Here is a 61,078-nt window from a genome sequence, read left to right on the forward strand (position 1 = left end):
AGTAAAAATAGGGGTTATGATCTTGATTTAAGAGCAAACGACAATGTATTGACAAGTAAACAAGATTAAAGTTGTAAACAGTATGAAGACTAGACTAGGGTTATGATCCTCATGACATATAACTTGATAGACAACTCGTACTCATGATATCGATCAATGTATTGCATGCAAAATCTAGCGAGTTAGGTAACATCTAATTCACCTCCCAGCCTTTATTATATGTATCTCATTCATCTCCTCCCAATATCAGAATGTATACTTTACTAACCTCGCCTTGGATCTCAGAGTATTATCTTCTCCTGGTCTCAAGTAACTTAGACAAAGTACTCTCCGAATTTCTGTTGTGATAGACTTTTCCCAATCACTACCTCCCTCCCAAGAAAGAAATGAATACGGGCAAGTTCTTAATGTGTGAACTCACTAAGAAAGACTTTTGAATGAAGAAATCACAATACATGTAAAAATAAATCACGAAAGTCAATCCTACGTTTGCCTATCTAGTTATGTCGCCAGGATTCCCACAACCCTAGTTGTGGGATTAGGTATGCATAATTATAAGTAAATCAACAAGAATTTGTCTACAAATCATGAAACAATACTTACAAAGATATAGAAAATCAACATAAGAACCAAACAATCAAAACTTGATTTAAGTCTTCCAAACTAGCCAAGAAACAAGTTATCGTGTGTGTTCTTGTGCTATTATCCAACAGCGTTTTGATGATGGAAAACTCTCAAAAATAATATTTTTAGTCATGCAATATAGCCCCAAAATAATAGGGAAAACATCAAAAAGGAATCCATTAAACCTAAAATAAAATAGAATATTTATAGAAGTTGAAACCTAATCCTAAACTAACTAGGAGAAAAGACTTGATGGTCTTAGAATTGCACTGGATGGGAGCCACCACGGCCAGTGGCTTGTGGTGGTGCTCCGTGGTCCTTTACTTGTCCTTTGATGGCTGGCCACCCTACCACGATACCCACCACGGCCAGTCGTGGTGAGGCCCTTGGTGGTTGTCTTGGCCATGTTGCTTCTTGCCTTGGCTCCTGGTGGTTGCCTTGTCCATGTTATTTCATGCCTTAGTATTTTGGTAGTGGTCCAAACCACAACGGCCAGTAGTGAGCACCACGGCTCGTGGTGGAGCTTTCTATCACGATCTAACCCCGTAGGTCGTGATTGGGGTCCGATACAGACACCCGTATGCGTACCTACGAACAATATGATAACTTACATAAGAACTCCAATGGGTCATAACGTCTTCATATAAATATATCCCTATCATTTGTCTCCTGAGGAGTCTCCACTAATCAAATCATGAAAGGACATGCAAGCCGTCAAGACTGTCATTTCATATTAATATTCACAACACATCGCATAGACGCAGCTGAACAAAACTTACACACAACCCACACGCATATGTCTACAGACTTCTAAGAGTGTCAACGGTATCATATGGCGGGACAGGGCCCCCGCCCCGCCGTACTCCTGAATAAACAAATATACATCAAAAAGATCAATACCAAAAATCTAGGCTCCGGTACAATGGAACACTCCAAAATAGCTAAGTGAAAAATCCCAAGCTAGCGGATCCTTGAAATACATGTCTGTACCTACGAACATTAAATGCAGCCTCCCAGAGAGAGGAGGTCAGCACGGAATACGTACTGAGTATATAAAACATAAAATACTACAAAGGAGATTACATCTGAAATAAGGGGTCAAGAGACAAGTATAATAATTAATAAATCACTATATCTGTATCTTATGAAATAAAGTCGTGCATATCATCATCATATATCGTATCCGGCCCATTTTAGAACTCGGTGTTACAATTATATCATTATATCATCATATGTATATATATACCATACCTGACCCTCTAACAAGGGACTCGGTGAATAGAGTAGTGTACACTTATACCGTACCCGACCCATTATGAGACTCGGTGCCATAACCATATCATTGCATCATCATATACATATATTATATCGTACCCGGCCCTCTAGTAAGGGACTCGATAAAAATGTAGTAAAGTTTTGCACGATAACATATCCGGTCTGAGACTCGGTGAAAGAAGTATTAACGGTATGCACAAGTAGAATATCATGAACAACCATATACAATTAGATCATCATCTGAGACTCAATAGAACAATTATAATGAACTATCATTTGAAGATCAAGATAGTAATCATCTCAAGTACCCTCTGAATGTCCTTATGAACCATATCAAATGGAGCCTCAGGAATCATAGACATGTTTCAAGATAATGGTAAACAGCTTACGGAATCATAAACATTTGTCATCGTAGAGTCCTTAGGAATATGAGCTTATACATCTATTTACTATTCAACATATAGAAGGCTTGAGGGCAATAGCTCAACTACTTTAAGAGTTTTACCGTCAAGAAGTGAATAAGAGTCATGAATCATACTCGGAGCTTATGAATGGAATTACTCCCAAAGCTCATATAATTTATGTCCAAGACATTCGTAGGTTCGTAATCTAGTCTCACTTTAAGAACCTATGTGATCCTTGCTACTTAAGTTCGACATGTACTCAAGTAGCTTAATTATGTAAAACATCCAAACCGGTAGCTTAAGCACGTAGATCGATTACCATGACTCATTATTTGGCTTTCAACTCTTTTTAAATCCTTCCAAACCTATTTCCAACCATCACTACTTACATAAAAGTAGTCTATGCAAATTATGGGGCATTACATCCTCCCCTCCTTCGGATCATTTGGTAACGTCATGGATAACATGGAAACTTTTAGGGAACCAAATAAATATTCTCATGTACAAAAGTGTGGGGTATAACACTTCCTTGGTGTGAGCCTTAGCCAATTTCTTAGCAGCTTTTCTAGGAGCCTTCTTCACGAATGGAGACCATTATTCACGGGGTGTATTGCACACCACAGCCAGTAATGGTTGTCATGGTGTGCACACTTGATCAAAATGTGATGCTTTAACCTCCTTATATCCAGTACAAGGTACTTCATGGCATGATGAAGTTCATTTGTCGCTTTCTCCTTTCAAGTTGTCGCAAAACCTTAACGACATCACAAACTTAAGCACTTTCTTGTGAATTTTGCTTTCCTTGTGCTATCTCCTCAACACCATCATTCCACCTTAGTTCAAGCTAAGTCAAATTTCCACATAAACCAATCTAAATACCATCAACTCAAGCGCACTTCAATTTCCCTGAAAATTAAACAAAAGCACATATCAAACTAACAAAACGTGGTTAGAACTTACAATAATTCCATGTTTTGAGAGTCATAAGTATCGTATTTTAGCGACATATCAGATGTGCAGAAAGCTGATTTGTCAAGCTAATCAAATCTATTATCCCATTATTAAATAATTCACCTTCAGATCAAACTTTAATCATATAATAATCATCAAAAAATGAAAGAGTAGAAAAAAAGTTCTTTTATTGTTATTTTGTTTCCATAGAAGATTTCACGATCAATTCCACTAACCCATCAGCTATCTTGCCCTTAACTCAATGGTCTATCATTATAAGGGTAGAGATTATAATCTTTTTTCTATTACTTTGAAGTATCATAATATATCACTGTAAAGACAAATTTGATTCCAATATTTGCAACTTACCATCCAAAATAGTGTACAAAGATTCATTGTAGCGATCCCTCTGGTCGTTATGAAATAGCCAATGGTAAAAAAATTAGGCCAGAAATTTTTTGGGGTAGTAACTTAAAATTTTTAGACTAAACAGTATTAGACGAAATTTGAGTAAGGTGAGGTATAGGACAATTCGAAAATGGAATATCTAAGCATAGATTATTGTTTTTTCTAATAGCTAAGCCGATGAGGAGTCTTTAAGAATTTTTGAAACTGAAGTAGAGTAAGTAGAACTCTCGATGTCGAACTTTGGTGTGAAAGGATTATTTTAAAACGTCAAGGTTCGAGGATATGTTGCAAAATAGGATTTTAGGGGAGAAATTTCGAGTTTCTATCACCGTGCAAGACGCCATCGCAGTTGGAATCCTGCTATAACTGAGTGGCTATAGTGGGTTGATAGTCACTATAGCTGGTCAGTTGCAGATTTAATACAAAAAGTCTCAAAATCTTTCTTTATTCTGCAAATTCATTTTAGGAGAAGAAAAGGCAACTTAAGGCTATTTTCTTCAGTTTTCCATCAATTCTTGCGGTAAAGGTAAGTTAATTACTCCTCTAACTTGTATATTGATTCTTGGACCGTCGAATTTATGATGAAAACCTTAGAAAGGGTTTTTAACTTGAATTAATGATGAGAAATGCCCTAGTTCGGGTGGAATGATCATGGATTTGGCCTGTGATTAGAATTTGAGTATAATCCAAGTATAATTAGGCCATTGATCATTGATTGTGTCATTTATTTGTTATTTTAGACCAAGAACATTAAGAAAGGGAAAAACTCTAGTTCTTTAGAGCATTCAGGCTTGTTTCGAGATAGGTGATGGAAGTTTTATTTTCCCATTATATTATATATATGCTTGTTAACTGCTTCATTAGTATTGCTGCAAAAATATATGGTTAGGGAAAAGGAAATAACATGACTTGAAATGATAGATGTTGTTAATCATATGCAACGAATGTATTTACTTGAGTATACAAGTATGTTTGCTATTAATTGTGGTTGTGATTGTGATGTGTGTGATGATTGGATCGGATACCATGCTAGTATATATTTATAGTAGAGAGAGCACCACACTAGTACATATTTATAGTAGATCGGGTACCACACGATACATATTTATAGTTGAATCGGGTACCACGCCCGTAAACTAACTAATAATTGGGGCGGGTACCACGCTGGTACACTAACAATCTGTGTGTGGATTTCATGAGAGAATCGAGTTGTCTATTATGCTGTGATTTTTTCGTGATTGTATAAGAATTCAAAGTAAGGACTGAAATTCTAAATTTACTATAATTGTGATGTTAATTGTATATTATTTGTTTTACTGAGCCGAGGTTGCTTGTTCATATTTCATATCCTGAAATTAGTTGTATGATCCTACCTATCACGTCCGAGTTTACTCTCTAGGTGTGATCGACACTCAAAAATCATTAATGGTTACCAAGTGAACCCTTGACCTGGCTAACTACTCAGTGAAAAACTTAATCACGACTAATAACTCATATGGGCATGCAAAAGAATATAAATAATACTTCTCAAAATACATCTCAAATACTTTAAATAGATAAAAGTTGTTTAAAACCATAAACTCTGAAATAAACTCTATACTCTGTCTATATTGATGAAGCCTCTAATGACTCTAGATAGGTACCGAAACAGGCCTACGACTGCCTCAAAAGAACTAAGAAGTAAATATTGAATGAAATAATGACTAAAAAAGCTTATTCGAATGTAAGGAGGTCTTATCAAAAGCTGAATGACTATGATCTTCAATGATGCGCCTGTTGAGGATCTCTAATATCTGTATCTGCATCATAAAATAATGCAGCATCGAATGATGTCAGTACATGAAATGTACAGTATGTGAAATAGCTGAAAGAAAACATACTCAAAGAATACTTAATGGAATGAATACTGAAATAACTCAAACTCAAATAAAGCATGCAAATATAAAATAAGTCAATGCTTTACAAAATATAAGCAAGTGAATGCAACTCATTATAAAATAATATTTTCTCTTTGGGGAGTTTCTCTAACTGGCAATCATCACTATGATCCTCGTAATGATATAAAGAACTGCTCTCGTTGTCAGAGCCGTCCAATACCTTGCTAGGATAAGGAACGCAAGTTCAACTCATGGATCCAATAAAATTCTTTATCAGGGACTGAAATGAGAAGTCGCCCGAACCAACGATACAATTCTATCCTACGCTGCCTACTTGGTTTGTGGGGTTTGAGTTGTCTAAACTCTTACTCAAATCAGTGCTCAATGCTACCCCCAAAATCACATATTATGCTCATATACTCAGGTGAGTGAAAATACTCAAAATATAACTCATTTTGTCTCATTGAACTTTACCCAGTTTAACTTAGCTCTTTTCAAAGTCACTACATTCTCTTCAAAAGAGTTATACTTCTCAAACTAAGTAAATGAATAAAATATAGTTTTTTGATTTCTCAACTCAGACTCAAAATAAATGCATAACACTCTAACTCATTAGACTTGATAAGGATCATGCTCAAAATCAGTAGTAAAAGACCTCAAAATTCAAGTGATATAACATGTTTGAAACTCCTTTCTCAATTAAGACATGAAAACATATCAATGCTTCAACTCAAACAATGCATAATAAGTAGCAATAAGTACTAAATTAGGGTTCATGTGAATGTAAACATGAACAACAATTCAAGAACTCAAGTCATGGGAATCATCACGATAGAATTAAATATACAAAGAACTCAGTAAGGAATTACATAACTAACTCAAACTCAATTCATTGGGATAGAAACTCAAACTCGAACTCTTTGATTACGGGATTGAGAGGACCCAAGAACGAACTCAGCCCAACGCAATGAATAGTCTTAATACATGAAAGATTGTTGTTCTAAACAAAACTCGAAGAACTTGGTTGAAATGTCCGAACCCTAGCTTTTTTCCTCTCCGATTCTTGCTCTCAAATCTTCTAAGTGCTAATGAGAAGAAAAGACACGTACTGATAAGGGACTTATTTTAGTCTCAAAATGTTATAATTTTAATTTGAAAAAAATGGAAAAAGACCAAACTACCCTTCATTTAAAATTGAATTGGATAGTCTACGGGTCTTCCTACTGACCCTAGAACGTTCTACGGGCCGTAGAAGACCCCTCGTAGAAGCTGGGTACCAAAATAGAACCCTTGTAAAATCATACTTACTACTCCAAGCAGAACGTACGCAGCTGCAAGAATAAGAGAATAAAATCACCTTTTAATTCTCTTTATTATATTATAATCATTTTCGGTTAAAATTACCAATCCAATCTTAATTTTTTAAAAAATAGGCTCACAATTTATCATAATTTTTATATTAATTGATATATAATCTTAAGTTTGAAAAATAATTTAATGAATAAGTAATTAATGTTGAGGGTAAGACATGAAAAAAATATATCTTGATACGCTAAAAGTGAAAAATAAAAATAAAAATAATATTTTTTTACATAGCGGATAAATAAAAGTGAACGGAGGGAGTATTTAACAAATTTCTACTATTTTTCAATGTAACCCAAAAATTCAAAGGATAAGAGGAATTTTGATATAACAATTATGTGGTCTATTTGTTGACATGAAAATACAAAATTATTTGTGTGATCGTTCATTTCTTTTCACTTTTAAGTTATCTATCTAATAAATGTGAATAAGCAAGCAACACTTCATTAATGCGCTTGCTTGCTTATCCTCGTTTATTACATAGTAAAATATTTTGGGGCCCACTTGAATTGCTCATCTATGCAATTGTTTGGTTCGTTGATATGTGTACTTATTACGTTCATTTTATATTTCTCCATTTTAAATTTGGCATGCCTTTTAAATTATAATTAATATGAGTATTTTATCATATTATTCATATTATTTGATGTATAATTTTAGATTTTCTAAAATGATTTGAAAGAGATAATTAATGTTGGGGATAAAATATATGGAAAAAAAACAAAATAAACTCTTGATATGCTAAAGTGAAAAGTAAAAATAAAAATATATTTTTAATATTATGAATAAATAAAAATGAACGAAGAGAGTATTTGACCATTTTCTACTATTTGTCAAGGTAAGATTTACCCAAAAAAATTCAAGGAATAAAGAAAATTTTGTTGTAGCAACTCTGTGTTCTTTTTATTGACATAGAAAAGGTAAAAATTCCTTGTCTGATCACTCATTTTCGTTTACTTCTAAGTTACCCATTAGACTATAAAAATTACAATTCAAATTTATCTAAAAATCAATATTTAACTGTGAAAATTCAAACTTTAATTTGAAGTTATGTTTCAAATTTGAAAATAACTTATAGTTTCTTTTCTAACTTACTTTTAAAATAGCAATATATTAAAAAATAAATATTATTTCAGATATTATAAAAACATAACAAATTATTATAAAAATTAATATTATTAAGTATTTACACAACACGAACTTATCATAACTAGTATAGAGGAAAAGGGCTTCTTCAAAAGTCATGATGGTTGCTTGGGAATAAGTTCTGATATATGATGACTCATATGATGAACAAACTATCGTATAAATAAATTTATTGTACAATAATATATCAAAACAAAACTTTAAACATCAAATCACATTGAATTACTTTAGTATAATATAATATTTTAAAAAAATAAAAAATATATTTCCCAATTAATATCGTACCATATTATCATACTTATCCTTAGCTAGCGTTTGACCTTAAATTTCTAAATATTCTTGGCAAATTATTTTTGGGTGAAGTTTAAGTGAAATTTCAGCATACGTTTGGCCATAAATTTTCCAAAGAATATTTGATTATTTCAAAAAATATAATTTATACCCATAAGTATGTATTATCATTTTATAATGAACATGTTCCGTTATAAAATAACTTTATAACATAATTGATAGCAATCAACAACAACAAATAACGATATAGGCAAGAACAATACATTAATCACATACTCCAACATGTCACTGATTCAGTTGGAATTATAATTCATTAAAAATAAATTGTTCTTTTTTTCTCAATTTTGTAACTCAAATTATAACTCAAAGTTTTTCGAAGGAGGTAGATAAATATTAGTTCGAATAAATAAATGACGAGTGTTTTTTTATAAAATATAAAATTTTGGGATAATTTTTAAATATTTAAAACTTACCAAATACTAAAACTTGATCTAAATACTAATTTTTTCTAAAATTTGAAAACTTGAGATGTTGTCAAATATATTTGTCAAGTTATATGGTTAAATATTACTTCCCAATAATATTTGTGACCAAAAACAGGCGTGCTTGAACAGAAAGAATATTCTTCTTTGTCTCCAATATATTTTATTGTGCTTGAACAAAAATAAACGTTTTTGTTATTATTCCTACGGCCGATATGTAGTATTCTTTTCCAATTTTTGAATTAGACTATTAAGAAGTTACTCCCTCGGTCCAATTTTTTCTTCTAACATGTCTGAGTTGGCATATTCTTAAAAAGTAATTAATAAAATAATAAATAAAAATAATTATATTTAGTTATAAGAATAAACTTGGAATGAACTAATAAATCATATGATGATTTTTAAATTTGATTAGAAAATATACATCTATTTTTAATATAGTGAAGGAAAATTGAACAAATAAATAATGAAAAACTTATTATGAATAAAATGATAAACCAAATATAGAAAAGAGAAGAAAACATTTAGATTACTCACTTGCTCTCATTTCCCTCTTCTTAATTTGGTTTATCATTTGTAATCTCAATATGATAGTCATTTGGACAAATGTTTTTGAAACTTAATAAGTTTCTTTGATACTTACTACAATATAATATTTAATTATTAAATTTGTTCCTCCGATAAGTACTACTTTAGCTTTTTTGGAGCTTTCAATTAATCTTGTACTACCAGATGTTGTATTAACATTAATTTCTTTCATAATCAAATTAGAGAAATATTTCTTATCTCTTAAAATAGTGTGTGTTGTGGCATTATCTAGAAGACATATATCATCATAATTGATTTTGAATCCAACTGATGACTAGAGAATTTCCATATTTTTTATTTAAAAAAAAGATACAATATAAGAACGTGAAAAACTAATATCATAAAAAATCTTAAAAATTTGCACTAAAAATGTAGAAATTAGTAATACATAATGCCTTAAGAAAAACATTTAAGAAGGACAACATAATAGCAAACATAATAGGAAAACAATAATTATTTTTATAATTTTTATCCCAGTTAAATAATCAGTTCTTCAGTCAATATTCTCATAAAAGTCTTCAACTTACAAATGAGTAATATTTGAGAGACCTTCAAAATCATCATCTTTATAAGCAAGATTTATCTCAATATCTTCATATTTATTTGAGGGAGTTGCTTCATTATCATCATTCCGAAAATTCAAGTGTGCCTCCATATTATTATCTTTTCTTTTGAGAGAGGCTTGATAAAGTTTCACAAAATGATCGAGTGTACGACAATCACGTGCCCAATGATCCTTCATACCACACCGATGACAAATAATGATTTTACCTCTAGAAGAATTATTTTGAGAAACTTTATTGTTCTCATGTTTATTTCCACCATGATGACGATAATTAATTAGTCCTTTACCACGTTCATGACCACGGCCACGATAATTATTTTGTCTTGATTCAGGCTGATTATGTGTTGCTACAACATTCGCGAAATGGAGCAGACTCAGTGGGACGGGCTTCATGATTTTCATCAGCAAAGTATTATTTTGCTCAACCACAATTAGATATGTAATTAATTCAGAATATTTTTTAAACCTTTTTTTCACGATATTGTTGTTGTAGCAACACATTTGAACCATGAAAAGTGAAAAAAATTTCTCAAGTAAGTCATCATCAATGATAGTTTCTTCACATAATTTTAATATGGAACTTACTTTGTGAATAACAGAATTATACTCTGTCATAGTTTTAAAATCTTGAAATCGAAGGTGTATTCACTCATATCGAGCTTTTGGTAACACAGTAAATTTTAGATGGTCATACCGATCCTTCAAATTAGTCCATAATTCAAGAGTGTCTTTTACAGTCAAATATTCAGCTTTTAATTCTTCATGAATATGATTACGGAGAAAAATCATGTCATTTGCTTTATTTTGGCTTGATGCTTTATTTCCTTGTTTAATAGTATCACCAATACCTTTAGCGTCAAAGTGAATTTCAGCATCAAGGATCCATGACAAATAATGTCAAGTGCCACCAATTCAAGCTTTAATAAATTTGACATGATGAAAACTGAGATATAAATTAATTTAAAAATAACAAAAACAACTAAAATTAAATTTCTTCAATATATCCACTAGATATAAAAATATAATTTATGTGTTCATCATACTTGATATAGAAGTTAATTTATTCAGAAAAAATTAGAGTTTCGTGCTGATAACATATTATGAATAAAATGATAAACCATAATAGAAAAGAGAAAAAATATATATAGAATATTCAGTTGCTCTCTATTCCCTCTTCTTAATTTAGTTTATCATTTTATTCATAATAAAACTCTACTTTTAATGTTTTTTTCTCAATTATAATAGGGAAAGGAACGCCTATTTTTTTTTTTTTTTAAATTTAAAAAAAAAACAGAAAACAACGGTCAAAATGGGGATAAAGTGCCCGGCGCCGGAATTGATTGCGATTGTGAAAGAAGGTAAGTATGATGTGAAGTATTCATGTTTTGATTCAACTATACCTCAATTTGGTGTTTTCCTTGGTGTATGATACTCATTTACACAATTCACCCAACTGACGAGAAGGGAAGAAAGGGGGAAGGGAAAACACATAAAAGTCAGTCAAACTCCTTTCCCTTTTCATATTGCCTTTCAACAAAGATAGTAACTACATTCACTCTCAACCTATTTTCTACCGCAACCATTTGGGAATTAGTTGAGGATGGAAATCTTATCTATGTATGTGGGAAGAGTTACAGATTGCTTGATGCAGCCAGTTGCGCGACAGATTGGGTATTTCTTTTACTACAACAACAACATTACATCTTTGGGTAATGAATCTCAGAAGCTAGACAGTATTAGAAGCGGGGTGCAGGAAAGAGCGGAGGCTTCCCGGTGAAACTTGCAATTCATTTCACAAGAAGTTGAGGCTTGGTTAAATGGTGTTAATAAGATTACTGAAAATGTGGATGTTGTAATGCGAGGAAGAGTTGAGGTTGAAAGAGGTTGCTTCTATGGTTGGTGTCCAAACTTAAAGTCACGTTACTCGCGAAGTAAGAGAGCTAAGAGAATTACACTGGAGGTGATTGAACTTCGAAATGATGGAAAAGATTATGTTGATTTCTCTTATCCTGCACCACCTGCAGTTGAAATTGAAGCTATGAGTGAGGAGTTTAACTCCAGAAAGGAAGAGGTCATGGAAGCTTTGAGAGATGATCCTGGGGTCACAATTATTGGGATATGTGGTATGGGTGGTGTAGGTAAGACTACACTGGCTGACAGAATAAGAGCAAGGGCGAAAAAAGAAATGTTCGTTGATAAGGTTGTCATGGTAACTGTCAGTCAAAAATCAGACTTGAAAAGAATTCAAGGTGAGATTGCGGGAGGAATCGGTCTAATATTACAAGGGGACAATTTGTGGAATCGTGGAGATCAGTTGCGTGCAAGGTTAATGGGTCAGGACAGTATCCTTGTAATCTTGGATGATGTCTGGGAGGCTCTTGATCTCAACAAGCTTGGAATTACCAGTGGTAACCATAGGTGCAAAGTAATATTGACAACGCGACTCCGAGATGTTTGTGAAACAATGGAGGCTCGAAAGATAGTAGAAGTTGGAATCTTATCTGAAAAGGAAGCATGGGTCCTTTTCCGGCAGAAAACTAGTGGTTCGGTAGCTGATCTTTCTCTTCATCACACAGCAAAGGACGTTGTGAAAGAATGCAAGGGGTTGCCACTTGCAATTATTACAGTTGCAGGAGCGCTAAAATGTAAAAGCAAGACTTCTGGGAGGATGCCCTTAAACAATTACAAAAATCAACACCAAAAAATATCCCAGGAGTGATTAAATATGTGTATCAATCTCTCAAGCTAAGCTATGGTCAGTTGGAAAGTGATGAAGTCAGGTACCTGTTTTTGCTTTGTTCCTTATTCGAGGAAGATAGTAATATCTGGCATGAACAATTACTTAGATACGGAACGGGGCTTGGCATCTTTTCAGAAATTGAAAATTTAGAAGAAGCAAGAAAGAGGGTGTGTCATCTGTTAGAAACATTGAAGGATCGTTTCTTGTTATCCCAAGGTTCAGGCAGAAATTATGTCAAAATGCATGATGTGGTCCGTGATGTGGCTATGTATATCGCATTTTTATGGTAAGTCACAATGTGAACTCAGAAGAGTTCCCAAGAAGAACTTCTTACGAGCCATACAGTCACATGTCAATTGTTGCACAGAAATTTGATGAGCTTCCTAAACCAATATTTTTCCCAAGACTTGAGTTTCTAATGTTAAAACTATTTGAAGAGCCGCTCAAATTACAGGATAATTTTTTTGCTGGAATGAGTAAACTTAAGGTCTTAAGCCTGAGCGGATATGAGGACTCCATTTTGCCTTTTCCAAAATCTGTTCAGTTGTTGTCAAATCTGCGGACGCTGTCTCTGATTAATTTAAGGTTGGATGACATATCCATTATTGGCGATCTTGTCACTTTAGAGATTCTCATTATTAGAGATTCTACTGTAGAGGTGCTTCCAGTGGAGATAGGAAAATTGACCAATCTAATTTTGTTTGAGTATTGGAATGATGGAATGAGAGAGTCGCGCTTGAAAATATTTCACCTGGGGTCTTATCAAGACTAGTTCGATTAGAGGAACTGACATTAGTTGAATGTTCTGGAGATGTAATTTACAGTAACTTGGACCTTTCCTCCAAGTTGACACGGTATTATCTAAATATGGGCCAACAAGTTCCTAGTTACCTCGATAGTTCCCTCATGGATAATTACAACAGGAGTATGGTTCTCGAGGTCACTGAGACCACCCCATTGGGTAATTGGATCTGCCGCATGTTGAAGAAGAGCAAACTTGTACATTCAAGAGGAAATGGCTCCAAGAATGTGCTGACCGAGTTGCTGGGCGATGGAGTTCAGAACGTGAAAGATCTCCTCCTAGCTGATTGTGATTCACTTACACATCTCTTGAGTATCCACTGTCAGAATAATATTCCGTTCCCCAAACTTGAAAGACTGGAGGTAATTAGATTTTGTAGTCTACACAATCTTTTTTGCCCGTCCTTGGCTGTGGGGAGTTCGTCAAACTCGACAGTAGCTTGCACTAATGATGAGGATGAGGAGATCTCTCGGAGGACACATATTGGACCAGAAGGGAAGATGGTCCAAGTAATGAAGTTCCCCAATTTATATTACCTGGACCTTCATTTCCTGGAATGCTTTACTCACTTTTGCAGTGACACCGTTGAGGGCATTGATTTTCCTTATTTACAAATCATGCGCTTCTGGGACCTACCGGAGTTCCAAAATTTCTGGCCTATAGCCAATAACTCTATCATCGACTCAAATCCTCTTTTTGATGAAAAGGTGTGCTTCTACTATTCTACATGTGACGTATCATGAAAAACAATCTTTTTCAGTTTGTACTTGGAGTTTTATAAATTAAAATATTACGTTAATACTTAAAGCAGAGGCAGATCTAGCTTAAAGCACTGGGTTCATGTGAACCCAGTAGTTTACTGTTGCCTACCATGTATTTGTATTGAGAAATTCCTAAATATCTATATTTACTTTAAACTCTGTAAACTCTGAATCCAATTATTACTGTATATTAACTTGAGGGTTGTTATAGGAACCCATTAACTTCAAATCTCGGATTAGCCTTAGTTAAAGCCATGAATCGTGATACTTTTTTGTCAGTTTGTACTTGGAGTAAATTTCATGAATTAAAAAATCCTAGTTTTCACTTCCTGTTACCTTGATGTAAGATGAGATACAATCCATTTCTTGATTTGTACTTGAAGCTATATTGTATTTTCATCCCTTATAAAAAATACAAAACCTTCAACGTTTGCAGGTTTCTTGTCCCAGCCTGGAAGAGCTACAACTTAACGGGGTTACTAACAGCATAACTGCTCTATGCTCTCATCAACTTCCATCTGAATACTTCAGCAAACTTAAAATATTGCTACTATGGAACTATGACAAATTGAGAAACTTGATGTCTCCATCAGTGGCTAGAAGTGTTCTGAATCTTCAAATTCTAAGCATAGAAGCCTGCCAATCAATGGAAGAAGTGATCACAGAAGATGAACAACTAGGAGAAGAAATGACTACTAAGCCCTTATTTCCCCGGTTAGAAAAGTTGGTGCTCGAAGAGCTACCAAAGCTGGGGCTTTTCTTTTTGACGAAGCATGCTCTTGAATTTCCATTTCTCGGAGAAGTGAGGATTAGCAGCTGCCCTGAAATGAAGATGTTTTCCCTGGGATCTGTGAGTACACAGAGTCTGGAAAGGCTAATTGTGGACTATGCTGAGGTGAAAGATGATCTCAATAAAGCGATACAACAGCTCTTCAATTTTGAAGGTTTGTCTTGTACGCCATCCCATAACTAACTATATTTGTCTTATGCATTAATACACACCTCTTTTGGTGCTCTCTTTCCATTTTAACTAATACTAAATAGTAATAGTAATATTCAGAGACTTATTTATGTTCGTCACTTGAAGCAACTTTTTTTACTAGCCATAATATTTCCAATTAGAAATCTAAAAGATCAGCGTTCTCTTTGTTTTCTTTCAAAAGGTGGTCATCTCTGTTCTTTTGCAATCTCTGCTCCCAGGAACAAGAAGCTTGTGATGGTAACGAAGCCGAAGCTAGTGATGGCAAAAGCTAGTGTTGTCTAAGAATTTGAAGCTAGGAAGGTAATAAGCACTGATGAAATAGTCAAAAACATCACCTCATACCTATGCCGAAAGAGGTAGCATGCAGAAGTGGATGTACATTGTAACCTATGGGCTCAGGTAAATCCAGTTACTTTTGCTTAGGACCTGTATTTGTAATAGGAAATTCACTAAATATCTGTAGAAGAGTTGATTGTGAACGTAGGGGTGTCCAAACCAACCCGAAAAACTTCACCAAACTGACGAAAAAAGGGAAAATTAAGCATCCCCATAAAAGCAATTTAATTACAAACATATATCCCTTTACATTTATGCCCCCTAACTAATTACAATAAATACCCCTTTCCTTTTGGCTTTAGCTATTAAGCTCATTTTTAATTCTTTTGTTTTTTATTTCTCTAATTCTTCTTTTTTTCTTTTTATGTTTTTTTGTTCATTTAAATTTTTTAAAATTATTTTATTCATTATTTCTTTTCACATCATAATCTGATTTATACTAAATATTTATTTCATATACTTTTTTTTTCTTTTTATCATTTATTTCTTTATTTGTTTTTTTTTCTCTTCTTCTTTTCTTTTTTTATTTTTTATACATTTTTGTTCCTTTATTTTTTTCAAATTATTTTATTCTTTATTTTCTTTTTACACCATAATCTAATTCATACTCAATTTTTATTGTATATACTCTTTTTCTTCTATTTTTTTTTTATTTTTTCTCATATATTTCTTTATTTTCTCTATTTTTCCCTACTTTTATTTTTCTCCTTTTTCCCTTTTTTCTATTTTATTAGTTCCTTTTATTTTTTATTATATATTCCTTTTCTTTTCTCCTTTTTCCTGATTATTTCTTTATTCTTTATTTTTTTTTCTTTTTCATTCATTTTTTTTCCTCAAATCATAATATTCTTTATTTTTTTCAGCAGAATTAATTTCATATTTTTGGTTATTCTATATTTTGTTTTTTATTTTTCTTTTAGTTAATTCTCTTTTCATTTTTTATTTCTAAATTTTATTCAGTGACACCTCCATGATACCATCATATGATAACATGGTATCATTAAGGATTATTTCATATAATCAGTAATACTCCTCAGATCATGTATGATATTATTAGAGTATGTGAATATATTGTTGTGGTAGCACTAATGTTTTCTTTCTCCATTCATTCATAATACTACTCATTCATTAATAATTAATAATATATATATATATATATATATATATATATATATATATATATATGCTACTATGGTATCATTAAGGTTTCTTACATTTCATTCATGTATAACCAAATCATTCCTCAATGATATCGATACAGTCCTTCAAGGGAGAACTCATATTTCTCAATGATACCATCAGAACCTATCCTATACCGATATGGTATCATTAAGGACTATTTCATATATTGATAACACTCTTCAGATCATGTATGATACCATCACAGTATATGAATATACTGTTGTGGTAGTACTAAGGTTTCATTCATTCATTCATTTACAAAATTACTCATTCCTTAATGATACATTAACAATATATATCATTAAGGACTATTTCATATATTGATAACACTCCTCAGATCATGTATGATACCATCACAGTATATGAATATACTGTTGTGGTAGTACTAAGGTTTCATTCATTCATTCATTTACAAATTTACTCATATATTGATAGGGCATCATTAAGGTTTCCTACAATCATTCATGTACAACCAACTTATTTCTTAATGATACCACCACATTATATATATAATAACACGGTATCATTGACTAATGAGCTGTCTTTCGAGAGAGGGACTCATAGTTTCTCAATGATACCATCACAACATATCATATATTGACATGATATTATTGAAGATTTACTTCAGTCTGTAATGATACCTCCATAATATATCTATATATTATTATGGTATCATTGATGTATACTTCAATCATTCAACGACACCTCCATGATACCATCATATGCTTGCATGGTATTATTAAGGATTGTTTCATATAGTTAGTAAAACTCCTCAGATCATGTATGATACCATTAGAGTATGTGAATATATTATTGTGGTAGCACTAATGTTTCCTTCCTCCATTCATTCATAATATTACTCATTCATTAATGATATCATAACAGTATATACATATATTGCTATGGTGTCATTAATGTTTTCTACATTTCATTCATGTACAACCAAATCATTCCTAAATGATACCAACAGAGTCCTTCAAGGGAGAACTCATATTTTTCAAAGATACAATCACAACATATCATATACTGACATGATATCATTAATCTTTCATATATTGATAACACTCCTCAGATCATATATGATACCATCACATTATATGAATATAATGTTGTGGTAGCACTAACGTTTCATTAATTCATTCATAAAACTACTCATTCATTAATGATACCGTAACAGTATATTCATGTACTGTTGTGATATCATTAAGATTTCCTACATTCATTAAAGTACAACCAACTCATTCCTCAATGATACCAACACATTATATATAATAGCATGGTATTACTGACTAATGAGAAGTCCTTCAAGAGAGGAACTCATATATTGATAACACTCCTCAGATCATATATGATACCATCACAGTATATGAATATACTGTTGGGTAGCACTAAGATTTTCTTCATTCATTCATTTACAAAACTACTCATTCATTAGTGATACCATAACAATATATGAATATACTATTATGGTATCATTAAGGTTTCCTACAAACATTCATGTACAATCAATTAATTTCTTGATGATACCATATAGAATGATACTATCACAATATATTATATACTGACATGGTATCATTAAGAATTGTTTTCATATATTCATATACTACACTGGTATCATTAAGGTTTCATACAATCATTCATGTACAACCAACTCATTTCTCAATGATACCTTCACAACATATCATATACTGACATGGTATTATTAAAGACGGAAATTGAAGAATTCGGATACTGATTACTGTAGGAAGAAAAGTGCAGCGACGACGGTCACATAATTCTGTATTTTCAAAGAAAAATATTAATTGTCATATGTAGTTTATGCAGACTCAAAATCACATAATTTTGTATTTTTCTTGTTTATTTATTTATTATTTTAGTCTAGTTATTTAGTTATTTTATTTTTATTAATCTGAAAGTAGTTAGTTAGTATTTTAATTTTTTGTATTTATTTTGTTTTCTTTAAAAGGAAAAAGATTTTAAAAAAGGATAAAGAGATAATTATTGTTATACCCCAAAAAGGAAACTATTTACTATTGGATACCCCATTACTCTCATACCCCTTGTTTTTAGTTATCTCGCGCATTTGATACCATTAGAATATATAATATACTCTGATGGTATCAAGCAGTTTTGCTGAAGCAGTCTTTTTCTTTTTGATACCATCAGAGTATATTATACTCTGATGGTATTAAGAAGAAATTGCTTCATACCAATTACATGTAAAATGTAAAAGCAAGACTTCATGGGAGGATGCCCTTAAACAATTACAAAAATCAACACCAAAAAGTATCCTGGGAGTGATTAAAAATGTGTATCAATCTCTCAAGCTAAGCTATGGTCAGTTGGAAAGTGATGAAGTCAGGTACCTGTTTTTGCTTTGTTCCTTGTTCAAGGAAGATAGTAATATCTGGCATGAACAATTAATTAGATACGGAATGGGGCTTGGCATCTTTTCAGAAATTGAAAATTTAGAAGAAGCAAGAAAGAGGGTGTGTCATCTGTTAGAAACATTGAAGGATCGTTTCTTGTTATCCCAAGGTTCAGGCAAAAATTATGTCAAAATGCATGATGTGGTCCGTGATGTGGCTATGTATATCACGTTTTTATGGTAAGTCACAATGTGAACTCAGAAGAGTTCCCAAGAAGAACTTCTTACGAGCCATATAGTCACATGTCAATTGTTGCACAAAAAATTGATGAGCTTCCTAAACCAATATTTTTCCCAAGACTTGAGTTTCTAGTGTTAAAACTTAAAACTATTTGAAGAGCCGCTCAAATTACAGGATTATGATTTTTTTGTTGGAATGAGTAAACTTAATGTCTCAAGCCTGAGCGGATATGAGGACTCCATTTTGCCTTTTCCAAAATCTGTTCAGTTGTTGTCAAATCTGCGGACATTGTCTCTAATTAATTCCAACATGCCAATTAAGTAGATATCATGTCTACAGGCCTTTATAAATGTTTTTAGCATAATGTTGTATATAAAAATCATGTCCATAGAATTCTAATAAATATTTATCATGTCATTCCATTTTTGAAACTATGCCTACAACTTTAATTAGTTTTCAGCATGTCATGTTATCATGCCTATAATATTTTCATAAATTTTAGCATATCACTAATTAGAAATCATGGTCATAGAATTTTATATTTTCAATATATTACGTCTATATATTTAAATCAATAACATTTTCAATATGTCATTTAAAAATCATGTTTTGTAAGACTAATGATGATTTTAGCACGTTTAATAATAGACATCATACCTATGTAATTTCAATCAAATTTTAGCATATTAGTTTATATAAAATTATGTCTGGACTTTAAATAACTTGCGATGTATTATGTATTTTAGAAATTATACATATATAGAAAATTAAAATAATTTCAGCATCATATCATGCCACATAAAATCATGCCTCTAAAGTTTCATTCATTTTCAACATAATAATTCATATAGAAATCATGCCTATAGGATTTAATAAATATTTTAGCATATTTAGTGGCCTAAATGAATATTTCAGCATTCCAAGACAATTAACAATTTTTTATTTTAATTAATTATGAATTATTCTTGTATGTTTAATAATACACTTACGATCTGTGACACACACACTTGTTATGTCAAGACTGTTCACGGTTTATTCATGTTTTGAAACATGCTAATTAATTAATCTAGAGGTTTATTTGAGATTTTATATGCTAATTGCTCGTCCTATTTATTTTGTTTGACAATGTGTCTAATTAGGAAACCTATATTTCCTTTTAGTCTAGAACCTATCCAATTAGTAAATTCAATGCCTCTTGGACATTAAGTTGGGACGACAAACATCTTTTAGAACGTTAGTTTTTATTTCTTTTAGATCGCTTTATGATTATAATAACAAATGAACTTATGAGGGGTAGGGGTAGATAGACCCTTCGGAAATGATGGAAGGTGACTCGAGCAGAAAAATGATAAAACACTATATTTTTTTCTTTTGATTAATAAGCTATATTCTTATCTTTCGATTAATAAGCTAGCACTGATCCGAAGAAGATAAGAACATTAGAGTGTAAACATTTTTAATCCCGTCGACCTTTAAATGTTTTAGTTGTATAGATTTGGGGTAGTTTAATAATTTAAAACTTAATCATTTTTATGCATCACTAGTTTTATTTGAAGTTTCACCCAAATTATATTTATTACATATTACATACATATATATCTATGCTTGTCTATTATTTTATTTACTCATTTATATATTTTCCTTTGATATCGTGTATATAAATAAAGTAACGAGTTCTAATACTCAACATTCATATTAGTTATTATAAATTTATATAAGCTTATTTATTCACACGACTTTAAACATATATGTTGTAATGACCCTTCATGTCATTTTTGAATTTTAGCATTCATTCCTTCGTTTAGAGCATTCCTATAGCGGCGCCAATTCATTTATGACTTGCTGGCATTGACTGCTCGGTCGCCTGGTTGTTCGTTTGAATTTTAGGCCCGTTTCCCTATTTTGAAGCTTTTATAACTTGAAAAGTCAACTTCGGTTATAACTTTAGAAAAATGATCTCAGAATGGAATTTTGATGATCCCATCAGCTTTGGAATGGTTAAATAAGGCTAGTATCATGGTCAGTACGAGTATCGAGGCAATCGGTACGAGTCTAAGACCATTTGACGCTTTTCCTTTGAAATTTGGCCTATAGTTGACTTTGGTCAACATTCTTGAAAAATGCATTCGGATGAATATTCTAACAGTGCAATTAGCTTTGGAATGTCGAGTTTGATCTAGAACGACCTTTTGTTCACTTTTCGAGGCTTTCAATCTAATTCCGAGGCCTGTTGTTGAAATGGGCTCAAAATGATACTTGGGTGTGGGATTCACTTTTCATTAAAATGACCTTTTATGGGTATTTCGAATGCGCCATTGAGTCTGGAACGTCGACTTTGGTGGGGTAGCATATCTCATTTGCGCGCACGTGATTTCAAACGATTTTCGAGCATCCCGTTGGAGGATTTAACATGCTAAGCTCATTCTTGCAACAATTGTGTCTGTTGAAGTCGTTTAATCGACCCCAGGTCGCTAAAGCGAGTGCCGCTAAAGAGGCCAAGAGCTCGCTAAAGCGACCAACCCTCTTGGGCGGGTGTCGCTTAAGCCACAACCCTATTGCTAAAGCGACTGGTCGCTTAAGCGATCACGTGTCGCTAAAGCGATGCTCGCCTTTTAGGTGGGTGTCGCTTAAGCGATACAGGGGGGTCTCTAAGAGATCACCGGAGGGTCGCTAAAGCGATCACCGGAGGGTCGCTAAAGCGATATCAGAGGGTCGTTCTTAAGACTCAATTTCCAAATTCTTAAACCTTGTTTTCTCCTTAAATTCTTGGGCGATTTGGGTGATTCAAAAGGCTAACTTGCGTAGATTTTCGAGGGGGTCCAGTGGTGTGTTCATAATTAGGAGTTCAGGCTTTGTTCGAGGTAATATCCCCTTTTTCCTCCTACGTTTTTAAGTTCTTAGACCATGAAATTGATCATTTATGCATGTTGGGTTTGGGTCGGTTTTGATGTGTGAATTGTGTTCCCTTGTGGAACTTGAGCTAGGGGTAGTATTTGAATCCTATTCTTAGAGTTAATTTCGTAAATTATGGAGCGGGTCCTACAATTCCTAATTTTTGACTCCAAAATTGGCCCGTCTCCAAATTCGATAATTTTAGTGTCATAACGCCGTATTAACATTGCGATTCTATTATTGATAGTGTGTCAACATTTGAAGGCCATTCGAAAGGGAAAAACTCTGGTTTTGTAAATTAGAGCGCGTGTGGTCGGCCTACAGGTAGGCTACGATTCTCCCCTTGTGAGACTAAGCATGTATAGACAATTGTATATTAAATTGTATAAGTTGGAGGGGTCGGGGTGTCGAGCATGCTAATTCTAGAATTCATGTCTTAGGCACTATTTCGGAAAATTGTTGGACTATTTTAGCATGACTCCTGTTATTGTTGATCGTCCATGCCTTGTGATGTATGCTTTGCCTACGTTATATGTTTGGAAGCACGTTTGGCCTTAGTCTAGGATTAGACTAGTGTTGCCTTAGACTTGTGTGATTTTGGTGTCGTTGGGCCTTAGAACTTCTCCTACGTCGTTTGGACGGTTATCTCCTTGTAGACTGATGTAGCAGACTCAAGTTTGATAGTCTGAGCTTTCGCTCGACGGTAACGCAGCTGGTGACCTTACTACCATAATGCTCTATTTTTCTATCGGTCCTGTATCGCTTGGTTTGTGATTCTAGGGGTCTTCACGATGATTCTGGTTGTAGATGGTCCGAGCTGGAGTGATGTATTAATGGAAATCGATTTGGGGTACTCCACGTGACGCTCGATTGGTTGCTGATTCTAATTCGGTTCGATCCCCTGGCTATAATTGCCCGATTAAAGTTCGTGGTCTATCTTACACGTGGTTCAATTCTTGATTCCTTGATGAATCTCCGATTCAAGTCTTCATTTGCCTTCAGCTTTGGGTTGAGGTATTAGAGTTTGGGAAGGGTTCGGTTCAAGTCCAGGAAATGGTGATATTATTGGAATTCTTTTGGCTTCGTTCATTTTACTTCTACTTTTCTTGCACATGTTGAGCTTATGGGAGTCCGTGCAGGTGGTTACCTTATACTTGCATGAGCGTACCTATCGGGTTTATGGGAGCCTGATGAATTTAGTTAGACTCTGCCTTTTTGTTTGTTAAGTACACTCGTGTACAAACCTACATTTACCTCTGCCCTGTCTTTGGTTGTGATCATTTACTCGCACTTCAGTTTACGTTTGCTTATCTTGCTCAATTGGCCTATGATGCCTACAGGGTACCTGTTGTTTTTGTACTCATACCACACTCTACATTTGTTTTCCTGATGCAGGTCCGAGTACTAGCTACCAGTATTGATTTGAGTTAGCTGCGGTCGTGATTGGAGGCAAGGGTGAGCACATCGCATCCTGAATTTACCCGTCTCCCTTTGTTTATACATTTTGCTTGTCTTTTGCTTTCTGAGACAGGTCTGTTTTCGTGGTCCACTTTTCAGACTTGTACTCTTTTACTAGTAGCTCTGTACATTTGACTTTCAGGTTTTGGAAGGAATATTTTTATTTGTATATATTGAGTTCGCTCGTTCATGTATGCTCATATTATTTCTTTACTATTTTAGAATGAATTGCTAGTCTTCTACCGTGACATCTCATTACTCGCAGTTTCGGGATAGGGGTTGGCTTGCCTACTGGTGGGTGTAGTAGGCTCCATCATGGCTTGAGAAATCGGATCGTGGCAAGTTGGTATCAAAGCCTAGGTTCACCGGTCTCACTTGTAAAGAGTTAACGTCTAGTAGAGTTCTGTGGATCAGCGCAAAGACGTCCGTGACTTATCCTCGGGAGGCTATAAGATGTCTTTAGGAACGTGTCTTTTTTGTATCCTTGTCGTGCAGTGTGTGTCTTATCGATTTTTGAAATTCTTACTTGTTCCACTCTTTTAAAGGATGGCTGGCATGCGCACGGGAGGTAGAGGCCGACCTCGGGGCTGTGCCAGGGCTGCAATACCAACCCGGGACCGAGAGCAGAATTTGGAGTCAAATGTGGAGCCATCAGTACCTCTAGTACACCAACAACTGGTGGGCCCAGGACTAGCCCAGCCATCACCTGAGTCGGTTGCAGCTCCGGACTTACGGGTGATGTTCGCCCAGATTCTAGATACTATTGGGGGTATACAGCAGGCCCCATCTCCCGTCTCTCTAGTGCCGTAGGATAAGCCTGCACCAGAGGTACCAAATGTTCAGCAGCCACCGACACTCACTGCTCAGCTGGATGATTTAGCCCACGTCATGCTCTTTGAAAAGAAGAAGATGCTTGGGGTGTTCCTCAAACTATCACCGTCGAGGTTTTCTGGGGTTGTGGGTGAGGATACCCACGAGTTTCTACTCATTTGCCGCGAGCGGATGCAGGCCTTGGGTCTAGTAGAGTCGAGAGGAGCCGACTTCACTGCTTATCAGCTAGACGGTCTCGCCCGACAGTGGTGGTGTACATATTTGGAGACTAGGCCAGTTGGGTCTCCACCGGTGACGTGGGATGAGTTTTCAAATGCCTTCTTGCTCGATTTATTCCTAGGAGCGTTAGGGATCAGCTCCGATATCAATTTTCACGGTTGGAGAAGGGCTCCATGACCGTATCGGAATACGAGGCCCGATTCCATGAGCTCTCCATACATGCCACCATGATCTTACCCACAGAGGAGGAGAGAGTTCGGTTCTTCGTCAAAGGATTGAGGCTCCAATTACGGATCAAGACTCAGCAGGTCGCCCATTACTGGAGGTAGTAGATCATGCCCGCATGCTTGAGCAGCTTCGCTGCGAGGCCCAAGGGGGTAATGGCAAGGGAGCAAGGCAGGAGGATAGCCATGATGGGCGCCGCTTTAAACCCATGGAGTCCTATGATAGATCTCGATAGAGATTTCAGTCGGATCAGTCTAGCCGCCCCTTCCAGGCCTCTCTTCAAACTTCAGAGGGTGATCAGAACTATCAGGTTGGCTCTAGTGCCGATTCGAGTCAAGGTCGAGATGGTCCGCAAATGGGTTCTTTCGGTCGCGGTGTCTGACCTCCAACTTTCAGCCAACAGTCCTATGAGTGCTATGGGTGCGGGGATCTAGATCAGTGGTCTTGTGAGTGCCTTCACCGTAGGCTAGCCCTACCAGCTCCACAAGTAGCCAGACCCGTGCCAGCACCAACACCTCCAATTAGAGGCGGAGGCCATGACCAGGATCAAGATCACAGGGGTGGTCACCAGGGTGCACATGGAGGTCCTCGGGGAGGCAGGTTAGGAGGTAGAGTCGATGCATAGGGTAGAGGAGCCTAGGCCCACTTCTATGTAGCTCCAGCTAGAGCAGAGGCTGAGGCCTCGGAAGATGTAGTCACAAGTACGATTTTATTATGTAATCAACCCGCATCCACTTTCTTTGATCCCGACTCCATATATTCTTATATATTTATTTGAGTTCGGAGCTATTAGTTGAGCCATTGCGTGTTTTAACCCCGGTAGGTGATTCTTTAGTGGCGGATCAGGTCTTTAGATCCTGTGTGGTGACTATTTAGGGGTGTGACACTAGGGTTGATCTCATTTTGCTAGATATGGTGGATTTTGATCTGATTCTGGGCATGGACCTAGTTATCCCCTCACTGTGCGGCCTTGGATTGCTATGCCAAGACCATTATCTTATCCATGCCTGGTATTCCGTCGGTGTTATAGCAAGGCTCTTGTAGTCGCATGCCGGTTGGAGTGATCTTTTTTTTCTGGGCTCGAAAGTTAGTGGCTAGCGGATGTTTGGCATACTTGGCTTGTGTTAGATATGTGAGTAGGGAGGGCCCTATAGTTGATTCAGTACCTATAGTCCAAGAGTTTGCAGATGTGTTTCCTGTCGATCTGTTGGGCCTTCTTCCTGACCGTGATATTAACTTCACCATTGATGTAGAGCCGGGTACTCATCCTATTTCCATCCTACTATACGTATGTCCCCCGCAGAGCTCAAGGAGCTCAGTATTCAGGTTCAGGATCTCTTGGATAAGAGATTCATTCGGCCTAGTATATCGCCTTGGTGTGCCCCAGTCCTATTCGTTAAGAAGAAGGATGGTACTATGCGAATGTGTATCGATTACAGATAGTTGAACAAGGTGACAATGAAGAACTCTTACCCCATGCTAGGATTGATGACCTATTCGACCAGCTTCAGGTTTCCGTGGTATTTTCTAAGATTAATTTGAGATTTAGCTACCTCCAGTTGAGGATTAAGGCAGTGGACATCCCTAAGACTGCATTTAGGACTCGTTATGGCACTATGAGTTCCTAGTGATGTCTTTTGGATTGACTAACGCCCCTGCTGCATTCATGGACTTGATGACCTGGGTGTTTAGGCCGTACTTGCACTCATTTGTCATAGTCTTCATCGATGACATTCTACTATACTCGCAGAGTTGGGACAAGCATGAGCAGCATTTGAGAGTAGTGCTCCAGACTTTGAGAGATTAGCGGCTTTATGCCAAGTTCTCAAAGTGCGAGTTTTGTCTTGAGTCCGTAGCATTCTTGGGGCACGTGGTGTCCAAGAATGGCATTATGGTGGATTCGACGAAAATTAATGCTATTCGTGATTGGGCTAGACCCACCTCTATGATTGAAATTCATAAATTTCATCAGATTGGCAAGGTACTACAGGCGCTTTGTTAAGGTTTTTTTTTACTATAGCGGCACCTCTGACTCGATTGACTCACTAGGGTGTCCCCTTTGTGTGGTTGGAGGAGTGTGAGAGGAACTTTCTGAGCCTCAAGGAGTTGCATACTACCGCTCCTATATTGACTCTTTTAGTTGAGAGCGAGGGATTCACCGTTTATTGTGATGCATCCGGCATTGATTTGGGTTGTGTAATGATGCAACAGGGCCGAGTTATTGCTTATGCGTCGAGGCAACTTAAGCTACACGAGCGCAACTACCCCACTCATGACTTAGAGTTGGTGGCGGTAGTATTTGCGCTTAAGATTTGGAGGCACTACCTATATGGAGTTCGATGCAAGATTTACACTGATCATATGAGCCTTCAGTACATTATGAGCCAAAAGGATCTTAATTCGAGGCAGCGCCGCTGGATTGAGCTCCTGAAGGACTATGACCTCTCTATTCTCTACCATCCGGGCAAGGCAAATGTAGTAGCGGACGCCTTGAGTCAGAAGGCGGTGAGTATGGGTAGTCTATCCTTTCTTTATACTATGGAGCGATCATTAGCTTTAGACATCCAGTCCTTAGCTAACCGGATGATTCGACTTGAAATCTCTGATTCCCAGTATGTGTTAGCTTATGTGGGAGCTCATTCATCTCTGTTAGACTGGATTCGCAGGCATCAATTTGAGGATGAGGAGTTAGTTGTACTTTGAGATTGGATTTTGGGAGGTAACTCTAGTCTAGCTAGCTTAGATTTAGATGGGGTTTTGAGGTTTGGTGGCCGTCACTGTGTTCCGAGAGTTAGGGGTTTGATTAAGATGATCCTTAGCGAGGCCCATGACTTTTGATATTCTATCCATCTGGGCACCACTAAGATGTATCGTGACTTGAGGTAGCATTACTGGTGGAGCGGCATGAGGAGAGATATTGACGATTATGTGTCGCATTATTTGAGTAATCAACATGTTAAGGCCGAGCATTTGAGGCCTGCTGGCGAGCTTCAGAGATTACCCATTCTCGAGTGGAAATGGGAGAGGATCACCATAGATTTCATTGTGGGGTTGCCTCGCACTTCCCACGGTCTTAATAGCATTTGGGTCATTGTGGATCGATTGACCAAGTAGCACACTTCTTTCCTGTTTATACTTCCTATAGTGCTGAGAGGTTAGCCTGTATCTATATTCGGGAGGTGGTTCGCCTTCGTGGTGTGCCTGTTTTTATCATCTCAGACCGTGGCTCACAGTATACATCTAGCTTTTGAAGGACTTTTCAGGAGGAGTTAGGTACCCATGTCGACCTTAGCGCAACTTTCCACTTGCAGACTGATGGTCAGTCAGAGCGCACTATACAGGTTCTTGAGGCTATGTTGCGGGCTTGTGTTATGGATTTTGGAGGTAAGTGGGACCAGTTCTTCCCCTTGGCGGAGTTTGCGTTCAACAATAGCTACCATTCCATTATTCAGATGGTCCCGTTTGAGGCTTTATATGGTAGGTGTTGTCACTCTCCAATTGGTTGGTTTGAGTCTACGGAACCCAGGCCGCGTGGTACAGACTTGATGCAGGTTAGATCATGTGAGGTGATTCAAGATAGGCTCAGTACAACTTAAAGTAGACACCGGAGCTATGCAGATCATAGGCATCGACCGTTGAGGTTTGCTTTTGGTGATAGAGTATTCCTCCGTTATCGCCCATAAAAGGCGTGATGAGATTTGGGAGGCGGGGCAAGCTTAGCCCCAGGTATATTGACCCTTTCTAGATATTGAGAACAGTAGTCTTGGTAAGCTATTGCCTCACCAACTAGCTAATCAGACGCGAGCCCCCATTTCTTAGATTCATGGACCCAATTCAATTCAGTGGGATCGAAAACTGTGATAGGTGCTTGAGATCAGAACTGCTTTGGCGAGGTTGCATATGAGTAAGCTTTTACCCTGGCCTTTTCACCTATTCATCTAGTTTTTCATGTTTCGATGTTGTGCAAGTATGTTCCGGATGAGTCCCATGTGCTTCAGTATGACGCGGTTGACTTGGATGATCGTTTGAGCTATATTGATGAGCTAGTTGCTATTTTGGCCAGAGATGTCAGGCAGTTGCATTCCATAGACATTCCTATGGTTAAGGTCCGTTGGAGGCATTGTCTAGTCGAGGAGGCTACCTAGGAGACCGAGCATGAGATGCGGGCACAGTTCTCTGGCTTATTTGAGCCTTCAGATACTTCTTGACTCTTATTTTCGCAGACGAAAGTTTTTTTAGTAGTGGATGTTGTAATGACCCTCCAGGTCATTTTTGAATTTCAGCATTCATTCCGTCGTTTATAGCGTTCCTTTAGCGACCCCAAGTCATTTATGACTTGCTGGCACTGACTGTTCGGTTGCCTAATCGTTCGTTTGGATTTTAGGCTCGTTTCTCTATTTTGATGGTTTTGTTATTGACTTTAGGAAAATGACCTCAGAATAGAATGTTAACGGTCTCATTAGCTCTGAAATGACTAAATTAGGCTAATAGTATGGTCGGTATGAGAACCGAGGCAATCGGTACGAGTTTAGAACTATTTGGCGCTTTTGCCTTTGAAATTTGGTCTATAGTTGACTTTGGTCAACATTCTTGGAAAATGCATCCGGATGAAAATTCTGATAGCGTGGTTAGCTCCGAAATGTTGAGTTTAGTCTAGGGCGACCCTTCGTTCACTTTCTGAGGCTTCCGATTTAATTTCGAGGCCTGTTGTGGAAATGGGCTCAAAATGGCACTGGGTGTGGGACCCACTTTTTATTAAAAATGACCTTGTATGAGAATTTTGAATGCGTCATTAAGTCTGGAACATCGAATTTGATAGGGTAGCATATTTTATTTGCGCGCACAGGATTCCGAATGAATCCCGAGCATCCCGTCGGAGGATTTAGCATGCTAAGTTCATTCTTGCACCAGTTGTGTCTGGTGCCGTCGCTTAAGAGACCCCTGGTCGCTAAAGTGGCCAGGAGATCATGTGCGAGTGTCACTTAACCAACTAGGTGTCGCTAAAGCGATGCCCGCCTTTTAGGTGGGTGTCGCTTAAGCGATCACCAGGGGGTCTCTAAAGTGACATTAGAGGGGATCGTTCTTAAGACCCAATTTCCAAATTTTATATCAAACTTTAAACCTTGTTTTCTCCTTCAATTCTTGGGCGATTTGGGTGATTTAAAGGGCTACTTGCGTAGATTTTCGAGGGAAACCCAATGATGTGTTCAAAATTAGGAGTTGAGGCTTCCTTTGAGCTAATATTCCCTTTTTCCTTATGTGTTTCTAAGTTCTTAGGCCATGAAATTGATCATTTATGCATGTTGGGTTTGGATCGGTTGGATGTGTGAATTGTGTTCCCTTGTGGAACCTGAGATGGGGGTAGTATTTAGATTCTATCCTCGGAGTCAATTTCGTAAATTACAAAGCGGGTCCCACAATTCTTGATTTTTGAGTCCGAAATTAGCCCATCTCTGAATTCGATAATTTTAGTGTCATAACGACCGTATTAACATTGTGATTCTTTTGTTGATAGCCTGACAACATTCAGAGGCTGCTCGAAAGGAAAAAGCTCTAATTCCGTGAATTGGAGCACGCGATCGGCCTATAGGTAGACTCGGTTTTCCCCTTGTTAGACTAAGCATGTATAGGAAATTGTATATTGAATTGTATGAGTTGGATGGGTCGGGGTGTCGAGCATGCTAATTCCTAGAATTCATGTCCTAGGCACTATTTTGAGAAATTATTGGACTGTTTAAGCATGATTCCTGTTATTGTTGATCGTCCATGCCTTGTGATGTATGCTTTGCCTATGGTTATATGTTTGGAAGCACGTTTGGCCTTAGTCTAGGCTTAGACTAGTATTGCCTTAGACTTGCGCAATTTTGGTGTCATTGGGCCTTATAACTTCTCCGACGTCGTTCGAACGATTAGCTCCTTGTAGACTGGTATAGCAGACTCGAGTCTGATAGTCTGAGCTTTAGCTAGGCAGTAACACAGCTGGTGACCTTACCTCCATAATGCCCTATTCTCCTAGTGGTCCTGTATCGCTTGGTTCTTGATTCTGGGGGTCTTCATGACGATTCTGGTTATAGATGGTCCGGGATGGAGTGATGTATTAATGGCACTCGGTTTTGGGGTACTCCCTGTGATGTTCGGTTGGTCGCTGATTCTAATTCGGTTTGATCTCCTGGCTACAGTTTCCCGGTTGAAGTCCGTGGTCACGCTTAATTGTGTTCAGGCTCCTTAGCTACATTTACTCGCTTGAAGTCTGTGGTCTAGCTTACCCGTGTTCGCCCCCTTGGCTATAGTTACCCGGTTGATGTCCTTGGTCTAGCCTACTCGTGTCGACCCATTAGCTATAGTTACCTTGTTGAAGTCCGTGGTCCAGCTTATACGTGGTTCAATTCCTGATTCCCTGATGAATATTCATTTGAAGTCTTCATCTTCCCTCAGCTTTGGGTTGAGGAATTAGAGTTTGGGAAGGGTTCGGTTCAAGTCCGGAAAATGGTGATATTATTGAAATCCTTTTGGCTTTGTTCATTTTGCTTCAGCTTTCCTTGCACCTATCGAGCTTATGGGAGTCTGTGCAGGTGGTTACCTTATACTTGTGCACGAGTGTACCCATCGGGTTTATGAGAGCCCGACAGATTTAGTTAGACTATGCCTTTTTGTTTGTTAAGTATGCTTGTGTACAGACCTACATTTACCTCTACCCTGTCTTTGGTTGTGATAATTTACTCGCACTTCAGTTTACTTTTGCTTATCTTACTCAGTCGACCTATGATGTCTACTGGATACCTGTTGTTTTGGTACTCACTACAATCTGCATCTGTTTTCGTGATGCAGATCCGAGTACTAGCTACCGGCGTTGATTCGAGCCAGCTGCAGTCGTGATCGAAGGCGAGGGTGAACACATAGCATCCTGGATTTATCCGTCTCCCTCTGTATATAAATTTTGCCTGTGTTTTGCTTTTTGAGACAACTCTATTTCTGTGGTCCACTTTTGGAACTTGTACTTTTTGTACTAGTAGCTCTATACATGTGATTTTCAGGTTCTAGGAGAGATCTTTTTATTTGTATATATTTAATTGCTTCCGCCCGTATGCTCCTATTATTTCTTTACTATTTTAGAGTGAATTGCAGTTTTCTACCCTGACATCCCATTACTCGCAGTTTCGGGATAGGGGTTGGCTTGCCTACTGGTGGGTTGTAGTAGGCGTTATCATAGCCTGATAAATTGGCACATCTATATTTTAATACATAAGATTTTCATACATTTCAAGCATACTAGTTTAGTGTACGTGTGTTGCACGTGTGTGTCATGTCAATATTATTCTCTTGAGTATTATAAATCACACACGTCAATATTATTCTCTTGAGTATTATAAATGTTTGAAAATCAAAACTTGAGTATTATTGTAAGCATACACAATTCTGTAGAAAGACACAATAATGAATGACGCAAAACATACATTTAGTATAAATTTTAATGTTTGTGTGTTGCATGAGAAATACGTACTGAAAATAATAATCTTCAATTGCATATAATATTGAATGTATACATAGTATGAAGTATAAGCAGATCCTTGAAAAATAAAAAAGAGTAATTTGAATGGTTCACTGCAAATTAAAAGTACTCCAAGTGTGTTACGTTTTTGTTTTTCATCAGTCGGAACAACATTTGCATTCTATAATAACTTGTTTTATTAAACAAATATTTAAGGGCATAAAAATTGTTAGCCACAAACTATTTAGTGGAGAATTTTGTAGTTAGAAGTATTTTTTTGATTATTTTTTTGGTATGTGTAGCGGTAGGAAAAAAAAATTCGAACCCGAAAGAAATTTTTTAGTGGATTTCAAACTCATATATTTTAGGCATTATAACTTGATTCGCGTTATTTGTGGATTTAAGAAATTCTATTATTAGTTGGCTTATCAATTTCACTTGAACGTGGATATTACATGTATAATCAAAGTAAGTTATTTGTGTTTTTATAGTGACACAAATATAGAAGATAATAATTTATGAGCTTACCTTTTAAACACTCTTTGAGTTGTATCATTCAATTCAACTTTTATTGTAATATTTTCCCTTGTATCATTCAATTCAACTTTCATTGTAATATTTTCCCCCATTCTCTAAAGTACCACTACTTGCATCAACAAATTGTAATGTTTAGTGTAGATCTCCTTTTGGTGAGGTTTATTGCAGATCTCCTTTATAGAGGTATATTTAATCAAGGAGTTAGACCTTCTCATCACACATATTATAGTTTACATGACACCATGCGATTAATTGATTGAAAATAACAAAAAAAATATAAATGGCAAGAAAAGAAAATTCACAGTAAAGTTAAGTAAACAACGCAATTCAAAATCAAATAATAAATCAAAACAACAAAATAGAAAGAGAACAACATGTAAAGTGTTAAGTTATGGATGTCATTTTCTACATAGTGGACATTTTCTACATAGTGGGTATGTTGCCACTAGTTTTTCCTCATCTTTCTAACTCCTTTTCATTCTATAAATTGCCATATTTTTGGCATGAATGAGGAGACAGAAACAAAAAACAAGAAAATCAATTATACTCTCTTTATATTCTCTTATTCTCCTTTCCTTTATTAATTGTCAAGTTAGTTAATTTATAACATTTTTAGTTGTGCAGTATATGTGCCTGTAGCACCACCACAACGTACAAAGATGGGGCATCAACGAAGGTTGGCATATATGTTGGGTTTGAATCACCCTCCATAATTCGATATCTTGAATCGTTGACTAAAGACTTATTCACTGCTCGATTTGCAGATTGTCGGTTTGATAAAATAATTTTCTCGCCATTAGAGGGACAGAAAAAGGAACCAAAAAAAAGAAATTACGTGGAAAGTTTTATCACCATCACATTTTGATCCACGTACCCGCACATATGAGCAGGAGATCCAGAAGATCGTCCACTTACAGAAAATAGCAAATCAAATGCCAGATGCATTTACTGATTTGAAACAGACAACTAAGTCACATATCCTTGCAGTTAATATGCCTATCCGGATTGATGTCCCAAAAGGATCATCTACAGGGATCATAGCTTCTGAATCCCAAACACGCCAGAAGCGTGGTAGACCACTGGGTTCAAAGGATAAAAATCCTAGAAAGAGAAGCGTGAAAAATAATAAAGATGATACTACACAAAAACCTCTTGAAGGAGGTTAAAATTTGAGTAATCCTGATATTTCTGAAAAAATCAGTGAGCTCGAGACTCAAGTGAATGAAGAACTTTCAATAAGTTCTACCAGTGATGAGATAAATCTAGATCGCTCGAAAATTACAGTGGATAATATTTTTGCATATAATGTTGCAATTAACCTCATGCAAAATAGTGAAAGTCTTGAGCCTAAATCCATCGAAGAATGTCGACGTAGATGTGATTGGCCAGAATGGAAAAAGTCAATTCAATCAGAATTAGACTCACTTGCTAAACGTGAGTTTTTTGGACCAGTAGTCCAAACCCCTGAAGGTGTAAAATCAGTTGGTTACAAATGGATTTTTGTGCGAAAATGAAATGAGAAAAATAAAATTGTAAGATATAAGGCACGCCTTGTTGCACAGGGATTCTCTCAAAGACCCGGAGTCAACTATGAAGAAACATATTCACCTGTTATGGATGGAATAACTTTTCGATATCTCATCAGTTTAGCTATACATAAAAATCTTGATATACATCTAATGGATGTTGTTACAGCTTACCTTTATGGTTCACTTGATAATGACATTTACATGAAAATTTTAGAAGGATTAAAATTGCCTGAAGCATGTAAAAAGTCTCAGAAAATGTACTCAATAAAACTGCAAAGATCATTATATGGTCTGAAACAATTAGGGCGTATGTGGTATAATCGTCTTAGTGAGTACTTAATAAATGAAGGCTATATAAATGTTGTTATTTGTGCATGTATTTTTATTAAGAAAACGGAATCGGAGTTTGTTATACTCGCCGTGTATGTTGATGACATAAATCTCATTAGAACCCCTGAAGAGGTCTAAAAGGCGATTGAGTATCTAAAGAAAGAATTTGAGATGAAAGACCTTGGAAAGATAAAACTTTGTCTAGGTCTGCAAATTGAATATTTAGCAGAAGGAGTTTTTGTCCACCAATCTGCCTACACTGAGAAAATCTTAAAAAGATTTTACATGGACAAAACACATCCATTAAGTACTCCAATGGTTGTTCGATCACTTGAAGTGGAAAAAGATCAATTTCGACCTCCAGAAGAGGATGAAGAAATTCTTGGTCCTGAAGTACCATATCTCAGTGCTATTGGTGCACTTATGTACCTTGCTAACGCAACCAGGCCTGATATAACATTCTCTGTTAATTTGCTGCCAAGGTATAGTTCATCCCCAACATGAAGGCATTGGAACGGTATCAAACATATTTTGCGATACCTGAAGAGTACTATTGATATGGGTTTGTTTTATACTAACAAAGATTGCGCAGACCTTATTGGTTATGCAGATGAAAGTTATTTATCAGACCCACATAAAGCTCGATCTCAGACAGGCCATCTATTTACACACGGAGGAACTGCTATATCATGACAATCTACAAAGCAGTCTATTGTTGCTACTTCTTTAAATCATGCTGAAATAATAGCAATTCATGAAGCAAGTAGAGAATGTGTGTGGTTGAGATCGATGATACAGTTCATCAAAGAAAGATGTGGTCTGAAAAATGATGTTAAAGTACCCACAATTATATTCGAAGACAATGTCGCGTGCATAACTCAATTGAAGGGTGACTTCATAGAAGGAGACAGAACGAAACATATTTCACCAAAATTATTCTTCACACATGATCTACAGAAGAATGGTGATATTGATGTACAACAAGTTCGTTCAAGTGATAATCTTGCAGATTTATTCACAAAGGCATTACCAACATCAACTTTTGAGAAACAAAGATATAAGGTTGGAATGCGTCGTCTTCAAAATATCAAATAAAGTTTTCATCAAGAGGAATAAAATACGCGCTGCACTCTTTTTTCTTTAACCAAGGTTTTGTCCCACTGGGTTTTCCTGATAAGGTTTTTAATGAAGCAACACTCAAGGCGTATTACCAAATATGTGTACTCTTTTTCCTTCACTAGACTTTTTTCCACTGGATTTTTCTTAGTAAGATTTTAACGAGGCACAACATCTATAGATGTTTAGGATAACTATGTATATTTATTCATTTACTAGAATTTTTCATTATACGTGGACATCCAAGGGGGAGTGTTAAGTTATGGATGTCATTTTCTACATAATGGGCATTTTCTACATAGTGGGTATGTTCTACATAGTGGGTATGTTGCCACTAGTTTTTCCTCATCTTTCTAACTCCTTTTCATTCTATAAATTGCCATATTTTTAGCATGAATGAGGAGACAGAAACGAAAAATAAGAAAATCAATTATACTCTCTTTATATTCTCTTATTCTCCTTCCCTTTATTAATTGTCAAGTTAATTAATTTATAACATAAAACTAATATTACATATAATATTGCTAATTGTTGTGACCATACTATTGACATACAAGATGTGGGTAAAAAAGTGCACAAGAATATAACTTCACCATGTATATATATAATACATAGTAAAGTTAAATAAACAATGCGATTCAAAATCAAATACTAAGCCAAAACCAAAAAATAGAAGGAAAACAACATGTAAAACTAATACTACATAAAATATTGCTAATTGTTGTGACCATATTATTGGCATACAAAATGTGGATAAAAAAGTGCACAAGAATATAACTGCAGTCGATATATATAGCAGATATTTATAACGCCACCTATTCAAATCGCTATCAACTCTGGAGATCCAAATCTAATCTTTCATGATAAGTGAAAAAAGAATTATTGTATGATTAGAAATTATATTATTTGATTAAATCAAACCAAAAGTGTATATTTAGAGATAGAAATTTTGTAGGGTAAATAATATTAGGCAGAGTCCATAAAATTACAATTTCATCCGCCAAAAGAAAACGATTGAGATTTTTTTAAATCAAGAGATTCATATCAAGTACCAATGATTTAGCCTGTAAAGGACTATTAGTCAAAATCCCCCCAATTTTCCTTGAAATTTCAATACTTTAGCAGTAATAAATAAAATTGAATTGATTTAAAAGTCATAAATGTTAGGGAAATAATTAATTGTCTATCTGAAGGGTGCTTAACACCTTCCCCTCGAGTAACTAAAACCCTTACTTAGAATCTCACTGATTTCGCAAATCAAAACAGAGTTTACACTCACAATTTTCAAAAAATGGTTTTCCTAATCTTTTTCTTCAAATTTGGTGGTGACTCTAAACATTTTTCAAAATCAAAGGCGTAGCCATTTTATGTTGCGAACTATTTCAACCAGTTCAAAAATAGGGTGGGGTAGATGTGAAGAAGAAGAGGGTAGGTGGGTGTGAAGAAATCTTTCGAATTCAAAAAAAAGAGGGAATATCTTTCGTTTGAAGTGGAAAGGATGTGGGGTGGAGTGATTTTGTTTTTTAATTGTTTTTCACTTTTCTGATGCACTTTTTTTTAAAAAAAATTTCCACTTCAGTTGTAGGGGGTAAAAAATTCACTTTTAGGTAGTTTAAATATGTAATAGATCGTCATGATAGTTTAAATGTGTAACTAACTTTTCGATAGGAGAAAATTTATGCATTTTCCCTTAAAAAAATATTGTTAAACTAGAAAAGTATCACATCCTTGGCTGCAGGAAATTGGTCAAACTCGACAGTAGCATGCCCTGATGAGGAGGAAGAGGAGATCTCTGAGGACACATATCGGACCAGAAGGGAGCAGATTCTCACCGGCTTTCAACTGGCTACACTTGAAATGATCTCAATTAGGTGATACAGATAGAATTTAAGCCAAGTAGGAACATATACTATTCAGTTTTATCCAAGGAATCTCATGGGTCCAAAGCCACGGATAGAAGTTGAGGCGTATTCAGGAATTTAAGTTAACTGATAGTACAAAGTCTTTATCGCATTAAATTGGAGACAAAGTAAGGAATCAACAAAAGTGTGGACTCTATTCACCAATTTAGCTAGCCTCAATTGAATTATGCTATAAGACACAACAAACCTATTAAACTGCTAGATCAAAAGGGGAGATAGCAAGAGTTGGAAGAGGCGGTGGAGGACAGTACCAACTCGTATCTGGTGGATTATATGGATGAAGAGAAATCACAGAATTTTTGAAGGAAAAGAATGCACAATAGAGAAGATTAAGTGGAAGTAATTACCACTTTAGGTTTTTGGTGTAAAGAAATGACTATAGAAAAATAAATTCAGCTAGTAGATTTTATATGAGCTTTGTAAAATATTTTTGATTTTCTTTTGTTTTTGTGTAATTAACACTTTTGGAGGTGGCCAGAATAGCCCTTAATGTATACAAAGTTCTATACACTGTTGATTCCATTTGAATCTAGAGCACGCTGTTCATGGGCAATTCCAGCTATTTGCTTTCCATATTTGTTGAACTTGTATCATTAAACCCCAACTCCAGATATTCCCTTTTACTAGAAATTAAGTGTTCAAGCCAAAACTTATTGTCCTCGAAGAATTCAGTTAATGAGGATAAGGACCTCCTAATAAGAAACAGAAAAATGAGTCGCAGTATATATTAGAGAATACAGTGTCTTCATTGTTGCTAATTCTTTCAGTAAGTTGAGCTGTTCTCTGTAACATTTCCGAATGAATTGCTGGATTGACATTTCCAGGTTTGACAACGTAATTTGCTCTCTTTGCAAGTTGCAATTACAAAGAAAAGAGTATAAATTTGAGAATGAAAATTAAGATAACTTTTCGAAAGGAGTTAAAACATCCTATAACCATCATGAAGAAATTCAGCAGATATATAAGACATTGCTGACTTGATGAGAAATCCAATAGAGACAAATAGTGATACATTTTAAGTTTTATGTTGTACACACCGGAAATAACCCATTAGAACGATTAACGACCATCAATGTGAAATAAGGCAATAGGAGACACTTTTTTTCCAGAAAAGGAATAAGAGGACCGAGTAGCGCTTACAGCTTAAATTAAATCGATACGAGCTGCCGAGTGCCATATATATATATATATATATATGAATCGTTGATCTGGACATTTCGACATGTGTATTTCATAGTATACTCAGAGTGTTATGATTCTCTCCTAATCTGCCTTTTCTCCATTATCATCCTGAGGCAGCAAAACACAGCCTAGTTGGTGGATCATGTGAGAGAGAGAGAGAGAGATGGGCTATATATCTAACTGTTACATCTCAGTAACAGCTTTAGGGAACACTAACATACCTCAATGTAGCTTCTAAAATCATAAGAAGATTCGATGTGCCCTTCATTCAGATATGCCTGAGCACTATCTTCAATGTTGTCCAACCTGAAATGATTTTCTATCAGCGATTCAGTATCTTAATTATACGATAGCCATTTTGGTTTCCTATCATAAACCATCTCATTATATATTCAATTAGATATGTCACTTTTCAATTCATTCATGTTAATATGTAATGTGGAAAACGCTTGTCAAGCTGGAAGAACAAAATTATTCAACTTAAGATTGATAATCAGGTGTCCAAATACAGGATGTATTTCAAAATCACAATCAGCAGAATTGAAAGAAAAAGATTGTTCAGGATAGAGTATTACCTGTAGATGTAATTTACCATTATGCCTCCACTTTGAGTAAGGCCCTTTTGTGACCGATCAGCCATCCAGTTTAGCCTTCCAATCATCTAAATTGATAATTTAAGTTATAAAAGTGGGGAATACTGACAATAGATGCAGAGGGGCTTTCTGTGCTTTTCTCATACCATGCAAAAACAGGAAAAAGAAATGCTCACGTCTCATGGAATAATAGTAACACCCAATTTAAAAGATCAGGATGATTATCCAATAATAAATAGGAAAAGTAAAGTAGAAAATAATTTAAGCTAAAATATGTACACAAGCTTCTACAGATGAGCAAAATATCAAATTTTAATCTTAACAAAGCATTTGAACGGAAGAAAGTCAGTTTGCACACATTTGGAGTACCTTATGTCCACTAGCTAATTCCTGATACTAACTTGCAAACCCATCTGGTTATCAGCAATCGTTCTGACGTTATACTACACAAAATTCCACGTAAATGCATCTATAGTTCTAATAATCGAATAAACTGATGTGCTTCAGATGTTTTTCTTCTCATAACTAGGTTTCACTGTTTCAGGTATTATGCTTTGGCTAAACATCTCAAGATTACTTGCATCCAAATGTTGTTGTTTTCATATATTACAGCTTCATCTTGGTAGAGCAGACACTAAAAAGAGTGTCAGCATCAGTGCAGTTCATTCAGCTTCAGCTTGGTACAGCAGACACTAAAAAGAGTGTCAGCATCAGTGCAGTTCATTCATCTTACCTCCTGAAGTCCCAAGCATACACATTCTTTTAAATGGAAATTTTCCCACCCTACTGTTCATGTAAAAATAGGTTCTTGGAGTCTTGGAAAGGCTGAATGTCCAGGACGTGTTTGATATTCAGACAGCATCTACATATTAGTCTTCTATCCTAGTACAAAATTAGAGAGAGAGAGAGAGAGAGAGAGACCCTGATATCTGTCTAAATCAAAATTATGTGAAACCTTTCTCACCAGTAGTTTGGAAAGGAATAAGCAATCCATATGATTTATCCCTTACGTAGTTGTCAAAAATCTTCTCTTTATTTTTGATGACCGAGAAATCCGTCTAGGGCCAACCTTAGGACCAACCTCAGCCTTCGGAACTTGGGGATGACAGACCCGTCCCTCTATACTTCCACTTAAATACCAGAGGCTTAGTTTGCATGGCGCAGGGCTCAAACCTATGACCCAAGTCACAAATCCCTCAACCTTTGTCAAAAGTCTTCTCTCTTGTTGGCTCTTAATACTTTTAAAAAGTGGATCTGCTTTTTAATGCAAGTGCCTAAATTTTATTCACTGAAAATAAAACAAAGTAATAACTGAATCTGCAGAATGTGGATAACTCGACATACTGCTCCATTTTGTAAGTGGAAATTTGCAACTGAATCTAGAGCTTTTCCTCTCTTTTTTTCTTTCATAAGGTACCTGTTGCAAGCAAACAAACAACAATATAGCAACTCAATGTATGCCATTAGCTCAATACTGCAAACTTTCACGTGATTGAAAAGTATGTCAACTTCATGATACAAGCTGTACAGCCATAAATGCAATAACAGGCTTTTAATCATTGTGAAGCAGATAATACTTGACATAAAAGAAACATCTGTGTTGAATGGCAAGTTTATACAATCAGATTGCACTTCTACGTAGAGGCTTTGTAATGCTTCCAGAATTTAGCTTTAGCATACCTGGCACATAGTCGCATCATAGGGGTTCTCAATGCAGATACCAGATTAGGTGAATTGGTCCACTCATGGTTCTTTGATGTCAATAAGTTCCACATTACTTCAATACCACTGCTTCTCAAGTCAGAACCTCTGCAAGAAAAGAGAGAATTATGACAGATATTTGTTCCTTGGTAAGTTACATTCTCAGGGAACTAAAATCACAAATGTGTTTAGCATTGAAGAGAGTTTGCTATATTTTTATAATGAAATCTCTACTAAATATGAAGTTAATTGTTTTATATTTGTTCTCAGTCTGAAGAAAAACATGCAATAGTAATGTGCTCCATGGTTCAACCTTTGAAATCCTTCACCATGCTGACAGTTAAGCAGGAAAAAGGACAGAACACATTCCGAAAATCCAAGTGAAAGTTTACTAAAGAGAAGAGTGACAAACACCGTGCCATTGGTTCCCAAATTAAAATAATATATCCTCTTTATATTCTCAAGCCAGACAATGTCATAAATACACTCTTACCTGGATGCATCCATAAGTGCCTGTTCTTCTTCCGGTCTAAGAAAAATTTCTTTGAAGGAAGAACCAGTCATCTCTGATGCAGCCAACTTTGATAACATCCATTGCCTAAAACCAGGGATAGGACTAAGAGTAGCAAATACCTGCAGACCAGTTCTGTATATTAATTTCACAGGAAACCTTACATGTGAGTAAACAGGTGGCGAGACCATAGTAGCATGCCATATGGTTCAAGAAAGAACTAAATGTTTGATTATGAAACCTGAAAACACCATAGAATTCATACAGATCAATTTGACATTTAAAGTTACATACTGAAGTGCTGTGGAAGTTGAGGGCTGGGTCTTGTTCAAATAGGGCAAGTTAAACACCGTCACAGAAAATTATTTATATTCACTAAATTATTAATTCCACTAAAATTGTATTCTCCTAGTAGAGGTTTGGAACTTGCATCTCAAGGAGAGAGAGTTGGTACAAGTACTTTAAAGAGTTCTACAAAAGCATTCACTTCTCAACATGTTAACTCCAACTCACAGAGGAAGGTTATATATTAGTTGCTCAAAATCCTGCATTAGATGAAATACCGTAACTTACACAGATATTGGGCATATCTTTTTTCACCACATCAACCACACGTTTGATTAGAAACTTCCCCAGGTTGACTCCTGATAAGCCAGGCTGCATGTTGAAAAGAATAAAGTACTCCCTTAGACAAAGGACATAATCAAAACAATAGAATATGAGGAAGAAGAAAATAGAAAAAATTGCATGCCAGTACTACGAGCCTGTTTGGATTGGCTTATTTCAGGTGCTTTTAAGTCAAAATAGCTTTTAAGCACATTTTGTGTTTGGGTAAGATAAAAAAAAATGCTTTTAAGCAATTTTTTAAAATCCAAATTAACAAAAATACGCCAAAAGCCATAAAACATAAGTTATAAGCCCATCCAAACAGGCTCTAAATCAATTTAAGTCACTGTTTCTTTTTCTCCGCAAACAAATAATGTATAAATAATCAAACAACCAAACCTAGATTGTACTCAAGGTTTTCTTACTCAAGTAGTAAAAATGAAGAAAGGAGATGTCTGCAGAAATTGTATTTAACAGTTAAAGTAGAATTCTTATGGAGTACTTCCTTTTCCTCTTCCAGTGAGCATCATTGATTTGATTAAAACAAAGGGCAGCTCGGTGCACTAAAGCTCCCTCTATACGCAGGGTCCGGAGAAGAGCCCGACAACAAGGGCCTACTTTATAGCCCTACCTTGTAATTCTGCCAGAGGCTGTTTCCAAGGCTTGAACCAGTGACCCCCTGGTCACATGGAAGCAACTTTACCAACAACTTTATCATTGATTTGATTATGGTGCTTAAAGAAAACGACAATTTTCTTACTCAGACCAGAACTGAAGAACAATGTATATATCCTTTTCCGGATAAATAAGGAACTACATTTCTATATCATATCATATATCATATATTATTAAGTGGGAAGCTCCTATCTTCAAAGTTGGTTTACCATTTTGCCCTTATACTAAATCAAAATTTAATTAAATAATTATTATTTTGCACCATAAGTAAAAAAAATCAATTAAATTAGTTTTAAATTATATGAATTGAATGGATGATTTGGAAGTGGAGCACTAGTACTTTAATGCTCAAACTTAATTCAATAAATTTAATAAGGGTGTAGGGCATTCATATTCTCCTTCATTTGTAACCCAAAATGTTTCTATCTTTCTTTCTTCCTTATTATCTGGTTTATTAATTTTATATTAAAATTTTGAACATCATCATATTATATCATTTTGCCACTACACTATCATATCATATTATATCATATACATACTATATTATATATCACACTCATTCTAAAAGTGGAAATCCTCCAAATGAAAAGTTGAATTACTAATCGTCTATTGAAAGTTAAAACAACCATTTTATCCTTCAAGCAACTATTATTTCAAAAAAAGATTAATACAAAATATAAATATACACATTTCATATAATAAAACACAAGATATTTGTCTTTAATAAGGATAATGGCCATTAAGTTTATATGAAACGTTGGTGGTTCAAATTGATTGTTACATTAACCAATTGCCAATCTTTCATTGCTATAGTAAGTGCAAAGAAGTTGAAAAGTTGAATTGAAGATTAATTAGTAAATGTATGAAAGGAAATTTCAAAGGACTAAGAAAGAACATTATATAAAGGCAAGATGGGGTTACTAATTCCTCATCTCCCTCTTTGTAACTTCTAATCGTTTGGATGCATATTCTTTAATCTTTGCTTTCATTCTTTCCCTTTTCTTTTTATGCCCTCCCAAAATTTGCATAAATAAAGAGATGGAAGTATGTAACAATTGTTTCCATGCACAATTGTTAGACTGTAACAATTACTTTTAAATTCTTAATTATCATATATTATTTGCATTTTGTTCTTTTTAGCAAGAACTTTAAAATATTTCAAATATTATATATCAAGTTTTTTGTTTAAATATTTCAGATTCATTGTTTTACTATTTGATATGGGTATCACAAGTCATTATTACTTGGATTATTGTATTACGAAACTTAATTTGTAACCATTCTACACTTTTGTAATTATTTGTTTAAAATTATTAAGCAATATGGTCGTACATATTGCTAGCTTCCACTATAAACGTTATGATCATAATAGAGAAATATTTTGAAACATATATGGATATTACAAGAAGATTTTGTCTATAAAAAAGTAACTCATTATACTTTTTACCTATCTAACTAAATTTAGTTATTCAATTTTGCAGCTCAGACAATAATTAATCATTTATCACTCAACAAAAAAGTCATTCAAATTGAATGAGTGCCCATCAATTTAGCTTGTACTTTTTTTAAAAATATTGGTTACACTATGTTTTTAATTTAACCTATACCATATATACTACTTGCTTGAAACACACGTGCAACAAAAGTGTTCAGAAACTAGTCTTTCTAAAAGAAGGAAATAGTTTTCCCCAGCCAAGGGGTGACAGGTGGAAAGCGTTGCATGTATCAGTTCCTTGGAGGCCATAGCAAATTCTAGTTTTGCTTGTTAATGAAAAGCAAGTTGCACTAAGTTTCTGTCTTGCATCACTTAAAACTCAACAGTCCCAGTTTGCATAAATAGCTATCCAACTTTGGTAACAAGTTGTCTTCAGAAATAATATGGGAGTTGGCTTCCCAAAACAAATGGATACCCAAAAATACTTCCAATGGTACCTTTGGGCTGAAAAAGGGCACTGCATCTGGAAAGTGACCAAAAGAGTTAACTTTTTTGTTCCACCAAGAATTTTTTAGTTCCACTGCATACGTTTAATATTTGCTTTCATTCATATAGTAACAACAACAACAACAACAACAACATACCCAATGTAGTCATACAAGTGGGGTCTGGGGAGGGTAGAATGTACACAGACCTTACCCCTATCTTTGTGGGGTAAAGAGGTTGTTTTCTAGACCCTCGGCTCAAAAGAAGTGAAATCAAAGCAGGATTGAAAGGAAAATAGTGATAGCAAAATAACAAGATAAACAAAGCAAATGAAGTAACAAGTAGTAGTAAAATTGAAGAATAAGATACTACACGGATACTAAATAATCATACTAAATAAGGAAGAGATGAGAAGAGGAGACTAGCCCCATCTCTCTGGAAAATTTTCCGTGAATAACAAACACAAATCCAATTCTTCCAAAACTAGATCCAACTATTCATTTTTAATTCTTCAAAAAGAAGAAAAGGGTGTATAAAACCCCCAAGACATTTTCTCATTCAAACGTTACCTTAGAAATGTAGAGCTCTTCAAACCTAAGATGGTCAACATACCTGAGTTGATGAAATAGAGTAAAAAATTGCACAAGAAGCCTCGTGTTCAGGAATTGGAGGATTGTCCCATAAGACCTCCTGCAATGATTAGAGAGTCCTTAATGGAAGTGAGCAATGGCAAAGTTAAACTTGATGTATTCAAGATTTTCACCTGTATGATTGCTGCCACATCCTTCATTAGTGCAACTTCAATAAAAATAAGTGGTTCACCTGAAGAAAAAACAACAACATTAGGCTTGATTTGTTCTATTAAGAGGAAAGTAACGAGATGCTTTATCAACAAGGATAGACAAGTATGACAAGATCAGATTTGAGCAATGCTTCATTCATGCCAAATCTCGAGAATTGGTGAACCATATCTGAAGAAAACAAGTCCAGCATGTTTCTTGAACTAAGACAACCATTCTCAGTGTTTCTGGATCTAATCATCAAAGCCTTCCTGATGTTACTCTTACTTTTGATTTGATAAATATATCTTATATTGCATAAGTAAAATTTCTTGGCACTTTTGAGTACTAACAAGCACGGGTTGATATATAAAAACTCAACTAGCTGCCGTAAGGCCAGCTTCTTCCCCTATTCCTGATACTAACAAATCCACAATTCAGATTCTAGAAAAAGTGCACCTCCTATACACTGCTTCAAAAAGTGATGCATAAATCTGCACCTGATTAACTTTGACCAGCATGGCTAAAAACAAGATCATATGCTGAATATCTCATAAGAAAGGATCCAAACCCTTGATCTAGTAATTTCAGCAAGTTCACTCACATAAAGTGTCATTTTCAATTATGAAACACATGGGCGACAATAGGAAACAGAACTGTAAATAGAGTTCAACTCCTTGACCAAGACAGGGCTTACTAACCAGGTATTGCTGGATGGAAGTACCCAAAGCAGCGGCGACCAATTCCTAGCCTTCTTTTCAGATCTATAAGATTGCTTATTGGATGCACAGCCTGTGTACAAGAAAAATTTATATAAAAATGTACTATATCAGATTTAATACATTAACACAAAGTAGGGGGAAAAAAAAGTACCTCATATGCAACAATTTTTTCCAACAAAGACGCAGGATCATCCCATGTAATGTTGTGAAGCTCTAAATTAGCAGGACTAAGCCATGTAATCAGTTTCTCCTTTAGGTGGGAATCCAATGCTCGCAGAGATGCTATATTTACGTCTCTGCAAATTCATTGAATAACCATCTATGAAGTTCCTGTTTCATAGGTATACGTAATACAGAAATTAAAAACACATTTCCAATGAATCTGGAGATTTTCCTTGATCTAATAATCAGGACACAGTGTTGCACAAATGAAAAAAAGACAGATCACTTTATTGGGACATAACCTTACTCGAGAAGACAAAGAATATCAGCTCGAATATCAGACAGGAACTTCAATCCCCCAGGATGTGTATTGAGGCGCTCAAAAAGAACTTCATACATAGGCTTGAGAGCCTGCCTCAAATTCCGCTCAATCCTGTAGAAAGCTGATAATAATCCTTCTTCTTCATGACCACTATCTTCAGCCTTATCTGCCAAAGCTCTAAGCTTCTAAGCCCAACTAACAAGATAATGTAATGAAGAATACACTGTCATAAGAACGAAAACACCCACCACTTGGGAGCTGAAGATCAAGATGCTGCTTCATTAACTCGCGAACTTGGCTCCGATTGAGATCATACTCTTTGGCTAGTGAAAGAAGCATCTTATAACGATTTTCTGGGGAAAGGAAAACGTATCCCTGCAAAGTTAACGTTCAATAATTGCTGACTTGACAACAAACAGAATATCAGTAGCAACAACATAGTATTTCATGCTGTGTGAAAGTTCACCTCTGAAAAGTCATCCAGAGCAATATCCACAATTTCTGTCTTGTTCATTGACATGGCTGAGTGCATTGACTCCCGTACTTGGCTAAACTCTCTGAAAATTTTACAATTACATTTAATTCCCAAAACATCATTCTTTTTTTTTCTTTGTTATTTCTGTGAGAAAAATAATCTTACAATACTGATTTTGATGGATTTAATCTACACTTGACATTTTCACCATCAAGTCACACTTAAAACCAATTGTTGTTTCCAAAAAAATAGAAGCTACGTAACCTGATATGGGTAAACTACACCGATAAGGTAAAACACCATCATCATATTGAAAATTGTTGATCCTAACATTAACAAACTATGTTTGACCAGAGGACTTCAAAATGAAATTAGAGCTTGTCAGACTACAAATCTTAATAAAGTGCAATAAAAATTGTTTTTCTTTATGTGGATCTTCAAAGGAATGATACTAAAATTGTTCTGGTCTGGTGGATAACTAAAATAGAGAGATAAAAAGAGATGAGTGTATTAAAAACCTTTCTGGAAGAAGTGAAACATCCTGAGAAGAAACTTTATCACCTTCCGGTTGAGAGAATTGCATTTGATTCAATTTGTTCTTGCTCTGCTTTGAATTCAATACCCAAAAAACGAAAATAATGACTTAAATCAATCATAAATCAAATTAGGCCAAAAAAAAAAAGAAGGAAAAAGGAGTTGAGTAAAGCTTACAGAGGCAGAGGCAGAGGCAGGGGAAAGAGGTCGCATTTTGGTTCGCATAAGAATGGCGAGACCTTTCTTGTTCATCACTACACTTTTTCTGGTAACATATACAAATCAAATTGTCTCTTCCATGATTTGGATTTAGCAGTTGCCATTAAACCGAAAAAATTCCCGGCAATCTCAAAACGACGACGTGCCAAGTTATGGGTAGGAATTAGTAGATCACTATATAAGCCCATACAACGTTCAGGCCCAATCCAGTACTGCGGGACAACTGCACAGATAGCCACTTTTCAGACCCAATTTAAAACATGAAACATTCTCCAAAGTAAATAAATTTTAAGAAAATTTAATAAATAACATGTTTAAGAGATGATATTACTAGTTCTAATAGGATTTTCTAATTTTCAATACCTAACATTCACTAACAACAACATATGGCACAATAGTATTCCTTTCAAGGCCTCTTTTTTGCTTTGGAGAGCTTTCAGACTTAAACTCCCCACAAATGACAGAATAGTAGCATTTGGACATGCTCCTGCAGCATGCTCCTGTTGTTATAGAGCAGGTCTTGATGATATAGAGCATATCTTTGTATCAGGTTACTTTGCACAACACATATGGAAGCACTTCTCAGGGTACTGGGGTCTGCAACACAGCAACATTCATCTAAAAAACCTATTGATGAGGTGGTGGCTAATCAAAACTAACAATGAGCTACATAAGTTAGTAATGCAGGCCACCCCCATTTTTGTGTGTTGGAATCTATGGAAGAATAGATGTGCCTGCAAGTATGGGGGCAAGAAGTCTAATGCAACTAGAGTAATATTCTCAATATCCAAAGATCTATATATGCTTATCTCCACTGTGTATCCATATATTGATTTGCCAAGTAATTGGGCAGATTTGGTTACCATGGTTGAAAAAAGCCAACATGAATTGAGAATAACCAAAGTATGCTGGACTAAACCACAGCCTACAATGATCAAACTAAACACAGATGGGAGTGCCCTTAACAATCCAGGGAAGATAGGGGCAGGGGGCATTCTAAGGGACCATAATGGAGTGTTAATATATGCTTTTGCATCTCCACTAGGTTGTGGTTCTAATAACCAAGCTGAAGTGCAGGCTGCAATTATTGGTATTCAGTGGTGCCTACAACATGGATACAGCAGGGTAGCCCTTGAAGTGGATTCTGAACTTCTAATCAAGTGGCTCAAACAAGAGGCTAAACCTCCATGGAACATTGTTGCTTATACTACTGAATTGCAGGTATTGGTTAGCAAACTGGAGAATTTCCAGTTCAGTCATATCTTTAGGGAAGCTAATTACACTGCAGATTCACTCTCAAAGGAAAGCCACATGAAAAGCTATACACAACACTACTACAGCTTTCAGCAGCTTCCAAGAGAGACCAAGGGACATTACAAAATGGACAAAGCTGGCATGGCTAGCTTCAGGAGAACCAAGATGAAGAAGATCAATCAACCACATTGAAGGAACTTCTTCATACATTGAGTTATTAACTGATATTAATAATGATAATTAGGTCCATTGAAAAAGGGAGAGTCCCCCTAATTTACTGCTCTTATAGGATAATCTCCTTACCAATAGATTTAGGATTTAGCAGGATGGTACAGGGCAGCAGGTGCAGGGTGTGGAGTAGCATGTGGACTTGTCCAATGCCCCCCAAACTTTGCAGGATGTTAGAATATATTATTTTGACAAGTCCCAAGAAGTTTCAGCCCAAACGGATAATTGGAGGCGTTAGGCGAGCGACATGGAAACATTCAGCTGCCTTAAGCCTAAAGAGAGGGTCTTTAGTAATTTGGACCCTCCAACTTGGGAAAAAAGTCTTCAAACTTTGCAGGACTGAAGGAGAGGATATATATGCTAACTCCATAAAGTTTCAACTCAAATGGATAATTGGAGACGTTAGTCGAGCGACTTGGAAAATGATAACACTCTCCAAAGCTCTTACTGAGGTCCCTTCTTTATTGCTAGTCTGTGTATATTATGTTTTGTTTGGGCTTGTTTGCTGTATTATTGCAGGTGTATGGATTAATATATTAGCATTCCTCAACAACAAATACATAGACAAGAGCACAAAAACAACTTCCAAACACCCTGCAACCTCTAAGCTTCAGCAGGGCAGCAGGTGCAGGGTGAGGAGTAACATGTGGACCTGTCCAATGGCCCCCAATCTTTGCAGGATGGTAGAATATAATATTTTGACAAGTCCCAAAAAGTTTCAGCCCAAACGAATAATCGGAGGCGTTAGGCGAGCGACATGGAAACATTCAGCTGCCTTAAGCATAAAGAGAGGGTCTTTAGTAATTTGGATCCTCCAACTTGGGAAACAAGCCTTCACATTTTGCAGGACTAAAGGAGAGGATATATATACTACCTTCATAAAGTTTCAGCTCAAACGGAGAATTGGAAACGTTAGTCGAGCGACTTGGAAAATGATAACAGTCTCCAAGGCTCTTAATGAGGTCCTATCTCTATTGCTAGTCTGTGTATATTATGTCTTGTTTGGGTTTGTTTGCTGTATTACTGCAGGTGTTTGGAGTGATATAGCAGCACTCTTCAACAACAAATACATAGAGAAGAGCATAAATACATCCTCCAAACCCCCTGCAGCCTCTAAGCCTCAGCAGGGCAGCAGGTGCAGGGTGAGGGGTATCATGTGGGCCTGTCCAAAGGCTCCCAAAATTTGCAGGATTGTAGCTTATGTTTTTTTGACAAGGCCCAAGAAATTTCAGCCGAAACGGACAATTAGAAACGTTAGGCGAGCGAGCTTGAAACAATCAGCTGTCTTAAAATTAAAAAGGAAGAATTTTGCTAAATTGAAGCTCCATCTTGGGAAACAAGCCTTCAAACTTTGCATGGATAAAGGAGAGAATATATATGCAAACTTCAGAAAGTTCCAGCTCAAACGGATAAGAGGAGACGTTAGTCGAGCGACATGGAAAATGCTAACAGGCTCCAAAACTCTCTTTGAGATCCTTTCTCTTCTATTAACCTGTACAGGTCCTTGCTTGTCTTTGGTTATTTGCTGTGTAATTGCAGGTTGTTGGAGATATACACCAGCATGCTCTAACAACAAATACATGGAGGACAACACTGCTACAAGACTCTCCATGACTGAAACAAAAGGAGTGTGCAGAAATGGAGCCCCCTATTGTTTTTGGTACTTGTTTGGTTTTATGTATTCCTTTGTTTGTTTTTGTTTAGGTGCAATAACTAATGGGGAGCCACACACAAGCAACTTGAACCAGATCACAAGAGAGGATCCTCTGTTCTGTGAAGCATGCTCCAACACAAAATTGGAGCTGCACACAAACCTTCAGCAGTTTCTCCACTCCATCCATGAACTCTCTAAAAGCTCAACACTTGCAGCAGCCCATTGTGCAACCCCTGTCCTGCTGGCTCCTGGTTGTTGTGTAGCTGCAGGTACATCAACAACTGGAGAGCTATTCCATCAGAAATTGGAGAGCTATTCCAAGAAGTCTAACCACCTCAAAACAAAGACCAACAAGCAGCCTAGGGAACCTGCAGCCATCACTAAGAGTCCTACACAAGGACTGTGCAGAGCAGCAACTTCCTTCTGGATTTTGTGGTTGTTTGGTTGTTTGTATTTGGCTGTTAGTTTTTGCTTAGGGACATCAAAAACTGGGGAGCTATTCCATCAGAAATTGGAGTTGATCACCAGGAATTCACAGACACAATCCCATAACATCCAATCCAGTATTTGGCCTTGTTCTTCTCCATCTTTTTGGACATGGCCTTTGTCCACTTATGCAGGCCCTCTTTGGAACTGCTATGAGGGATGCAATGTCCTGGGGCTTCTATGGAGCAACACACTTAGCTGGTCAACCACACTCTCTATTATCAACACACCCCAGCAACAACTCCACCAACATGCAGCAGACAAGGAACAAATACAACCTAATAGTACTACTATTGGTTACAGCAGCATGCAGATTTCTTGGGTTGTGTGGTTTGTTGGTTTTGATTGTCTGTGCAGGTACTCCAAGAATTTGAACCTGATCACAACAAAGGACATCCATTCTTGGGTAACTGACACCAACAAGCAACCTAATCACAAAGGAAGCAACAAGAAGATGCACACTTGTTTGAGATCTTTTCTATTAACCTCAGCTCCTTTCTTGCTGGTTCTTGTTTGTTGTGTAGATGCAGATGTCAGGATGGACTCATCAACATGTCTTCCCAACACCTACATAGAACACATCACAACTACAACCACCAAAACAAATACCAAAACAATTACTAAGAGGCCTCCACAAGGACTATGCAGAAATGCAACTTCCTTCTGGTTTTTGTGTTTGTTTGGCTGTTTGTCTTTGGCTGATTGTTTTTTTTTCTTAGGGACATCCACACTCTCTAACATCAACACACCACAGCAAACACTCTACCAACTGGCAGCACACAAGGAACATGGGTACAGCAGCCTGCAGATCCCCTTGGTTGTGAGGTGCAGTCGTTTTGATTTATGCAGGTACCCCAGCTGCAGCTTCCTACTTGAAGCTGCATTGAGCCCCAAGAGCAGTCACCCCAGCAACAACTCCATCCACCTGCAGCAGACAAGAAACATATACAAGTTTGTTTGTTTTGTTTTTCTGTACAGGTACTCCAAGAAGTCTAACCACCTCATAACAAAGACCAACAAGCAGCCTAGGGAGACTGCAGCCATCAGAACCTGCAGATTGGCAGCCTTGGATGCATTCCATCAACAGCTGCAACAACTACACCAACTTGAAGCAGACAAGGAACAAATACAAGCTAATGGTTGTTGGAGATACAGGCAACAGTGGAACCCAGAAGGAACTCCAACACCCTCAGAGACAACATCCAAGAACCAACAACAATATCATGAGTAGCTATAGAATGATACACCTCCATCAACTCCATATACATACTGTGGAAACACAACACCAAACAACTACTCAGCCACACACCAAACAACAACTCAACCACAGAGCTGAAGCTGAAAGTGCAGAATTGAAAGATGAAGTTCAACAGCATCAGTAACAACAGAGGCCAAAACCAACACACCCACGTACAACAACCTCCAGACTTGGTTGCTTGTGCATGTTGCTGGTTTTGTCTGTCTGTGCAGATTTTCTTGGTACGACAAGACTAAAAAGAGCAAAGATGAAAAGAATTTCCCATCCCATGCGAGATAGAAGTTTCGTATACTTGTTCTTCTTCAATGTAGCTATGTCTGGTACGTAGCATAGTTGGAATAGGACTAGTGTAGGTTACTTTTCTTTTTTCTCATGGAAGGGGAGAGTCTCCCTCATTTATGCTTTCATAGTTGAATTGTACCGGGAGGAGTCCTCTCACAGGTTTACTGCTTTCTAGTTATAGTTAGTCTCTTTTTGTATCGGGGATGAGTTAGCCGACCTTAATAGGTTAGCCGACTTATGAACCACCATAAGATCGGAGGTAAGGTTTATGTCCCCCTCCTTGTATTTTTATTTTGATTATTTATGTTAAGGCTTGGGGGTGTTGCTTAACCCCTGACTGTGCACGAGAGGTGGGAGCCTCGTGTAGGGTCTGTTCCCATATAAAAAAAAAAAAAAAAAATACCTAACATTAGAGTACTAACAATACCTAAAAAATTTAATATACAAAATGAAAATTAAAAAAAAAATCCTAAGGAAATTATTGAGCAATTATTCTTTCTATAAATATAGTATTCTATAACTGACAAGATCTATCATTCCCTGATTTTTTTCTCAATCAGTTTGTTTCCCATTTGATTGTTATCATAAACATGATATTCTTGTTTCTTCTTTGTTCTTTGTTTCTTTGTTTTCTCTTTTGGGATAATTTCAAAGACCTCTCTCTAGGTTTCACTCTATAATACTCACTTCTATTGTGATTTACGACGTTACACCTATCTCCCTTATGTAATGATCAGCTCCCGTCATTACGAATAAGTCAATAGGAATGAAATTCGGGCCAGAAAAGCTTGGGTAGTGACTTCGGAAAGTTTGAGTATAAGCTAGACTTGGACGAATTCTGAGTTAGGGGAAGTCTAGGGTGAACCAAAATTGGATGGGGGATTGAATCCTTAATTTGATTGGGTTAGCTAATAGCCAAGACGATACTGAGCATGTACGGCTTTACAGAATCACATTAGGGCAAGTAAAACTCTCGGAATTGGACTTGGCATGAAAGGTATAAATTAAGAAGTCTTGGGATGAGGGTATATTTTGAAATGGGAGACTTGAGATTCTTTACGAGCTCTCTGTCTCATCTTATCCCGCCAGAGCAGGATTACTACCACCAGGGTAGGGCCGCCAGAGCGGGATAGTCTCACTGTGGTGGGGCAGATGCAACTTAAAGTCGGGAAAAAATCTAAAAATAGTTTTGGTCATTCCCACTTCGTTCTTAAGAGACCAGAAGTGACCCAGGGCGAATTCTTGTTGGTTTCCACCATAGTTTATGCCAAAGACCAAGAACAAGCTGAATGAACCCGAAAGGGGAAAGCTCCTGCATTTTAGAGTTGTCAAAGCTTGACTTCGAGGTAGGTGATGGTTTATTTTCTGTATGTGATTCATGTAGTTGCTAAATTACTCCATTGTATGCATATATGTATATGAATAAGAAAGAATGCAATGATCTATGTGAAATAATTACTTACTGGCCATGACTTGTAATGAACCTGTTCTTGGTAGATATGATAGTTTCACTATTCACTGTGATTGTGACTGGCTTGTATGCTTGGATCGGTGTCACGTTACGACACACTTTAGATCGGATGTTATGTTCCAACACACATTTAGATTAGGTGTCATGTTCAGACACAATCTTAGATCGGGTGTCACGTTCTGACACATAAATAAATGGTTGCAGATCCCATGAGAGGACCCTTATGTGAAATTGCATGATATTGAGACTGATGAACTATGATAATATTGAGTATTGGTTAGTAGATGATATTGGTTAAGTATTTTCTGTATATATGTGTTTATGGTGTTGTATTTACTTGTTCATGTCTCGCTTACTAGCTAGCCGCGTGATCCTACCAGTACACTGTTATTTTGTGTACTAATCTTACAGTTGCTCTATTTTTTTGAGTTCAAGACATATTTAGCTGGCTGCAGAGAGACCTCGCATAGAAGATCGTTAGTTGTCAAATTTTGAGCGTGAGACGGTTCTTTCAGGCTACCGTAAGCTCTTCCATATCTTAGTCCTCCATTTAGGACTTAGATTGTTAAACATTATTTTACTTTATGACTCCTTGGGATTGCATTCCCTTTTGTTTTCCTAGACTTGATTTTTTACTAGAGTTTTGGTATCTTCGACTTTCAGTTTCTAGGAGTTAACTTCCGTATATATTGAGGTTGATAATTTGATATTTCTGAGTTTGTGGGAACTCAGTATTATTTATTGGTTAAACCTGTTTCTGTATTTTTAAACTGCTTATATCTCATGAATGTTGTGAGTTTGGGTTGTACTAGTGGTTCTCCCACCGGAGGGTTAGTGTGGGTGCCAGTCATGGTGGGTCGAGGTCATGACAAAGGTGGTATCAGAGCCCTATGTTCGTTGATCTCGTTGTACCAAAATGAGTCTAGCATAGATCTTATTGAACCAGAAGATGAGCCAGTTGTGAGAGGATGCGGCCAAGGCAAGAGAGGAAGACACGGCGGAGGCCGAGGAAGAGTAGCATCCGTCAGGGGTGAGGCTCTAGTTAAGGAAGTAGCAGGAGAGGAGCCCCCTCCCGCGCCCCAAGATGTGCCAGAGGAGAACTTAGAGGTTGAGGAAAAAGAAACTGCTGAACAAGTAGATGATACCTGTAATGACCCTCAAGGTCATTTTGGAATTTTTATAAAATGACCATTTTATCCCTCCCTTTAGCGGTCTTGAGCCGTTTCTGATTGGTACCGGGTGTTGATTTTTAGAAAATTCTTTGAAAAGTTAAGTCTTTAGAAATTTTGAATTTTCATAAGTTTTAAGTATTAAAAAGTGGTATTTGGGATCTATTGGAGCTATAGGTCTCAGAACAAAATTTCGTTAATTCCAGCAGCTCTAAAATGTCAAAATTGGCTTAGGAGACTTTACAGAATTAATTTTGGAGTTGTAATGAAGTTTTGAGGCTTGGAGTTGAGAATTTGAGAAATTTAAGCCAAGGTTTGACTTTGGTTAACTTTTGGAGTTCCGATGCTCGGAATAGAATTTTGACGACTCTGTTGGATTTAGGAGATGGTTTTTGGTCTTTTAGTTGGAATTTATGAGTTTCATTGCATGCTCATCCCGCGTAGTTTTCCATCTCGAATTATATTATAAATCTGATTTGTGAGTTTGGGGTGACGTTTAGAACCTGTTTTGGGGGTCAAATCCAGAATTTCATATGCGGGTCCCATATTTTTCGTTTTAGACTCCGAAATTAGTCTGTCTCCAAAAATTATGAAATTAGTGTCTAAACGACCGTATCGACGTCGTGGTTCTATTTTTGAAAGCGTGACAGCATTCCGAGGTAGTTCGGAAGGGAAAAGCTCCAGTATAGTGATTTAGAGCTTGCGTGTTTAGCCTATAGGTGACTACGGTTTACCTTTCTTTTTGTCACGACCCAACCCCATAGGCTGCGATCGGATTTCGACCTGGATCCTCATATATGTATCTATCGGCTATAGTTAAGTTGAACTCTGTATAATGTGATACTACACATAAAAACCCCAATGGGTCAAAACATTTTCATGTACATGTAGCCTCTTTCCTTCGTATTATATCATGGAAGGGAACACAAATCGACAAGGCTGCCCTAACATAAAAACATTTACAATGCGTCGCATAGGCGCAATTGAAGCAAACTTACAAACAACCTACATACACATGTCTACAGACCTCTAAAAATAGTAATGGTAACATATGGCGGGACAGGGCCCCCGCCGTACCCCTGAACAAACAAATATATACATAGGAGGATCAGTACCCAAAAGCTAGGCTTCAGAACAGTGAAGCACTTCTAACATAGCTGAGTGGAAATCCTAAGCTGGCGGATCTTCGAAATGAACATCTGTACCTGCGAGCATAAAACACAGCCCCCTGGAGAACGGGGGGTCAGTACGATATATGTATTGAGTATATAAAGCATAACATAACATAACTGAGATAACAACTAAAATAGGGATGCAGGAAACAAGTATAATATTTAACAATTCATTGTACCTGCATCTTGTAAAATGAGAGTATGTATATCATCCTCCCATACCGTACTCAGACCGCTGTGAGACTCGGTGTTATCATATCATCATATACGGCATCATACCATCGTATACGACATCATCTCATATATTATAAATACATCATTATGTTTTCATATGCATCCCTATCTATCATATCCGACCCTTTAGTGAGGGACTCGGTGAAAGAGTAGTGTACATATCATACCGCACCCGGCCTATTATGGGACTCGGTGCCATTATCACATAGTAAAATATACCGAGAAACGTTCGGCCCAATACATAATTTAAAACAATGCCGAGGAACGTACGACCCAATTCATATTTTTATCATATCATCATATATATCATTATATATATTTGGCTCGGGACACAGTGAATTATCATATTATCGTGTTTTTCTATCATCATATCATCACATGCGACATTTTGTCATTACATGTGGCATAATACTATCCTTACATACACTGCCCGGTCCGAGACTCGGTGAAAGAAGTATTAAAGATGTGCACGATAACGTTCTCAGCCCCCTTATGGGACTCAGAGGAAGATGGGTTACAGTATGCACGAGTAGAGTAGTGAGAAACCATATGCAATTTAAATCATCATCTGAGACTAAATAAAACAGTCAAGTGAACCTCACTTAAAGACCAGATTAGTAATTATCTTAGGTACCCTCTATATGTCGTTAGGAATCGTATCAGCTAGAGTCTCAGGAATTGTAGACGTGTATCGAGACAAATCTAAATAACTTATAGAATTAGAGACTTTTGTCGTCGTAGAGTCCTTAGGAATAAGAGCTTATACATTCAAATACTATTCATTATATAGGAGACTCGAGAGTAGTAGTTCAATTACTTTAACATTCAAAAGTGAACATGAGTCATGAGTTATACTCGGAGCTTATAATTGGAAATACCTCCAACCCATATCATATACCATTTCATTTACATGTAAGACATTCCGAAAGGAAGAAGAGACAGGCTTTACATATACTACTGTTCATCATATAGGAGCCTTAAAAGGCAATAACTCAACTATTACAGGAGTTTTAACATCACAAAGTGAATAAAGTCTATGAATCATACGTGGAGTTTCATGAGTGGAATGATCCCCACATTTCATATACAAACCATTCATAACTTATACCTAATACATGCCAAAAGAAAAGAAGGATAGCTTTACATATCTCTTATCGATTGCTTTTAACCCGACTTCTCTCTTCGTCCTCCGAACCTATTTAACACTAAGGTAATACTAATATTAATAACCTTTAAATTTCCATATTCTAAATCCACAACAAAGCACCCATAGGAATCAATTCCTTATTCGCCTTTCTCGACTAGTCTATTAGTTAATTAAGAAGTTAACGGAATTCGGGCAACATCTCCTCTATAACTCGCCCTATCTGAACTTCCAATTACATATTCAATTATTACATACAACCAACCAAAACAATCAGCAGAAAATACACAATTATACCACTTCAACATTACACAAAACAAGTCCCAAACAGCCCGCTCAAAACTACGACTCTAAAATACGGTTTTTAATCTTTATTTCGTAAAATCTTAACCATACGAAATGGAGCATAAAGTGGTTGCAATCAGCAGAACTTATACCCCTATTTCAACACGTTTCCATCCCTGCAAGATTACAAACCACCTCCAAATACGACACCACAATAACAACGACACTAGTTAAACTTTAAGCCAACTAGAATATGCCAAAACAGTCCCTACATGACCTGCAATCTTCTTCAGAAGTAACGTGCATATTTTCATATTCCCAACCCATATTTACACATCCATAATGTGTCCAAACCCTTACTAAAGTGTGGGAGAAGAGAATCAAGCCATACCTTGCTGAAAATTACCCTCGAAAGCTCCTTAACGTGCTGAGAAATTGGTGGGCTGCTCACTTCACTTTCTTTCTACCCCAATGAGTAATTTATGCTATTAACCACCGTTACTTAGTCGACGAATACCTTAGATAATTAATTTATGGAATAAAAATTCGAGGCTTACCTTGGAGGAGCTAGAGCCATAACTCTCTTCTCTTTCTCTCTTCGCTTTTCTCCACTTTTCTAAGGCTTAAACATGCTGAAAATGAAACATTACTCATAGTTGAACATATATATTCTCCTTCTTAGGGAGTGACACATGGAATCCCCTAAGGATGACACATGTCCAGCCCCTAGGGGTGCTATCTCATGCCATGCAACCACCTATATGCTGCCATATGGTAGGTGGGGGTCCACCCCAAGCAGATGAGTCATCTACTTGGTCCAAGTAGGTGCATCACCTACTTGTCACCTACTTGCTTCCTTTTTCGTGGGTTTGTAATCTCGTCTCACTTTAAAAACCTATGTAGTCCTCGCTACTTAAGCTCGACATGTGCTCCATGAGCTTAATTATGCAAAACATCCAAGTCGGTAGCTTACACAAACACGTCTAGTTCCAAGACTTGTTATTTGGCCTCCAAATCCTTATAACTCTATTTCCAACTTTCTCTATTATGGGGCATCACATCCTTCCTTCCTTAGAGTCATTTGATAACATTATAGATAATATGGATTATGTGACAACTTTTAAGAACCTTAAGGAAATGTTCCTAAGTATAAAAGTACAGGGTATAACACTTTAAATTGAGCTGGAATGTGTGAAAGCATGTTAAAATAGTTTGAATTTGGGTTGGGTAGTTTGATTGTATATTTTAGGTGTTGAAATCATGCTTTAGGCTTGTTATCGGGTTTTTCGGATATTTAGAAGTATGTGTATCTTATCGTTATTTGTTAGTTTTATAAGGAGAGTTGAATGAGCATGTTGTTGATACTGTGGAGTATGTTGGCCTTAGTATGGGATGTAAACTTATTTTAGATGTTCCAGCGTCGCTCCGGTGGACTTAGATCCTTATAGAAATGATGTAGCATGCTAGTGTATGATAGTTTAGCCTTAGTTAGGTGTTACCCTTGCTCTTAAAAATATCCTCATACATAAATTGGTATAATCGTGACTTTTTTGATGTGTCGGCAATACTAGATTTCATGATCATTGACTTTGGCTCCAGTTCTAGTTTTGGCCGCATATGGGTTGACTCATTTGGGAAATTTTTTTTGGTACTGTTGTATTCTAGTTAAGAAGTTGAATTTTGGTATCATGGGATAAATTATCTGTGAGTATCCGAGTACCAAGTCCCGGCCTCCGTTCTGAATTATCGGGGAGCATCTGGATACTCAACCCCGGCCTCTATCTGCTTGCTAGTATGACGAGCATCCGGGTACCTAGTCTCGGCCTAGATCATACCAATGTATTACGGCGAGCATCCGGGTACCCAGTCCCAGCCTCGACCGCACTTATGTATTATGGCAAGTATCAAAGTACCCAGTCCCAACCTTGGCCACTTTAAACATTCAGGCGAGCATCTGGGTCTCAATCCCAGCCTCGACCCCTAAGTCACCCCTAGATCGATTGACTCTTAGAGATTTTGGATTTGGAAATGATACAGTACTTTTTTTCATGACATCGCAGATTCTTGGTTCCTACCCTTGGTAGTTGTAGGTATTTTGTGTACTTG

The 61,078-nt window shown here is 36.5% G+C and overlaps 1 protein-coding gene, 1 long non-coding RNA gene and 1 pseudogene across 4 annotated transcripts; 2 read left to right on the forward strand and 1 right to left on the reverse strand.

The window, feature by feature from the left end:
• The first annotated feature begins 11,273 nt into the window (after positions 1-11,273).
• LOC129874956 (disease resistance protein SUMM2-like) lies at positions 11,274-23,895 on the forward strand (annotated as a pseudogene).
• Positions 23,896-30,524: 6,629 nt separating this feature from the next.
• On the forward strand, positions 30,525-32,095 carry LOC129874957 (uncharacterized). The gene is made up of 2 exons (XR_008763035.1): positions 30,525-30,600; positions 31,839-32,095. It is a non-coding gene; the product is annotated as an uncharacterized LOC129874957 (long non-coding RNA).
• A 6,770-nt stretch (positions 32,096-38,865) lies between these two features.
• LOC129873911 (uncharacterized) lies at positions 38,866-48,439 on the reverse strand. 3 transcript variants are annotated; one of them, XM_055949102.1, is made up of 16 exons: positions 48,294-48,439; positions 48,101-48,186; positions 47,574-47,664; positions 47,356-47,482; positions 47,093-47,273; positions 46,775-46,919; positions 46,603-46,693; positions 45,886-45,944; positions 45,735-45,812; positions 42,494-42,577; positions 41,903-42,042; positions 41,389-41,517; positions 41,053-41,125; positions 39,691-39,776; positions 39,337-39,421; positions 38,866-39,243 (listed from the first exon to the last, which is right to left on the reverse strand). In XM_055949102.1, exons 1-16 carry the CDS (start codon positions 48,366-48,368, stop codon positions 39,184-39,186), a joined length of 1,590 nt encoding a protein of 529 aa, XP_055805077.1. In that variant the 5' UTR covers positions 48,369-48,439; the 3' UTR covers positions 38,866-39,183. The 3 variants fall into 3 exon arrangements, with proteins under 3 accessions (XP_055805077.1, XP_055805076.1, XP_055805078.1); XM_055949101.1 differs by having other exon boundaries at positions 48,101-48,189; XM_055949103.1 differs by having other exon boundaries at positions 38,866-39,223; positions 48,101-48,189; positions 48,294-48,438.
• Positions 48,440-61,078: the final 12,639 nt, after the last annotated feature.

Source organism: Solanum dulcamara, chromosome 11, assembly GCF_947179165.1.
Source record: "Solanum dulcamara chromosome 11, daSolDulc1.2, whole genome shotgun sequence".
NCBI lineage: Eukaryota > Viridiplantae > Streptophyta > Magnoliopsida > Solanales > Solanaceae > Solanum > Solanum dulcamara.

Bases quoted from the DNA above. Each gene is read 5' to 3' on its own strand.
- LOC129873911 (XM_055949101.1), bottom strand. From the start codon at position 48,368: ATGAACAAGAAAGGTCTCGCCATTCTTATGCGAACCAAAATGCGACCT. The intron at 47,483-47,573 runs GTGAACTTTCAC...TTAACTTTGCAG, and splicing joins CTCTGGATGACTTTTCAGAG to GGATACGTTTTCCTTTCCCC. The intron at 46,694-46,774 runs GTACTTTTTTTT...TCTTGTACACAG, and splicing joins AAAAAATTGTTGCATATGAG to GCTGTGCATCCAATAAGCAA.